The sequence below is a fragment of the Ylistrum balloti genome, unplaced genomic scaffold (genome assembly GCF_031769215.1).
Source record: "Ylistrum balloti isolate Yb309-2 unplaced genomic scaffold, AGI_CSIRO_Ybal_v1 Utg369954, whole genome shotgun sequence".
Taxonomy (NCBI): domain Eukaryota; kingdom Metazoa; phylum Mollusca; class Bivalvia; order Pectinida; family Pectinidae; genus Ylistrum; species Ylistrum balloti.
This window is the reverse complement of record NW_026782055.1, coordinates 663,867-735,955: the sequence shown is the minus strand read 5'-3', so window position 1 is coordinate 735,955 and position 72,089 is coordinate 663,867. Positions and strand designations below refer to the sequence as shown.

Genomic DNA, 72,089 nt, shown 5'->3' with positions numbered 1-72,089 from the left:
CCCATAGTCACCTCTGCTGCTCTATATAAAGATTGAGAGTATTGTCCCCCATAGTCACCTCTGCTGCTCTATATAAAGGTTGAGAGTATTGTCCCCCCATTGTCACCTCTGCTGCTCTATATAAAGGTTGAGAGTATTGTCCCCCCATAGTCACCTCTGCTGCTCTATATAAAGGTTGAGAGTATTGTCCCCCCATAGTCACCTCTGCTGCTCTATATAAAGGTTGAGAGTATTGTCCCCCCCATAGTCACCTCTGCTGCTCTATATAAAGGTTGAGAGTATTGTCCCCCCATAGTCACCTCTGCTGCTCTATATAAAGGTTGAGAGTATTGTCCCCCCATAGTCACCTCTGCTGCTCTATATAAAGGTTGAGAGTATTGTCCCCCATAGTCACCTCTGCTGCTCTATATAAAGGTTGAGAGTATTGTCCCCCATAGTCACCTCTGCTGCTCTATATAAAGGTTGAGAGTATTGGTCCCCCCATAGTCTCTATATAAAGGTTGAGAGTATTGGTCCACCTCTGCTGCTCTATATAAAGGTTGAGAGTATTGTCCCCCCATAGTCACCTCTGCTGGTCTATATAAAGGTTGAGAGTATTGGTCCCCCCATAGTCACCTCTGCTGCTCTATATAAAGATTGAGAGTATTGTCCCCCCCATAGTCACCTCTGCTGCTCTATATAAAGGTTGAGAGTATTGTCCCCCCATAGTCACCTCTGCTGCTCTATATAAAGATTGAGAGTATTGTCCCCCATAGTCACCTCTGCTGCTCTATATAAAGGTTGAGAGTATTAGTCCCTCATTGTCACCTCTGCTGGTCTATATAAAGGTTGAGAGTATTGTCCCCCATAGTCACCTCTGCTGCTCTATATAAAGGTTGAGAGTATTGGTCCCCCCATAGTCACCTCTGCTGCTCTATATAAAGGTTGAGAGTATTGTCCCCCCATAGTCACCTCTGCTGCTCTATATAAAGGTTGAGAGTATTGTCCCCCATTGTCACCTCTGCTGGTCTATATAAAGGTTGAGAGTATTGGTCCCCCCATAGTCACCTCTGCTGCTCTATATAAAGGTTGAGAGTATTGGTCCCCCCATAGTCACCTCTGCTGCTCTATATAAAGGTTGAGAGTATTGGTCCCCCCATAGTCACCTCTGCTGCTCTATATAAAGGTTGAGAGTATTGGTCCCCCCATAGTCACCTCTGCTGCTCTATATAAAGGTTGAGAGTATTGTCCCCCATAGTCACCACTGCTGCTCTATGTAAAGATTGAGAGTATTGGTCCCCACATAGTCACCTCTGCTGCTCTATATAAAGGTTGAGAATATTGTCACCTCTGCTCCCCCCCCATAGTCACCTCTGCTGCTCTATATAAAGGTTGAGAGTATTGGTCCCCCCATAGTCACCTCTGCTGCTCTATATAAAGATTGAGAGTATTGTCCCCCCATTGTCACCTCTGCTGCTCTATATAAAGGTTGAGAGTATTGTCCCCCATAGTCACCTCTGCTGCTCTATATAAAGATTGAGAGTATTGTCCCCCATAGTCACCTCTGCTGCTCTATATAAAGATTGAGAGTTTTGGTCCCCCCATAGTCACCTCTGCTGCTCTATATAAAGATTGAGAGTATTGGTCCCCCCATAGTCACCTCTGCTGCTCTATATAAAGATTGAGAGTATTGTCCCCCCATAGTCACCTCTGCTGCTCTATATAAAGGTTGAGAGTATTGTCCCCCCATAGTCACCTCTGCTGCTCTATATAAAGGTTGAGAGTATTGGTCCCCCCATAGTCACCTCTGCTGCTCTATATAAAGGTTGAGAGTATTGGTCCCCCCATAGTCACCTCTGCTGCTCTATATAAAGGTTGAGAGTATTGGTCCCCCCATAGTCACCTCTGCTGCTCTATATAAAGGTTGAGAGTATTGGTCCCCCCATAGTCACCTCTGCTGGTCTATATAAAGGTTGAGAGTATTGGTCCCCCCATAGTCACCTCTGCTGCTCTATATAAAGGTTGAGAGTATTGGTCCCCCCATAGTCACCTCTGCTGCTCTATATAAAGGTTGAGAGTATTGTCCCCCCATAGTCACCTCTGCTGCTCTATATAAAGATTGTTTGAGAGTATTGGTCCCCCCATAGTCACCTCTGCTGCTCTATATAAAGATTGAGAGTATTGGTCCCCCCATAGTCACCTCTGCTGCTCTATATAAAGGTTGAGAGTATTGGTCCCCCCATAGTCACCTCTGCTGCTCTATATAAAGGTTGAGAGTATTGGTCCCCCCATAGTCACCTCTGCTGCTCTATATAATGGTTGAGAGTATTGGTCCCCCCATAGTCACCTCTGCTGCTCTATGTAAAGATTGAGAGTATTGTCCCCCCATAGTCACCTCTGCTGCTCTATATAAAGGTTGAGAGTATTGGTCCCCCCATAGTCACCTCTGCTGCTCTATATAAAGGTTGAGAGTATTGTCCCCCCATTGTCACCTCTGCTGGTCTATATAAAGGTTGAGAGTATTGGTCCCCCCATAGTCACCTCTGCTGCTCTATATAAAGGTTGAGAGTATTGGTCACCTCTGCCATAGTCACCTCTGCTGCTCTATGTAAAGATTGAGAGTATTGGTCCCCCCATAGTCACCTCTGCTGGTTGAGAGTATTGGTCCACCCATATACCTCTGCTGCTCTATATAAAGATTGAGAGTATTGGTCCCCCCATAGTCACCTCTGCTGCTCTATATAAAGATTGAGAGTATTGGTCCCCCCATAGTCACCTCTGCTGCTCTATATAAAGATTGAGAGTATTGGTCCCCCCATAGTCACCTCTGCTGCTCTATATAAAGATTGAGAGTATTGTCTATATAAAGGTTGAGAGTATTGTCCCCCCATTGTCACCTCTGCTGCTCTATATAAAGGTTGAGAGTATTGTCCCCCATAGTCACCTCTGCTGGTCTATGTAAAGATTGAGAGTATTAGTCCCCCCATAGTCACCTCTGCTGGTCTATATAAAGGTTGAGAGTATTGTCCCCCCATAGTCACCTCTGCTGCTCTATATAAAGGTTGAGAGTATTGGTCCCCCCATAGTCACCTCTGCTGCTCTATATAAAGGTTGAGAGTATTGTCCCCCCATAGTCACCTCTGCTTGTCTATATAAAGGTTGAGAGTATTTCCCCCCATTGTCACCTCTGCTGCTCTATATAAAGATTGAGAGTATTGTCCCCCATAGTCACCTCTGCTTCTAGTCCCCCCATAGTCACCTCTGCTGCTCTATATAAAGATTGATAGAGCTGCTCTATATAAAGTCCCCCCATAGTCACCTCTGCTGCTCTATATAAAGATTGAGAGTATTGGCCCCCCCATAGTCACCTCTGCTGCTCTATATAAAGATTGAGAGTATTGTCCCCCATAGTCACCTCTGCTGCTCTATATAAAGGTTGAGAGTATTGTCCCCCCATAGTCACCTCTGCTGCTCTATATAAAGGTTGAGAGTATTGTCCCCCATAGTCACCTCTGCTGCTCTATATAAAGGTTGAGAGTATTGTCCCCCCATAGTCACCTCTGCTGCTCTATATAAAGATTGAGAGTATTGTCCCCCATAGTCACCTCTGCTGCTCTATATAAAGATTGAGAGTATTGTAGTCACCCTGCTGCTCTATATAAAGATTGAGAGTATTGTATATAAAGATTGAGAGTATTGTCGCCCATTGTCCCCCATAGTCACCTCTGCTGCTCTATATAAAGATTGAGAGTATTGTCCCCCATAGTCACCTCTGCTGCTCTATATAAAGATTGAGAGTATTGTCCCCCATAGTCACCTCTGCTGCTCTATATAAAGATTGAGAGTATTGGTCCCCCCATAGTCACCTCTGCTGCTCTATATAAAGATTGAGAGTATTGGTCCCCCCATAGTCACCTCTGCTGGTCTATATAAAGGTTGAGAGTATTGGTCCCCCCATAGTCACCTCTGCTGGTCTATATAAAGATTGAGAGTATTGGTCCCCCCATAGTCACCTCTGCTGGTCTATATAAAGGTTGAGAGTATTGGTCCCCCCATAGTCACCTCTGCTGGTCTATATAAAGGTTGAGAGTATTGGTCCCCCCATAGTCACCTCTGCTGGTCTATATAAAGGTTGAGAGTATTGTCCCCCCATAGTCACCTCTGCTAGCCTATGTAAAGTATCTTCCGATGTGCGGACCTCCGAAATCCCTCCGATTGTAAGCTAGTAACCTGGACACTGGATGGGCTCTCTCCAGTTACAGTTTGTACCGTAACAATACCTTGCTTATTTGTGATATGGAAGAGATTGGTCCCACATGGTCATCCCTCAACCTGATATCGCGCTAGCACGTGCACTGTATACGAAACGTCATACATGTTAAGGGATTTAGAGCACGCAATCCTAAATGTAAAGAGATGGAATGGAAAGATCACGGCTAGTAACGAAAGGTCCGAAACTAACCTTAATTTTATTTAACATTTTGGTCAAAGTCTCCGTTTTGATGTTGACGATTAAATTCATAAAATGCAAACCTGTGTCTGAAAACAGAAATTTTCACATAAAGTAAAGGTGAGATTAGGGTTCGTTCGTAAAACCGTTTTAAGGTTATGCCCAACTCTTTCTCCAATGAAAAAGTACTTAAAACTAATCAAGCTTTTTGAGGATTGGCTGAGCTGTTTTGGGGAAAATACTAATGTTGGGAGATTTTTGCACATCACCCGATTTTCAATCATTGCTTAACGCCCACCTTGCACAAACAAACCAAAAGAAGACAGGTATCCCTTCTGAATGTGATAACTCTATATCGCTTACATTGCTTAAATATTATAGATACTCACCAAAATACTAATTGTTTATTTTTGTTTGCTATGTTCTTTATATTCAAATATCAGTGCAAAAAGCAAGCAAACATACATAAAAATTATGGCAATGATAATATTGATAAATTGTTTTTTGCCCACCAGAATTTTTCGGGTAGAAGCAGGAAACACAGATATGTTTTTGTCGAATTTGTCATCCGCTTTAAGACATATATATACGGTATATCAGAACCTCGAATCTTTCTTAATCATAATCACCAATTTACCAATAAACTTTCATGGTTTTGTTATAACACACGCCCACTCCTAAGTCAGTCCAGTACATTGCACTAGATGTTATTATGTCGATCCTTATCTCTGTGACCCTCAGTCTTGTATATAAACATGCAGTCGGCTTCGCCGCCAACACTCCGTCAACAACCTACCACAATGTTGAAGGAAATAGCTGTCATCCTTGGATTGTGTCTGGTCCTTGTGTCTGCAAGGGTAATAATCAGTCCTCGCTAACCTTATATCTAAATGTATACGTTATGTGACAGTTTCTCTTACTGTGTTTACCGTGATAACAGTATTTAGCTAAAGGGTATATTTGGTTATTGTTTGGTAGTTCTCCCAGTAAATGATGGCCTACATCATGTAGTATCGTTTACCAAGACATGCTGAAAGAGATAAACTAGTGAAAATATTTTGTATTTTGTGGTTTTAGACAAGCTGCAAAAGAGATGACGAATGTGGAAGTGGGGAGTGTTGTTACTACCACGAGGGACCAATGATCATGAGCCGTAAAAGACAGCAGCTCAACCAGATAGCACTACCACAAGATCTGATGAATCTGCACCAGGGAGGTTGGTTATTGAGAATTATACGTACCTCAGTCCTCAAATGGTCCATCTTTGTTTTTGTCACTATTAAGTGTGTTTGAAACACACCATGACAGACACTTGGGACTATTTATCACTCATTTGTCTTCTTTCTCTAACTCAGAGGTGTCGAGTCCTACATGGACCCTTAGGAGAAGTTTGAAACTTGCCATGAGATAAATATTTCTTTCGTTTGTTTGGTTTTGTAACAATCAGAATATTTCTTGTTGAACAATTCACTTCGACAGGAGATATTTTCAACAAAACAGTATAAGTGTTTTGATTCTTTCTGTATTGTCAAGCTCGTCAGGAGAAAGAAACCCGGTGGTACACGTGGCACCAATATCTCTCTAGAACTTTTTGTTTACTGTCATGAAAAACCGCCTTCCAAATTTTCATGAAAATATGTTATGTGGATGGAGTGTTCGGGAGAACGTATTACGTGCCTTCTAATACTTACATACATTTCGTTTTTGTTGCAGTATAACTTAAATAAAACATTTTCGTTGCCAGGCTATTGTGAGCGGTACAAGCTTGAGAACGAGAGTTGTAACATGTTTGGTAAAATGAATGGTCACTGTGAATGCGGGCCAGGACTGTCCTGTCAGTTCGTGTCATCCGGGCCGGCTTTATTGGGTCCCGACTCTATTGTCGCCAGCAAGAGAAGCATGGTGTACCAGGGACCCGGCAGATACTTGTGTGTTCAGCACTGAATAAAGATATGATTTAAATAAGATATGGCCGTTGTAATTGTGATTTCACAGAGTTATAGGTGAAAAATTAGTTAAGATTCTGGAGTATTTTGATTTGGAGATTATTCAACTTTAGGCACTAATTTCGTAAAAAGTGCGTATCTTTAATTGTTTTTATTTACCTATTTTACTTTGGAGAAAACCCTCAACTGCTTCCGCTGAAAAAGCTTCATCTTACATTTGCATATTTCAGAATAAACAAAATAGGTCACTCTTATTTTCTCAGTTTTGTAGTTATTATAGATTCTTGACTTTAAAGGCTTATTATAATTATTTTCAAAGTTTAAACTATGGAATTTCAACCCCTTTTCTGCTTCATCTCTCACCAGTCCTCCACGAGGGTGGGGCGGGGATGACTTTAATTGGTGTCTAATGCTAATATTCTGGAATTTTTACATACTCGGAAGAGATGACATTTTAGTGGGTTTCCCACTCCGTATCTCAATATCCCGTCCTTCCCTCTAGAAAGGATCATTATTGATAAGGGTAGTCCTGATCATTAAGGGATGATGTATGCATGTGTGAACCCGCAAAGCAACGGTCTGTGAAAATCTTGAAGATTTAGTAATGTTTGATTGGTCATTCTCTGATCATTCCTCTGACGGTTCTCGACAAATATCCACTTGAGTTCCGCTGTGCACTGCGGTGTGTATATAGGCTATTTATATCCACAAGACTTGAATTATTAATTGTCCGTCGTGTTTAAGTCTAGAGTTATAACAGTATTTACTCGGCAATGTACCTGCATGTGTACGTGATTACCTTAGTGACAGTGCCCGTACATTTTCAAAGCGCGTTTTATAAGCCAGAATCCACCTGTTTTGTATATTCCACGATACTGTACACTTTAATTAATGTATAAATGGTTTCCACTATCTATTTAAAAACACATTTAAAACACACACAAAAACAAACAGGAGCTGGAAAACAGGGTATTACTTTATTACTTAAATTTGTTCTTTGTTTTTTTTTTTATTCCGCCCACAGTATTTCAATGCCGATTAAAGTTTACATGGATCCAGTCCCCCTAAGTTCCAGGTATTTCGAAAATGAAAAAATGAAACCTCCCAAATAACATATTCTGAAGACAGAACTCTGTAAACCGTTTATATCTAGTAATCCATGTAAATACTAAGCGGTGACATAAACATGTCATTGGATCGGTTTAGTTTTGAAGAAGTCATTACTGTGACGAAGAAATTACTGACATGTGAAGAGAATACGAATTCAAACTAAAATTCGATGAAACTAAGGCAAAATATGACAAAAGAAATATATATAAAGAGTTCCGAAAGGGCAAGAGTCTGCTTCATATACCCGCCCAGCGAGTCCGAAGAGGACAAGGTAAATAACATAACAACCAGGCATAAAAACGAGCATCAAATACATCCAACTTGATATCCCACATAGAAATGTATTTCCCAATGAGATCGTTATGAAGACCTCAAATCTTCTCCGTCGTTTTCATCAACAGCGTTCGAAACCCTGTATTGTGAGTTTATCTGTCAGTTGTCGACATTTTCCATACTAATCATGATTTTGGGACCAAGATCTTTAATTTCAAAACAATTCTTTATTCGCAAACATCCTAGTCCGTAGAAGCAGGTGAGTTGCTATGACTCCACGTTACTTCCATCACGTCTCCATAAAAGTTGAGAGTACTGATTCCTACGTTAGCTGGTGACAATGTACCAGGTTTTTTCACATTGTATGCCTGGAGTAAAATACGTTTACGTTGAAACCAAGAACACTGTACGATTTAATTGTTAGTTTCAACCATGCGAATCTAAACCTTCTCCGTATGATCCATGTTCAACAGATATTTTTTTTCTTGCGTTCCAATTTTCCTGTGGTCTAGTTCATTGTCGATAACAAACCCACGTGAACTGTATATCTGGTTCGTAAATTTACTGATAAGCAATGGAACTAAGTAGAAACGGAGCGATGAAAAATCATTTTATTACAAGACATCCCAGTTCACGCCGTCTTCTCATTTACCTCTTCAATAAGTAAGAACCACGCGTGCCATTCTGTTTGTTACTTTTAATTGTCCTATATATATGCCTGTTAATGTCATAATAACCTTGAGAGTTATCGCCTCTCGTGAGAGTTTTAGTTGTCCTATATATATCCCTATTAAAACCACAATAATCTCGTGAGCAGGTGTAGATAAGTATGTCATTAATTTACGTCTTTCTCTTACAACCTTACGACATCATTCTCTCAAACAATGATAATAAATAGACGTCCACAAAGACGGAATAGGTTACGATTGGGTTATGTACTGAGCGTTAAAGATTGGATGGTAGTTATTTTGAGGACTGTTTAAGATTTGTATGTGTTACCGAACTCGAAGTAAACCCATCACAACTCGATCATCGTAAACGTGACGAGAGTCCTACACTGTAGGTGTCCAGTGACGTGACGAGAATCCTACACTGTAGGTGCCCAGTGACGTGACGAGTCCTACACTGTAGGTGTCCAGTGACGTGACTAGAGTCCTACACTGTAGGTGTCCAGTGACGTGTCCAGTGACGTGACGAGAGTCCTACACTGTAGGTGTCCAGTGACGTGACCAGAGTCCTACACTGTAGGTGTCCAATTACGTGCTCTACATCATGCCGATCCCTAGAAAAGCTTATCTCAGTGACCTTCAGTCTTGTATATAATCACGACTTCGCCGCCAACACTACGTCTTTTGTAGCAACCAAACACAATGTTCAAGGAAATAGCTGTTATCCTTGGAGTTTGCCTGGTCCTTGTGTCTGCAAGGGTAAGCTGTATACATGTTCGTTGTTATTACTGATCAATATGTAACAATATCTAGCTAGAGAAAATAGATGCATATGGTTAATGCCCCTTAACCATCAACAAAAACTGTTTTATTACAAAAGACACGTTTCATCAAGGACGGTGGGGGTCAGAAGGTATGGACTTTTAAAATGTTTACTTATTTTTTACACTGACTTCTGAAGTAAAGGCATTGACCAACATACATTGAAAGATTTACAACAAAGTAGAAATTTGGTCAATATCTGTCAAAGCAATGCAGTTTATCACATTCAGAAATGATGCATACTCGTCTGGAACACCTGATCTCTCCTCAGCTTCTTGCGGAAGTTCAGGATGTTTTCAAACATGCATTTCATTCCTTTTCCAAACCGCTGTTGGTATGACGACCATTTTCTTACCAGGTAATATGACATAGGCCAGTGTATGTAAAGTATTAAATTTGACTCCGGGGAAAAGTGCTGATTTGGATCGCTAGCAAACAAACATCAGCAAAATAAGAGTGTTTTTATAGTGTTTTTATAGTGTTTTTAAAAATAGGGACGGGTCGTGAACTGATTGCTGAGAATGCTAACGTCATATTTGTAGTGCGTACGTGATAAATTCTATGGTTTTAGACAAGCTGTAAAAGAGATGACGAATGTGGAAGTGGGGAGTGTTGTTACTACCACGAGGGACCAATGATCATGAGCCGTAAAAGACAGCAGCTCAACCAGATAGCACTACCACAAGATCTGATGAATCTTCACCAAGGAGGTTTGTTACCCGGAATCCCAAGGATTTTTTTATCCTCACAAGTCTTTGGGATGCCATTCGTCCATGGTCACTCTCTCCTAAAACAATTTTTAAATGTTTAGGGAATACTGAATAGGTCTTTCTAGCGTTCATTATTTAAATTCTACTTTGTTCAAGTTTACCAGACCTAAATCTAAATTGACCGACATGATTTTGGCAATTTGGTTTGTTTATCGTTTCTCTTTTTCCGAGATGACTGCATGGATTTTCAAAATTCCTGCTAGGTGTATAAAATGGACCCTATCTGTGTATGTTTAGTCATGGCGCTGATTGGGAAGCCGCTATTTCTGGAATTTCTTTTGATGTTTCCAGCGGTAATCCCGAGTTTTGCATGTTCACTTTTGTCACTCAAGTAATTATGAAAAGACTTCACCCCATTCTAAAAATTTGGCACAAGGAATCATCAAATGTTCACACTCGGAACTTGTACACGAAACAATGGTTGCGTTTCGTATTTGTTGAATTGTAAATAAGTTATTTCTCGCGACAGGTTATTGTGAGCGCTATAAGCTTCAGAACGAGACATGTAGCGTGTTTGGCAAGATGAATGGCCATTGTGAATGCAGTCCTGGACTGTCCTGTAAGTTCGTGTCGTCTGGACCGACTTTATTGAATCCTGACTCTCTTGCGGTTAGCAAGAGGGGTATGGTTTACCAAGGGCCCGGAAGTTACTTGTGTGTATCACCGTAATTAAAGATATGATAAAACCAATAACTGTTTGTTTTGATTCCTTAATTTCTAGATGTAAAAGTCGATTCAAAATCTTGAGTGAGAGTTTTGTGAGAGGGCGAATGTATTCGTGCGCATGATTTCGACCCAGCATCACTTTTTCGATAGTTTGCATTAATGTTAGCCCCCATTCATTTATCCGACACAAGGTGTTTGTACGTTTGTTTGAAGGAATCATTCAAATGTTCACAAGCTAATAATCAATCATTCAATTACTTTGTTTAGGGACTTTAAATCTCGCCGCTCCCACCAATATTACACGTTGTAACCATGAAAATACTGTAGAGAATTCCGGTGTGTGTGTTCACACTGGAACCTCTAGGATTACTTGTCAGCTTCTTACTAATAATTGATACAGCGAGGTTTACTCACATTTTGGAGATACGTCTTCTTAATTGGATAGTCAAGAGTCAAATGCGCGCTGTCGTTTCACGAGAGTTAAAACCAAGGGAGATAACTCCCATGGATTTCACTACACTCCTCCCCGTTTTATCAAGGCCCCCTCTTGAGTTCCTGTATTGGGGACAACTTCTGGAGGACAATTAACTTGCTCCGAGCGGTGACTGGCAAGGGATAAGGGATGCATCAGTGTTGCAGGGTGCTTAGGTAGTTAGCACACTTGTGATGAGACACATTTAAGTTTACCCGGAGACTTGTTCCTATGCCTATCCTATTCTACTAAAGGACCTAATCAATTCAATTGTCTATGGCTTTCAACCCCATGGCTGGAACCTTAACCATCATCCTGTATATTTGTACCAACAATTCTATTATTCAAGCAAAATAAACTGTATCATAGGGATTCTAGGATTTTTAAGGGCTACTCCCCCTCCCTCTTTCTGGAGAGCTAAATCTATATATATGCTTCTCCCATCAGGTTCCATAGTCTTGAACCTTGGTGGTTCCCTCCATAGGTTTTAATACCAAGACAAGGTCCTTAAGGGAAAGGTATCCAGCAATGGCGAAAGGGAATCCAACCTAGGTAGGCTAGCCCTGTCGTGACATGTGCTCAGATTATGTTAATCCCTCTAAGGTTCACAGTTGTAAAACAGAGACCTTTATAAAGGGATACAACAAGATAATATTGACACTCTCCCAGGTTTTGATTTTAAAACAGGATCTTTTACGAAAGGGGGAAACAGTGACGTACTTATCCTACTGAAGGGAGAAGAGACAGAGCTAACCAGAAACGCCATGGATCTACTCCTCTCAAGGAAATTAGCTTTTGCAAAGTATACCTATATAGCTGTTACACTTGCAGTGGAGAAAGGTCCTAGTCTTATAGCTGGGAACTTTTCCTGCTGTGTTGACTTCGTCCTCTGAGGAAGCCTTGCCAGACACTTCCGTGATTAACCTTGTTAGGGTTCAGCCAGCACAGTGGAAACCACAAGGAATGTATTCAAAGGAGCTTGGTATCATACGTGGGACAAAGAATTAAAGATTCTCTTGAGAGGGTTATAAACTTCTCTGTTCCTACATGTCTGATACAGTGTAAACTCTTCATACTTTTTGTAATGAAGGTGTGGGACATATTGCTACTCAGTTAGTGCTGGTTAGCGAGCTAGTCAGAACTTTGATTTTTAAAAAAATCTAAGGTCTGAAGTTCTAACAGCTAAGATAAGCCTACACTATCCTACCTTCACTGTCTGGGCCCGTTCCTTTATGGGTTCCCTTGTTCCTTCTTACTGAAGGACATCATTGCCAAGTTTCCGGGAAGCCCCGGCGGGTGTTGGTTTCATGAACTTGTGAACCTTCATCAGAACTCACTTTAATTTCACCGAATTGACACTCGAGCGGGTGGTCGGGGACCACAAAAATTCGACGTAACCACAGAGGGAATTGATCCACCAATATAATGTTCAGTCTATCGTGGTAGCAGTATTTTGAGCCTTTGCAGTTACTGATCTTGTACATGGGGTGCCTGGTTTCTACAACCAGGAACGGAAAAGAGGCTTCAGTTTGGAGCTTTTCCACTCTTTGGTGAACGAATCCCTTTTGTAGACCACATCTCCTACATCGAACAAAATGTCGGTAGCCCTGACGTCATAGTCTCGTTTCTGACGTCTCTGATACTTCCCAACATGTTGCCTAGCAATAACGTGAATTCTGCAAGAGAATCCTGGAGGTGTTTGACCCATTTGTGAGGTTCCATTGCTCCTGGAGTATTTGATGCCCCTAGTATCAAGTCCAGCGACTGTAGTGTTTCTCTACCCAACATCATCATGTTGGGGTAAACCATGTACCTATAGGTGTTCAGTGGTATTACAGTCAGGTAATAGTCCCACATATCATATTTACCATTGATGCATCAGATCATTTGTAGCACTGTTCGGTTTAGCCGTTCAACTTTTCCACTTGAGGAAGGATTGTGCAGGTTTTGGTGATCTCAAGAATCTCTCATGACTCTCAGAAAAGTTGACTCCTGAAGTCAGTTTCCCGATCCGTGTGGATCTGTAGAAGGGAACCAAACATGGACAGAATGTTTTTCACTAGGCTGTAAGCAACAGTTTCCCAGATTGTGTGGGAAGTGCCTCTAATTCTACCAACTTTGTGAATTGATCCACCATCATGAAAATGTGTTTGTTACCCATCTTGCTGGATGCAAATGGATGCAATTGTAGAATGATTTCAGTTCAGCCTTGGAACAAGGTGACGTTTTGTTCCGAGCACAGGTATCACAAGACTTGACATGGAGCTTGGTGTTCACTCTCATGGTGACCATCATATGTGGTGTTTTAGCTTAGTGTATGTTTTGTGCTGTCCTGATTGTCCTCACACATGGTTAGTATGGGCACAGGGGAAAGGCTTTTTCCTTGAAGAAATGGGAAGTACAGTACAACTGGAGGCCACTTGTGGCCTTGCAGGATATGATACAACACGTCCTCTTAGAGGGCCAGATATTGTTTCATTAACCACAAGACATTCACATCACGACGATGTGTAAACAGGTCCTCTTGGAAGGAGCCTCTTCCTCCCTGTACCCATGTTTTCACTGGTTCCACATTGGGATCCTCACTTTGCTGGTTCATAAGGTTATTCTCCTTATACACACATTTGTTCATATTTTACACTCGTTAAGAGTACTTTCAGTCAGGTAATAATTACTGTAGGCCAATGGCTGTCACAGTGATTGGTCCCTTGAAGACAGATCGCTGACATTGCATCATGGGCAGTGGTGTAAAGAAATAAACAATAAAACATCTAGCGCTTTTGTTTGTTTTATTATTAACATGATAAACTATAAAGTGTAACCATTACCCAGAGGGAATTAAAGACTAACGGAATACTTGAGTGAGCAAAGCGTAATATAGTACTACAACCTAGAACTGCTACAACAGAAAACAAACACAAACAAATATAGTCATCATTATGCTTCTACTATTGCTATGTTGAACCCAGTTTCCAAGCAATTAAAAAAAGAAAATTCATATTATCATAAACTTATCGCTATTTTTCATCAATGTTTTGATGATATCAGGAAGACATTTAAAAACTCGACATATTTGGAGTGGGTTCATGTATGAGGCGCCATGTGTGTGATCATACAGTGGTTCTTGTATAGACAATAAGTTCACAAAACAGAGAAAATTACTGAACTAAATTTAGTATTAGATTATATTGGTAAACCTATTATTCACCAGCCAAATCAAGATTGGAATGTTTACTAGCTGCTATTACTAACTTTTCTATTCCCTAAAAAGGTTAAACTATGTTTACTACTGCCCATTCTTATAAACTGGCATTTTAAATCAATTTAACAATAGCAAAAGAAAATCAGATATAAAGAATAATAAAATTCCTCACAGGTCAGGATTGCTCACCTGGTATTCAACGTTTTTAACATCTACAATAACAATTTACACTATTGACATAAAAAAATCTTGGTTAAATAAGGAATCCTGTGAAGGTTTTAAATTTGACCCCTCAGGCCCTGAGTATAGGTCAATGTCAGTGTAATTTCTTTTTGAAAACTAAGTTCAGCATCACCTTGGTAATCTTCCAGCTGTATTATATGATTCCATGGCTTTTGGTTTTTATTTGAAAAGAAGTCCTTTAAACATTTTAACCTAGAATTTCCGTAAAGGTCAACTATTTTTGAAAAAATTGTCAGGCTTCATCCCTGGAACCTATTTGCCAAATTGATTCCAATCTTTTGGTTATCGAGAAGAAGTTGTATAAATAACTAGACAAACTTGACCCATTTGACCTTAATATGGGTCAAGTTCATTACTTTTCAGAATCTTTGCTGGCCTTCCTCCAAGGAAACTTTTAGTAAAATATTGTGTGTCAAGGCCTATCGGTTATTGAAAAGAAGTCATTTAAAAGGAACTTTCATGCTGGGAGCTGAGGATGCTGTACCGAAGCTAGGTGAGCTTAAAACTGTAAGTGTTTGATTCAGCTCTTTTAACAAGATATTAAAAATAATGTACACTAAAGGTGCACTGATGTTTAAATTTCCTTTCATTATGAGAAAGTTTTCAATACAACTTTTGTATCTGCATTAATCCAATATAACATACAATGTACACAAAATATATGGACACCTTCAACAAGTATTGACATTCAAAATAGGTACATATGTAAATTGTGTTGAGAATTATTATGCATTCACAATACTACATCATATATGACCATTACTGAAATAGATGTCTGTAAATGAAACAGAGCACAATGCATAACATACACAAATTGTGGAAGTGAATTCATTTACTTGTTACACCTTACCATTACAATTTATCTTTAATAATGAATAGTTTGTCACTTTCTTTATAACAAACTATTATCTTAACTGTAAACTGACACCTAAGTGACAGTGTAATACATTGTAGTGAGAAAATTGTGTACAACTATATATGACTAGTGAGACATGAAAGTTTAAGATAAATTGGTCTCAAACAAGTATAAGGAATGATTCAAGTCACAACCATTAATATATATACAAGCTGACCCCTTTCCACTGACATCACAAAATCTAGGAACTTTAAGATAAAAACAATCGTTACCAGCACTGTGTTACACTGAATTGGTATGTTCTCTCATAATTGCAAAATAGATATGTTACTTTGATGTTTCTTGTCTTCATAGTGACTTAACCTCCAGTTTAGCATTTTTACATCAGAGCTGTGATAAAGAAAATTGCAGACTTTATAGAACACATGATGAACAATACAAGTGGTGTTCTAACAAGACGTTATGACAAAGTGTGACCAACACTAGTCCCTGGTGTACCACATAAATGTTGTTTATGTCATACAACATGACATCTATGTACGCCTGAGAGAGGTAAGGTAAAATGTGTCCGGTAGATGTACCAAACTTGGTCTATTGTCACAATCCAGAGCTAAATGAGATAAAATTATTATTGTACTAAATTGATAGTTCACTATTGGATCATTCCTTTAGAGTAGTGTATTCTTAGTCATTGGTACTGGTAATTATAATTAGTAATTATAAATTGGTGGTGTAATTCTACATCGTTAGTAATTATAAATTGGTGATGTAATTCTCCATCATTTGTAATATTAAATTGGTGATGTAATTCTCCATCATTTGTAATTATAAATTGGTAATTATAAATTATAAATTGGTGAAATGGTAAATTCTACATCATTAGTAATTATAAATTGGTGATGTAATTCTCCATCATTAGTAATTATAAATTGGTGGTGTAATTCTACATCATTAGTAATTATAAATTTGGGATGTAATTCTCCGTCGGTAGTAATTATAGATTAGGAATGTTATTCTCAATCCTTAGTAACTATAAAGTGATGTAATTCTTTATCATTAGTAATTATAAAAAAACAATATCAAAACTTCTGTAATGTGATTCCTCAACAGGAAGTTATATAGGTGGATTTTCATAGTAATTAATGATATATTAACTAGTCACTGATTCACCATGTTTTAAGAAGCCAGTGTTTTTATAAGGTTTTAGACCTGATTTAGTTGTTTAATCAAACCAAAAAGATAACAATATAGACACTATCTATTGCACCATGTTTACAGACCCAAACATTGATAAGGGTAATAAAAGTTCCATAGGTATTTGTCACCCAACAACCTTCACATTGGTATCTGTAACATACAATGAACTCGACAGAAAATGGAAGATAACAATTCAATCAGCACCGTAGACATCATACTAAAAAAATTCAGTACAATACACATGTTTTGAATCTTTCATGTAAAACATATTTCAATGTGGTGCCTATGGTAGACATACTGGATTTAAAATTGACTCCAAACCATTATATCCATTCCTGTTTGCCTAACATTAAGTAGAGTTTAAGTTCAAAACAAGAGATTTCCTCTTTGCTGTAATGGGGAATTCTCTCTGACTGAGTCACTAGTTATAGAAATGGCTTGTATTCCACATGGACAACGTACAGTCATCTTTTTATTAGTCAGCACTGCAGGTCAATCTTAATACCAATAAATAAAGGAAATTAAGGGATTTTTCATGTGTACAAAATCATTTATCTCCCCAAAAAATTGAGCAAAGGTTATAAACGATCAGGAATGAAATAAATTGTATATGTAGAACAACATCTCACAACCATTACTTACTGGTAACAAAGTCTAATTCACTGATACGGAGATGTGCATGTGATGGATAAGGGAAGAGGAAAGTAAGAAACACAACGATGTAACTTCCGTGTAGTCACCAAGGTACAGGGAAACACAGAGTGGTTTCTAATCATTCATTACAAAGTTTATATCAATGAAAAAATATTCATATTTCACAACTCGGTATATATTTAATTAAAGTGAAGGCACGGTGCTATTTTGCTTAAGATTACAAAAAGGGCATATACCATAACAACTGACATTCCAGCCAAGTTTAAAAAAACAAAATGTATACAAAGCTTGGTTGAGTGTCATTTTATAGAAACACCTGTGTATGTAATATTTGAAATCAATAACTAAGTGTACATTTTAAAGTACCAGTGTATATTGAAAATTATTGATTCTACCTTTGTATGTTGTAACAGCTACCACACCTAACATAAATACATTGATTCTACCTTTGTATGTTGTAACAGCTACCACACCTAACATAAATACATTGATTCTACCTTTGTATGTTGTAACAGCTACCACACCTAACATAAATACATTGATTCTACCTTTGTATGTTGTAACAGCTACCACACCTAACATAAATACATTGATTCTACCTTTGTATGTTGTAACACAACATTACAATACCAACCTTTTATAAATATATAAACCAACTGGCATTCAAGCATAACACACACATATTTAGCAATAACAAATATGTGTGTATAAGTGAACAACTGAGGAGGTATCAAACTTGTACAATTACACAAATCTGGAATGTCTGACAGATCCAATACCAAAATCAAGAAATGGTAAAAAGCATTTTGGAAAACAACAGGATAAAAATAAGTAAAATGGATTTCAATACATCTTGTGATGCAAGTTTTATATACACTATTCAAGTAAACAAAAAGACAAATTAAAAAAATAAAATTGCAAAAGAAATATAATTAAACAAATAAATGTTTGCAGTCTTAAATGCAGACAGATTGGTTGGCAATGTTAACAGAACAAATTAGGTAATGTGTTTCTAAGACCACTGATTAATATGAGATTCAATCTGGACAGCCTTTCTATGCTCTTTTTGAAAAGCATCTACAATCAATGGGAATTTCCCCTAAAAATTTGTCCAGATCTGTCTCTGAATAACAAACATATTACTAAACCTTCAGTAAAGAAAGCCATTGAATGGGACCATTACATAAAGTAATTAAAATGAAAAATTCCAAACACCAACAAAATAATATATATAACTCCAGTAGGTTGCAATAACAAGCCTTGTTGTAGATATAAAATAGTATGTACAATGGCAAATTGGCAATAGTTCTCAAAAGACACAAATATCATTAAAAAATAGATATATGGATTTCTTGTACATTTTAAAAGTCAATACTACAGCTTCAATGGATTTCCAAATGTTATAATGCAATCCCGAGGATAGATCTGTATATCACATTTATGTGCAAAATTAGAATTAAAAACAAAAATACTGATTGCGCCAAATACAGCAGGAACAAGGACAAGCTACCTGAAATGCAATGTTAAACAAGTCCCTTTGGTTGAAAAACACTGTATGAAGTTTTATAAGCAATCCCAAGAAAGTACCTTTGGAAAGGTTGTTGCAGGAAAACAGGTTTTCTATTTGTAGTAAATGGCCTCGACCTTCAATATTCAAATCTAAAAAACAATCCTAAGCAAGCCCTGCTGGTAAGGAAGCACTGCATGATGTTGGAGTTTAATTGTGTAAAGAAAACTCCAGTTACGGCATGAAAACCAATCTCCTATATATGGTAGCACTGTCCTTGACCTTTGACCTTTGGACTTTAACTGCACTGCTAAGCAAGTAGTTCTAATAAGGAAGCACTGTATGAAGTTTTACATAGATTGGCCAAAGTATACTCAAGTAATATGAAAAAAGCAATTTCCTATTTAAAGTAATGGTGACCGTGACCTTTCACCTTTGCAGCTGAAAATCAATCTAAAACAGTACTTTTGGTAAGGAAGCAATATATAAAGTTTGTGGTTGATGAGACAAAGGGTGTTGAAGGTATCGCGGAAAAAATCCTACCTATAGTAACAGTGACCTTGACCTTTGACCTTTGGACCTGAAAAGCTAGCAAGCTCTTTTGGTAAGGAAGCAGTGTATGAAGTTTGAGGGAGGTTAATCAGCAAAAGTAATCTCAAATTATAGCAAAAAAGCCTGTGCTAATGATGCTGCTGCCACCGTCAACATAGTAATACCTTTATGTTGACGGTGGCAGGCAACACAAAAAGCACACATCATTGATATCAGTGTAAAATCAAAGGAGGAAATTGTAAAAAGACAATTTTATCAACCAAATAGGTAACAGATTGAACAAGGACAAAGCATAGTTGTCATTTGAACGAAAAAATTTCAAGCAAACATTTTTCTTCTCACAACAAACAGTGGTCATCTCAGATCTGATCATCCCACATCAAAGGAAAGGGTGAAAGGGTACGATGAAAAGTCACCAAAGAAAAATACTTTCAGTTCTACTGTATATCTATAATGTCTGAAAGTATTAAGATGATGTCCTATTTTAGGTTTGAACATCACTTGTTACGAGATCCAAAAATTTTGAATACTGATCAAAAAGTAAAGAAATATCCAGTGATTCTAGTATTCATTGTTCAGAATTTGAACAGGTCATGATATAGCCAGATTTACCTGACAAAATCAGGTGAGTTGGTGACACTGATAATACCATTGTTTGTTCTCTCTATTGTTGATATTGCTGTCATATACAGTAACAAGTGAATGGAGAAGGACAAAGTTGATAACTTACTTATTAAATGTTGATTTAACAATTTTACTTGTACATAAATGTATGTAACCCTGATTAATGACAAGAATGTTAATAAGTATATATATATGAAACTGCATCAATAACAGGTTATGCTTATGCAATAGTGATTATCAAATGTAATGCTTTAAAACCAATGCTGATATCATCAACATCTATGTGTACCCCTAAGCAAACATGGAATCATTAAAAATTATGCTTTGTATTTTTTTTTAAATACACAAACAAAGATAAATGTACAATATAATGTATAGTACAATTTCTGGACATTAACCTTTACAACACAATCATGTTAAACAATTGTAGTCTATAAAATGTTGTAAACAGTATGATATTGATTAACTAAGGTTTAACATCTAATACTAGAATATTAGAATTTCATTTCATCATTATGCAATGTCAAAGATTTTTTATTTTCAGCTCTAAAAAAAAAAAAAAGAATTTTATCAAGAAATAAGAAAGAATCTGCATCAATACTAGAATATTAGAATTTGATTTCATCATTATGAAATATCAAAGATTTTTTATCTTAAGTTCTAAAAAAGTTCTTTGAAAAAGGTGCATAATCAGACCGAGGTATAAGTTATTTAGCACACAGGTAATTAGTAAAATGTAATGATGTGAACAGTTCAAAATACACAAAAATATCTCTATACATCATATCATACTGACTTTGGTCTCTTTACTTTTGGCATTTTACAATATAACATGGATTTTTATTCAAGTTTCTAACAGGAAACTTGAGGTGAGTATTTCTATTTTTTGAAACATATGATTGATACAAAATAATATGTCATCTCATTACTTTTTAGAAGATTTAGAAAAGAATATTGAATAAATATTAGGTTGTTTAAAAAAATAATTTGTCAAGGCCAATGGATTGCCACAAATTTGTTTTGTATATGATACTGAATAGTAAAAGAAAAAGCATAAGAGAAATGTGATCCAAAAATATCAATATGCTAATCAAAAGCTATCCATACAAAATTATTTCTTAAATATTCATCGATCTTTGAGAGCCTTTTCCAGCCAATCATCAGGGACCTCATCGTCTGACAAGTCCTCTGACTGCAATAGCCGAGTATACTTTATCTCAGATTCCACCGGTGGCTGGCAACATCTTTGTAATATGAAAAACACTGGACACCATATTGCTGCTGTCAATGAGCATATTCTATAGAGAACTGCAGACCCATAAGTGTCGTAGATAACGCCTGATACAATACTTCCTAAAGCAAATCCAAGTCCAAAGTATATTGAAGATAGAATGGAGCGGATGCTTCTGTCTGCTACAGGGTTAATGTTGAATGTGGGGTTGTTGAACACTGCATACCAAAGAGCAGTGTGTGTAAGGGCATGTAGCATTTCTGCTGGAAGCACAGCCCAAGGTGTCCATAGGAAGGAATAGTACAGTGTGCGTCCTGCTAACATCAACAATGACAAACTCGCCACTCCACCGTGGCCAAGACGCTGGATTATCCCTTTACTGAAAAAAAGCATTGGGATCTCAACAATGGTAGAAATAGTGATGCATAATCCCATTATGGATTCAGAGCCTTGTAGGTCCTGGATCATCCAAAACAAGAAGTTGTAGTAGGCAGCGTAAATCATTCCGACCAACAGTAGGGTTATGACGTAGAGCAGGCCAACACATTTACAGCAAGTAGTACCCAATCCACGCCATAACTTGCTCTTATACTTGGCCTTTGCATCTGCTGATATTGGGTAGAAAAAGCCAAGCAAAAATGTAAGTCCCAGCAAAGATCCGAATACATAGAAATGCAACATGAATGGAGGAATATCCATGCCAAAAAGGCAGTCTGTTTGGCTGACTATCAGAGCAACAATCAGTGGAAAGGACATGTAGGCAAGGGAGCACCAAATACGATGTTTGCCATATTTCTCTAGTTCATCTATTTTCTCTAAATAGTCAAACCAAAAATCATCAGCTAGTTTTTCCACAGGACAAGCAAACAACTCCCCAACCAATAGGATAACAGTGACAACTACAAAGGTGTAGTCATGGCTACTATCCTTGACACGCTGTCTCAGATCCTGTAAACTTTTTTTCCAGCTAGCCAGAAGTGATGTTATGTTGATGTCTCGTTTCCTACGAACTTTTGAATCTGAAGATTGATCTGACTTTGCATTGTCTCTACCTTCACTTATTAATTTCAAAACAAATTTTACAGTCTCTGCATCAAGCATATTTTTAACATCATCTCGCATATCTTCTCTACTCATCATTTCTTTAAACACTTTATAAACATCTTGTTTGGTCATGTTCTGCACTTCCTCCTTTTTAAGTCCTAAAAACAAGAGGATATCTTTTGAAATTTCAATTTTTCTATCTTCTAGATGATCTGAAGGTGTTTGAGTTGGTTTTTCAGAAGTTTGAATGGAGGCTGGTGATGCACTACTTCCATTGGTTGTTTCATCACTGCTGTTGGTATTGTGTGGATTGTTGACTTTGGGGATAGTACCATCTTTCTGAGATACATTACTCTCATTATGATTTAGAATATGAAGAATTTCATCTGTGCTTTCAAATTTCGATTGATTTGAATTTTGTCTGTGTACAGGTATACAATGAGACAATGCTGCGTGATTCTGGTTAGGAACTAACGTTAATGATAAGTAGGTTACTGCCATCATAAAAATGGAAAATGTGAACACAAATTTCCTTTTGCGGCATTGAACTGCACACTTAGTCCACAATGGTGCAAATATGAATGCCACCAGAGTTTTCAGGCTAATAATAATTCCGGTCTTGGTTGCTGTCAGACCCAAGAGTCTCAAGTACAGGGAGAAAAATGGAAACAAACAGGCTTTACTAGCTGCGAAAAAGAAGTTGTACAGATTACAGAAGAGGATTGCCCTGTTGAGGTTTACGGGTTCCGGATTATCCATGTTCATGGCTAAGAATTTGCTCCTTACACAGTATTGGATGTCTTCATTACTATATCCTCACCTGAAAAGAAGAAAGGCACAGTGGATTATGGAAAATAGAGAATATCTTATCCCTCAACCTGAAAAAAGGAATGATGACAAGCATATTATTACATCATATTATACAGAAAAGCTTTGATAAATAATTCAAATGATAAGAATAACATTATGATTTCCTCAGGCAATTAAACTCAAAAGCCCACAACACAAAATTAAATAATAAAAACTAAAAGTGATACAAGTATACATTTACCTGTACACAGTACAAAACCAGTGAAACGGGTTTAGATGTGTAAGGACACACTTTATAGTTTTGTGTACTATTCCGACAGGAACTTGTCCTGATGAGAAGCACATCTACCATTTTATACATTTGAAGCATGTACTGATACTATTCAATATTTGTTTGGGATTTTTGTTTTATTATTTCTGAGATTTGAGATTTTGTATGCATGAAGTTCTCAGGTCTCAGTATCACAGTTGTATGGATATCATTTGTGTGAAAAAAAGAAAGAACATCATGGAGTATGACTAGCCTGTCTCATGTCAAAGAGAACACATGTATATATATATATCATTTTACCCTAGTGAATACAAATTTAAATATAAAAGTGGAACAGGAATGGTCTTATCAAATTACTAATGATAAAGCATAAAGCCATTACAGTAAACCCTACCAAGTTTGAAATAAATTGGTTGAGAACTGAACGAGAAGATCTTTGAAGAAGATAGAAAAGCTAAAAAGAACAAAGGGTAATAACTCTTCCAAAACCTGACTGAAAGGAGCAATTCCACTATTATCCATATTGGGCCCTGCCCCTTGTCCAAGGGGGGTCATACCCACTCATTATATAAAAAATCAGTCTCCTTTTTAACCAACACCTTTCTTCTCCAGGTCAAGGATGCTTCTGACCAAATTTGGTCAAAAGCTGGTGTGTCATTTATGACAAGTAGCCACTGTAAAGATGTCAGATGGCAATTTATGTTGTATATAAAATCACCAATCATTTGGACAATGGCCAGGTGAGATAAAAATGGTTGAATCCGAATTATATTCAGGAAAACATACCTTTATGTCATAAAAATAATGCTTATATTAAGTCTAATAACTTTTGAAAGAGATGAGTTGAAACCCTGTGAGAAGATCCAATCTCAAGACAAATAAAAGTGTATGATTGACAGATGAACGCGTGTATGGATGGATAACAATGTACCATAATACAATACTATAGCTCCAGTACTATTACAAACTTTTTACTCATAATTTTTCCATAATCAATCTTGAATTTTGAATGCATTTCTACATTCATATGGAACAGATGTCATTATTTATTTTAATGTCCCTATTAGGTGTTGAAACAAAGACTTCTGGCAGACTAGATTATTCTCAACTGACCAATTGGGACATACTTAGTGCCAATCAGTTCATTAATCAAGATATTTTTTTATATTTTCCCATATCATACACTTTATACCAAGGTCTAGCAACATGTAAAAAATCCATCTGATTGACCAACTGAAAAGTATTGAAATAAACTGTTAACGCAGAGGAAACATAACTAACACTATACTGAACTACCAGAGGCATACCTAACTCTACAGGTAACGGATTAACTGATATACCTTAGGACATTGACTACAGGTAAATGATGATTACAGTTTAGGTGTCACCTGTCACTTTCAAGTAGGTATTTATACATGCTATATATTATAATGCATGTTAAAAGCTAGTTAGGAACTACATGTAATTTGAGTCGTCAATAAACACATTTGGAAAATTTTACAATATCAGCATAATTTTCATTTTACAAGAGCAGAAACTCTAGCGACACCTAGTATGATAAATCATGATAAATAAAAAAAAAATAAAAAAAATAAAAAATATATGATAAATCAAATGTCTAGGTATATACAACATATATGTCCATCTTTGTAAATAAAGTACGTTCATATTGGTACAATGTTCGATTTTGGGTAAGACAAGAGGGTGTACTCTCAGGATTTTTGTTCCTGACATTCATTAATGACTCCTACATTGACTAGAAGAGCTAAAGTGTGGCTGCCACAACGGATGTTGAACGTAGCAACAAAGTACGCATACGTTTGGAAATACCAATATAATAATAGCAAATGTTCCATTATAGTGTTCAATAGCAAACAAGGGAATATGTGTAACATGCCATGGACGCTGGGTGGTGAGATAATACCTTTAAAAGAGGTGCAAGAACACCTTGGGATCCCAATTGATTCAAGATTGCAGTCATCAGTCAAAATAGATAAAGGCTGTAGGAAAGGCAGGAATTTGTTACTTGTCATATCCGGAACAGGAAGCGATCTTATCAGCATCAATACTATTACTGTGGCAAAATTATACAGATGTATTATACTACCGAGCACATTATATGGATGCGAGCTATAGAATAATGTGTTAGTCGCTGACTGTACGAAAGTCAAGCAATGTAAAAAGGTACACTGAAACATTGAACGCAAATATTTTACTGGATACGAGCTTGTTCTGAATATAAGAGATAATGTAATTATACACGTTTGTATTTATACACATACAATTGTGACATATTTATATGTATACATGAACAACCTGTTCCTTAAAGATACAGTATAATAACAAAGTTTACAATTATATCGTAATTATACTCGGCAATGTACATTGTATGTTAACTATTACACTTCTTATTACCATTATATGTATGTATCTCAGAAATGAGGAAATAAAGAGATGATGATGATGACAAACAATTCCTTTGTTGATGACTGGTGTTTGGCAGAGGCAAAAACTCCAGGAAAACTATGGAGTATGTTTGGTAGTCTGGCAAACAGCAATCAATTACCATGAAAGATGGTATATATTATAAGGAAGTCAGAAAAACACTCTTATCACTATTACCAGAAGTCAGTCATCTTTCTGTTCTCAAAAGATACTATTCAAAACTCCAGAATGATAACAAGTATCAATAACATACACATAAAACACACAGACTTTCTAGTAAATGGTGCTTACCTGGGGAGGAGCATGCATGGCAATGCCAAGCACATGCAGCCATACAGACAGTGCTCTCCACAGTAAGAAACCTGCTCCAGTTTTGACAGAGGTCAATAAAATCAACCCTGAAAATCCTATTCATTAAGTACAAGGTCATTCATGCATTGCCAACAATGACAATATGTTATCTAAAAAAATATTTAAATGATGAAGAGGTATGCATTGAATAGCAGTGTGATAGGCATTGAAAGAACTTCAATCTTGCTGCATCTATTTTATAATAAATGTCTTTCAAAATTTGAATCTCAATCTCATTTCCTCTGACAGATAAGATCACAAGTTGGATACAATTTCCCAATGGAGGAATTTGTGTTCAGGACTGGTGAGGAAATAGCATTAGTAAATGCTACGTCTACATGTTTTCCATAGACTATGCCTATCCTTGTACAAGGCATTTGCAAAAGCATATCTCTGTGCAGAGAAAAATGCTCTTGTCAATAGACTGTTTCGAGGTTTGTTATCCACAGAGGACAGGGTATCTCTCAGAGAAAGACAACAGGAAGTCTTAGATGAGTATGGGGATGTAGGAAGTAAGTATCTTAACAGACAGGCTACCACCCATTCTTTCAACTAAAGTCAGTTTACTCACGGACTTACATTTAGTGTAAATGCATGTCTTAACAGTGTAACAGAGACCATATAACAGACTAATGAGTGTTGCCAGTTGCACATATAGAAACACTCGAGCTAACAGGCGTTTCCTATATTTGAGTTAGTTACATTTTGCGACATCAATATAAATAGAAATGATCGCAAAGACCAGTCAACACTATATTCTGATGACAATAAAACAGCAATGGAAGGGAGATAACTCGAAGAAAAATAAAAAAAATATATGAATGAGAGTAGGTCTGCATCTTGACCATAATAAATGCGTGCTCAACCTTAAACAAAAGTTAATGTTGTGCCTAAAAAATAAAAATTGATACACCCTGTAATAACTAAAAATTCTAAACTTCTCTATAAGTACATAGATATTTACCATGTTTACATATTTTCTACACCGCCATACGGACCGCCTGTCACTGCTCAAGTGTCGTAATCGTCAACGTGTCGCCCAGCTTGATGAAAACATATTTTGTCACGATTCTAACAAAGTTTTATGGTATATTTTTAAAAATCATATTTTGGTTAGTGATCTATAAAACATTTATCTTGAATTTAAATAATCTTATAAAAATGCAATGTTTTGCGACTTCTCTGTATGCCGTCGTGCCAGCGTGTAACGACAAACATGGCGTCTGCTAATATAAGTAACAACGTACACACTTCTCCAGGAATTGAAAATTCAGCCATGGAGATGGACAGGCAGACAGGACAAACAGAAGAAGTTAAATCAATGACTTCCAGAGCTTCACCGTTCCATCTTGCAACAGAATCATTTGGGGGACAAGAGCAACAAGCCTTTCAAGTACGTTGACATGAGCTAACCTGTCATATATAAATTTGATTAACTAAATAACCATGCTAACTGTTTCTTGTAGGTGTGGAGCATATATACGTCTCTGGACATAGTGAAAGGGAAAACATAAATAGTTTTCATGTAGTCTGATTGGAGGAGAAGATTGAAATCGAATAAAACCTTGTGAATAAGTAGAATGTTTCTTTCAGAGCTGAATAAAATGATGTACATGTTGATTATTGAATTAAATTCAGTTGATACTATAGCTGTTAACATCTTTTAATTTATTAGATCATATTGATAAAAATCAAGATATTTACTTTACTGATAATATTAACTATAAAGTACGAAGATCCTTAACTACACTACTGCTAATGTTGTGTGATTGTCAAGCGTTGAGATAGCATGAAATCAAGTAGTGTGGTGCCTCCAGTTGGGATAAAACATCCTATTGCTTGTCACTGTACTGATTGATCTAAAAAGAAATTTTCTTTAATGCAAAGCTAGTAGATGACTACATTTCTTTATGCAGTTAAAACTAAAAAATATTACTCACTGAGAGACAGTCTATATACCAAGAAAGAAAGGTAAACATATTTTTATGACAAGAAAATTGCTGGTTATATAACAGAATTCATGGGGGGTTACAAAAATCATTCAACCACGAGTGTCTGTATTAACAGAAGAAATTTTCTGTGACTAATTTATATCATCATGTCCCACAAATACAGAGGGAAAGGATTGTAGGCATGATCTAGGCAGGAAAGTGGCACAGGATTTTGAGTTCAATGTTAAAACAATCTTAAATCAATCTGGATCAACATCTGGTTATTCTTGAAGTGGCCCATCCGTTATACAACTCTTAGTTGCAGTGCCATCGTAATCAATGCCTCAACTGGAACAATTGTCTGTTCCTGAAATTCTGATTTTGTCTGCAACATGGTGATGGAAAGTGCAGAGGGTAGAGGCAACAAGATGAGAATTTGGCAAACTGCTGCATTGCAGAATTGGACTGCAGTGGTGCCAAAAGTATAATGGATTGTATTAGTAGGGGGAATAGTATCAGACTTCATTTGATAAATGCCAATTTAACTGGCATTCAAAATTGGGATGGAATGTTAAGACCAGTGATGCTACCATTCCTAAGACACTATTTTCCAATAAAATAACATGCCAGCACTCACTAGTTGTGTCAACAGAACTTAATTTCCTTCAGCAAAATAACGTGTAGTATAATATTTGCCATTAAATTCACCTCATTTGTCACCAGTTGAACAATGTTTGGAATGTCACAGGCAAGACATCAGAGAACATAAAATAAACCACCAAACATTCAAGAACTTGTCCAAGCCTTGAACAATAAATGAAACAACATCTCTTCTCAAATTATCTGCTGGAGTTTTCTGTGACAGTGATTCTGTGATTTATGATGTGTTTTGCCACAATATGCTTGTTCATGGTCTAAACAGGGTTGGGATTTTAAATTCAAAGCAATTATATATTTGGATCAGTTAATCTGATCAGCTAAAATTCTCACAAAATTGGTCAAGACTTTTCCTGTTTGGGATTAAAAATACAAATCAAATCTGTGGATTCCTGATGTATCATCTTGCACCAGGAAAGTGAGAGTCAAGACTGAATGAATATTACTGTATACCTGGTAGTTTTTAAAGGTTAAAAAAAATCACAATTTTCTTTTAACAGTTGAATGACATTTTCCATGAAATATGATCCTTGTGAAAGGCCTATCCAGTAATATACTTTTATATTCTGAAACACACATCATAAAAAACATAACCAGTACTTACTTTTGGAAACTATCAAGCATAAAGTTGCTAATACATCTTCTGCAAGTCTGAAAATCTCTTCGTCGAATTGCAAGTGCAAATATTCATGTATATTGTTTATCGACAGTGTTTTCTTATACCAATAGTCAGTTGTAAAGATCTGTTTACTTAAGTGCCTATACACAAGTTTTTTAATTGTTGTTGTTTACTGTTAAATTTTGTATTCCTGTTTATCTATATTCAAAATTCTTAACTGAAATTTAATGGATGCTTAAACTATAGCGTAGACCTGGCCTGCCCTGTGCTCAAGCACTAGTGATCAACCTACAAGTTAGGGTCTGCAACAATATTATTCCTAAATCCCACTGGCCCACTCACAATGGATATTAGATTTTGTAACAACAGATTTTGTATTTGTTTTCCCTCAACAGATGTTCATGGACCCAATGATGAAGGAACTTGAGGAACATGTTGCCAAAAACTCAGAACTTCTGGATAAACTGAATGAGTATGTATGACTATATAGATATATCTATTACAATATAACTGTATGTATGAAATGGACTGGTCCTAACATATATATATCTAGTATATAACTATATGTATGAAATGGACTGGTCCTAACATATAGGTATATCTAGTACAATATAACTATATGTATGAAATGGACTGGTCCTAACATATAGGTATATCTAGTACAATATAACTATATGTATGAAATGGACTGGTCCTAACATATAGGTATATCTAGTACAATATAACTATATGTATAAAATGGACTGGTCCTAACATATAGGTATATCTAGTACAATATAACTATATGTATGAAATGGACTGGTCCTAACATATAGGTATATCTAGTACAATATGACTATATGTATGAAATGGACTGGTCCTAACATATAGGTATATCTAGAACAATATAACTATATGTATGAAATGGACTGGTCCTAACATATAGGTATATCTAGAACAATATAACTATATGTATGAAATGGACTGGTCCTAACATATAGGTATATCTAGAACAATATGACTATATGTATGAAATGGACTGGTCCTATCAACTATGTGTACATATATAAACATGCAGTCTCATCTATGATTTGTTGTATCATCTTTTACTGTTCAAAATTAATTTTCACATGGTTGGTTTTGTATATTAATTAAAAGTGGAAAAATTCCATGTTCACATTATCAACAATTATTTAGGTTGAAAAATTAAAAACTTAGATGTGATTACATTGTCTTCCTTTCATGATACAATGTAGGATATTGAAATTGTCATATATTTATAACCAAAATTAATACAAAATAAGATCTAAAGTTTGTGTTAAATGTTGTCTTTCCAGGCAAATGGAAACTGAAAGGAAAGCAAGAATCAAAGCCAGAGCCACAGCACACATACCAGAAGCTCTTAAGGGAGAGTAAGTATATAGGTTTAGGAATGGATTTAGATGTACACAATACTTAGTTTTAATTACATTCCATGCTTGTTAATGTTTGGTTCTGCTTTGATTACGTCCCCTGTTTGTTAATGTCTGCTTTGTGTACTAGGGGACAAGGAATGGCAACTGTGATGAGATCTATAGAAAATTTAATGGTGTTTGGAGAGAAAGATGTAGAGTTTGAAGAGGAAGAACAAGAAGAAACTGTGGAAGGAGAAAACAAGACTGGTACAGAGGCTGATCATGGTGATACTAATGACGAAGAACAAGGACCTAAAGATGGAGATGAAGAAGAAGAAGAAGAAGATGGTGATGATGATGATGGTGATGATGATGATGAAGATGATGATGATGATGAGGGAGATGAAAGCTTTGCTGAAGAAAAGAGAAGGTAAACTCTCAGAATTTATGACTTTGTTGTTAAAATTAACATTAAAGATATTTTCACTTTTATTTGCACTTGGTGATTTTGATTATGTAAGTATGCTTTTTTTCATTTCAGACATCGTACTCTGTTGCCAGCTTTAGATGAACATGGTAGAGCAGCCATTTTGGCCCACAGTTTGGCCAGCTATGCTTCTATGCTTAATGAGGAAAATCTGAAGAAGTTCACAGAGAAGATCACATCAGACTGTAACCTCTGGCTATCTAGGTTGTTTAGGTAAGGAGTTAACTAAACTGATACCGGCATTCTCCAAGTATAGACACAAACACAATGCATTTAAATGTATTGAAAATGTTCAGCAGTATAATGAAACTAAGCAAATATTACAGACATGGAAAGATTGAAGGGAAACTTGAAGAACCAGAGGTTGATAATGATCAGGATTATATCAATGATAGGGAGTCAAGGCCTGTAATGATTTTTAAAATCAAGTTAATATAAAAGCATTAGGTCTACATCATAAGCCCAGTAGATACTATGTATGTTGATAAAATGACTTGGTTTTTCATTTGCAACTTATCATGGATTTCAATCTTTTTATTTTCACTGGATCTCTTATTTTACTTGATTACTTAAAATTATTCAAGGTTTATGGATGCATCAGCTGTTTTCTGTGAGGATGAACGTGATGGGCTGGTTAAGATTTGCCGTCTTGCTTTATATCAGAAGTACCCAAAATATGCTGCAGAAGGCTTTGAGGCTCTATATTCACGGCCTCCTGTCATCTATGTTAGTGCTGCTGCTAGTCCTGATCTCAGTACCTACCTCTGTCTACAGGTAAAATCTTTGTTTATATATAAACGACTTCTATTTGAAAGAAACGCCTTGTCTTTGTCTACAGGCAAATCCTGTCATTTGACATGCAAATTTCCTCTATCGAAATTGATGTCTGTTTTAAGGTAAATCTCTATGTAAATGTAAATTGTTGTTTGTCTGCAGTTTGTTTGTCTGCAGTTCAATCTTCTCTGTTTAATGATGAATTGTTGTTTGTCTGCAGTTCAATCTTCTCTGTTTAATGATGAATTGTTACATCTATCTTCAGATAAATTGTCAATGATATATACTAGGTAAATATCCTTCAGTAAAATTTTGTAAATTTAAATGATTTTGCACCTGTAAGACAACTCTGCCGAGGGTGAAGTTACAAGATATGGTATCACTGAGATATTTTTGAATAATTATGATTAAACTTACAAACTTAAGATGCATTTAGTCACATACATGGCGTCGTTTGTCAGCTCTCTTCTTAATCCATTTTTTGATTGATAAATAAATTAAAACAAGTGTGTGAATATGTTGAAAAAAATTAGATTTGCAGGGATCAAGTTCAATGTAACCAGAATGTGTACTTTTAGAGAAGTGTCAATCTTTTATTGATTAAATTATTAATGAATATCATTCCTTGTTCAATTGAATTATTTTGCTTGTGTCAAGGGCACCTTTTGGGGTTTTTCTTCTGGGAGACATTTTTTGATTGATAGTGATATTTATGCATAGATTTGCTTCCTGATCAGTCAAGTGTTCAAAATATTACCATGAATCCATCACACATAAAGGCAAAATAATATTGCTTTTACTTTTAATGCCAGCCCAGTCATTGTCAGCATTCTGATGTTATTTCTTAAATTTGCTGGCCCAAAATCAAGACTATCGTAATTTCCAGGTTACAAGCCGCAGCTTATATACTGATGCAGCTTACATGTGGACAAAAAACCCGGCAGAATGAAAAAAAAAAAATGAAGAATATCATTTGGACATTGGTTCAGAACCAATATATATTTCGGAACGATCACTTTGTCGAGGCATATCACATGCACTATTGACCTTTGTGACCTCATGCCCTGATAATTTTGGTTGCTGTAACATGTCACATTTCCAGAAAGAATAAAGAATAGTGATTTATGTCAATTATACCAGCACACTAGTATGAAACATTGGTACCAATTTTTTTACCTGTCCATCACTTGTTTGAGACTAAAACAGATTGTCTAAAATGTTACTATTTACCTAAACCTCTAATCCTGATTTGTATAACTTCCTTGCCACTTCAGCTGAGGTCAACAGTAACTTGGTAATGAGACTGATGTTGTAGTATTACTTGTTATTGGTGTTATTGTGTTTGTTACAGCTAGGACTTCCGATGTCCAGTATAAGCACTGTACCATGTGAATCGGGAGCTAACCCAAGCCACAAAATGGTAAGTAACACATTTACTTTTAACAAAACATGGCTTTAAATCCATGCTTTGTCATTATTATGGGATCAATGCTGACTTTAATCTTTAATACTGTGTTTCAGAAGCTTTTGTATAAGTATTTATTTACCCACGAAGAACTTCTAAGTTTATTTGTTCTAATAAGTTTGAGTTTATACTTTATCAATGACCTCTATATCAATAATATAAAATTACTCCATGTTTGTTGTGATATTTTGTTATGATAGGTGTAAGAATGTATTGATTTATTTGCACTGTTCTGTCACAAGGATTTATCAATGTTGGAGAAGCTGATTCAGGATGACATAGCAGCAGCCAAAACTCCAGCCATGCTTGTGGCATACGCAGGTTTGTTTCACATTGTCTGTGCTTAGCTAAGGAAATCTGAAGTACTAGGAAAGATAATTAATTCTTGGACACTTTAATGCTTATACCTGTAATGATACCATCAAGGTCTTGGGAGATTGTATTTGGCTACTTTTGAAGAAACTATATTGTGTACATGGTATCATATAAACACCTCTACACATTAATTTCATAATTATTTAAAGAAAGATAGTAATAGAATCAACTTTGACTACACTTAATTAAAATTTGGTGATCATCAGTCAATGTGAAAGGGTCAAAGGTCATGCTTGACAACTTTTGGAATAAAAGCTTATAATTTATAAATGACATCTCTGAACAGATTCATTTTTTTTTATCCTGGACTTTGATTCCTGATTACATTTAGGGGGTCATTGGTCAAGGTTAAATGGTTAAAGGTCACATTTGACAACTTTTGTAATAAAAAGTTTATAATATGAAAATTACATCTCCCTTCAGCAGATTGAGTCTGTTAATCTTGGACTGATTACATTTTGGGGGTAACCAGTCAAGGTTTAAGTAACAGTTAACACTAGACCACTATGAAGTCACACATATAAATGTTATTTGATCTTTCATTTTCTTTTTATCCCATATTTAAGGAACACCACTTACAGGTCATGTTGATGATGTGGACAGATTACAAGACATTTGTAGGAAGAATTCTATCTGGCTTCATGTTGAAGGGTGAGAGCTTAGTATTGTAGTTGGGTAGATGTGACCACACACACGATTTCAGTTGTATTTGTGTGTTGTAGATGCAGCCTATTGGTGTCACACACATTGACAGTGGTACTTGTGTGCTGTAGACACAGCCCATTGATGCCACACACAGTGCCAGTGGTATTTGTGTATTGTAGATGCAGCCCATTGATGCCACACACATTGACAGTGGTATATGTGTGCTGTAGATGCAGCCCATTGATGCCACACACAGTGCCAGTGGTATTTGTGTTCTGTAGATGCAGCCCATTGATGCCACACACATTGACAGTGGTATATGTGTGCTGTAGATGCAGCCCATTGATGCCACACACATTGATAGTGGTATATGTGTGCTGTAGATGCAGCCCATTGATGCCACATACAGTGCCAGTGGTACTTGTATGTTGTAGATATGTCTGATAAGATAACACACAAACCATTTATGGTATTTACATCAGTAGACGAGGCCCATTGATGCCACACATAGTTTTGAGGGTATTTATGCGTCAGTAGATGAGGCCCATTGATGCCACACACGCATAGTTTTGATTGTATTTACGTCAATAGACAAGGCCCATCGATGCCACTCATAATTTTGGTGGTATTTATGTCAGTAGACGAGGCCCATCGATGCTACACATAATTTTGGTGGTATTTATGTCAGTAGACGAGGCCCATCGATGCCACTCATAATTTTGGTGGTATTTATGTCAGTAGATGAGGCCCATCGATGCCACTCATAATTTTGGTGGTATTTATGTCAGTAGACAAGGCCCATCGATGCCACACATTATTTTGGTGGTATTTATGTCAGTAGTCGAAGTCCATTGATGCCACTCATGATATTGGTGGTATTTATGTCAGTAGACGAGGCCCATCGATGCCACACATAATTTTGGTGGTATTTATGTCAGTAGATGAGGCCCATTGATGTTGGTAGACATGGTTTTTGGATACCACTAGAGCTGGAACAATTGTGATGGAATTTAGATGTGAAACTTCCAACATAATGTTTTCCTTTTCAAAAGTTAGATAAAACAATGTTAATTACTGAGATAATTAGGATCTAGCATAGTACATTTACATATACCTTATTGATGGCATTACCGTCCAACTATTCATATACAATTCATTTATTTAAGTATTCGAATACCAGAATCTGTTTTTTTGCTTCAGCTCTAGATACAACAAATTCTTAAGTGGTATTTGTATGTTGGCAGACAATGGTCATTGATGCCACAGACACCTCCATTGATATCTGTGTCGGTAGATGTAGCCTACAGATGCCATACACACCTTCATTGGTATTTGTGCCATCAGTACACATTGCCCATTGATGCCATACATAACTTCAATCATGAGTCGTTTCATCAGTAGCTAAATATTTCAATATGTAGATAATGGTTTACAAAGTGTTACTATGAAAATAATTTTCTAGTAGTTGTGTTGTACATCATTGCTATGTAGTGTTGTAGTAGTTAATTGAAATTTGATGATACCACCTGATGTATGATCTAACATGAATAGTGTTTTTTTCCAGAAACAACCTTGCCACGCTGACACTGGTGTCAGTACCAACTTCGATACTGTCCTGTAAAGCTGGTGACAGTATGACAGTCTCTTTGGGCAAGTGGTTAGGAATTCCAGGTCTTCCTCATGCTGTATCCTTCTTTCTAAAAACCTGCAGTTTCCCCTACAGGATCCTGACAGTATTTGCAAAAATCTTCAAAATTTAGGGTTGTCATCATAACCTTGTTGCTCATTATCCCCCACGAAACATGTTTGCCAGGGATATTAATTTGGACCATGTGTGTGCCCCCAGACTATAACTTCAAAACTGTTCAACTCCACTTAACAAAACTTGTATCACTCCAGAGCTTATAGAGTGTTGCATAAATCTGTTAATGGACAATATCAAGCTGTATTCAAATATCAACAGTCAAACACACAGGAGCTACATCAAGATATAAACTCTTACTATGAGGTTGATATATAAGATATATATGTAATGTTGAAGTTGAGGAGACGCAAGGAAATTTAGTTGATAATTGACAAAAGAAGATGTTATATTTGCACTAGCACTTTCACTATATTAGATCTACAGGTGATAGTAGCAGTACATAAGTGAGTGACATCACAGATTGTGAAATTGTTGTACCTGTGTATCAATATTTTGGTTTTACACAAACAGCTTGGTGCAGGGGATAATACCACACCTTGTAGCTCCTTATTTTTCTTGTGATATGGGTCATTTTTATGTAGATTAACTGAAACAACATTCAAGCTATGTTATGTAAGGCAGGAGAGACTTAATTTACAACTCTGTTTCAAACAAGTAAATGATGTGTTAAAACACATCACTATGATAGATGTGATTAATTTGACTGAAACTCACCTTTTGGAGACTTATCAAATGCCTCGTCATAACTGCCACACTTAAAGCTTTTTTAAAGTTATTTTTATGCCTGATGGACATAACCTTGACCTGACTTCTAGACTCTGTACAAATCATCAGACCCAGCCCTGGTGCATGCTGCTGGGCTCAACACCTTTAACCCACAGATCAAGCTTAACTGTCTGCCAATCTGGATCTGTCTACAGAGCCTAGGTCATGATGGCATTGTGAACCGTGTCAAACAGTCATGTGATTTGGTGAGTTTACACTTGCAAAAGTTTTATTGGAGGGAAATCAGCAGGACCCCCTACTACCTACTTTGAAATTCCATTTATTTCAACAGATGTAATAATTGACTGATTAGAATATAACTAGAGTATGATGTTGATCCATAAATCATTTTGTTAACAGTAAGTTCTATTTACAATTTCAAGTTAAGTAAGACCAGGACGTAGTTGTAATCATCGAAATAATCAATATCTGTAGTGCAAAGGGAGATCTTGTGTCAGAATCAATATATTGTCAATCTCAAAAAGAGAACTGTATGAGATTAAATGTTGTCGAGGAAGGAAGAAGCTATGATTAAGATTTAACCTTTTAATCCATTAAATATGGAATTTTCATAGTAGAAACTGTACTGTTTTTTATAGGCAGAATACCTGAACTCAGAACTGGAGAAGCTGAAGGCTATTAAACAGGTGGTAAGTATACTAATATCAATGTTATTGTAGTGTCCACTATATACAGGTGGTAAGTATACTAATATCAATGTTATTGTAGTGTCCACTATATACAGGTGGTAGGTATTCAAATATCAATGTTATTGTAGTGTCCACTATATACAGGTGGTAGGTATTCAAATATCAATGTTATTTTAGGGTCCACTATATACAGGTGGTCAGTATACAAATATCAATGTTATTGTAGTGTCCACTATATACAGGTGGTAGGTATACTAATTTCAATGTCGTTTTAGTGTCCACATTAAGTTAGGTTGTTGAGGCTTTTCAGAAAAAAGAAATTGTGTGTATAAAGCCACTAAAGAGAAAGGAGACATTTCATATCATATGATACAATCAAATGGGAAGTCCAGTGTTTAGTCACTTTATTGTCAGAGAAAGTAGGTAGTAAAGGTTGTAAAATTTTTGTGGTGTCTTACAGTAAAAAGCTGTGAAATGGGTTTTCTTAATCAATATTGTTCTCTTGATCTCTTTTTTTTATGTGATTTTATCCATTTTCATCATAAATATCACCCCTCCAAAATAACAATGCAGGCAGTACTGATGTTTTATGTTAACTATATTTACTTAGAAAAAGCTTATTGATGTTACAGACAAAAGAAAAGAAGGAAGATGATACTCCTGCCAATACCATACGAGGAATGATCACACGCGCCATTAATGCTTTGGTAAGTTTGATAGAGGACTTTATCAATACAAGAAAGATGGTTGCTTGTCCAGCCTCATATTGTTACAAATGTGACGGATTTTTATGGGAAACTTCATTATCAAAGTGTTGTAAGTAGCTTAACATTAAGGTTTGTTTTGCTTAAGTGTTTAAAAGTAGTTTTTTTCAACTTAACAGATTGAAATTAAGGAGTTGTCAGATAAGATACATTACTACAAGCCTTCTTTGTTATAGATCAGAATAATGAGACAGTATTATAGAAAGTCTTTAAGCATTTTGGTTTTCATTTTCCAGCTTGTGTTTGAAATGGTATCACCAACCGTAGTATTTAGATACATTGAAGACAAGGAGGAAGGTAAGCTGATTCTCAAAATGATGAGATAAAAATGGCATCAGCTGGATTCTGAAAAAAATTATAAATCTTTTATTTTTACCCTAATTACATCAACACTATAACTTATCTACTATCAGAATTAGTTATGAAGTACAGAGTTGTGGGTCAGCCTTTTAAATTGTAAAGTGTGTTGTAGGTCTACAAATTGCTCCCTACTCCTCCACATCACTGACCACAGATGAGAACACACAGGACGAAACCAACTCCTTAATGTATTTTGATGCCCTCAATGTGTGGGTAAGTGTAGGTTTGAATGTGTGGGTAAGTGTAGGTTTGAATGTGTGGGTAAGTGTAAGTTTGAATGTGTGGGTAAGTGTAGGTTTGAATGTGTGGTAATATCAGTATGTTTTGCCATATTTTATGACATGGAATGGTATGTCAATATTGCATTACTAGATCAGACATTGAAATTCAAAATCACTTTAGGGTCAAGCCTGTAATGGAATGTGATATAAACTTGTTATTGAAATTTTCATTAAAACTCTCTAACAGTTATTTGATATATTTAATATTTTATTAATATTTCATATGTTATATCTATGTTTTGAAAGTATAAACTTGTAGTTACCAAAACATTAATCAATATACACCTTGAAATTATATTGCATTTTTCCAATTAATCTTTTTTTAATGACATTAGATACTTTCTCTCTACAAATATCGCGACATGCAAGGTGTCAAAAATGTTGTTTAAATACTTTTTTTCCACATATGAAGAAAAAAGTTGGAAAGTATGAAGTGAAATAACAATGTGAAATAGATTTAACAACAATTCAGTATTGAATGAATACATAGCATCACTCTGTATATGAAAACATGGCTGGTTTGCAGCTAGGGGAGACCCTGCAGGCAGAAAATCCTGGTGTTGATCTGCGTGTGGCAGAGGTGGAAAATGAAGGTGTATGTATTCGGTTTTCTCCCTTGGACAGTGCTCAGGGTATGTACACCACCTCTTCTTACCATACAACACTTGATTTGATGCTCAGCTAATGCATCTTTTAATGTTTCAAATTGTCAGATTGAAACAAAATATTCTGGTCTTCAATGATTGTTAAGATGTCATTGACAGAGCTGTAAAGATAGATATTGTTGAATTATAACATCAAATACTTGGCTGTGGTACATGTAATTTAAACATATGATTATGGGTTTTTGCTTCTTTTTTTTTCCTTAAGAAATAATTAATAATTTAACATTTTGACTGTTCTTTTGTTGGGTTCTGTATCTGATAACTGTCTCTTTCAGCAAGAGGAACAGCTGCTGAAGACATGGAGGCACTTCTTGAATGTCTTAAGAAACAAATCGTAAGATGCTTCACAGTTTTGATATCATATGTGATATAGACACCCTTGCTCAGATTATGAAATGTTTTTTTATAAATGGCAATAGAATGCATGATATATAATACAACAAGTACTTCTTTGTTAGCTGATCTTTTGCGGCGTATACGGGTAATTTTCATTGTATTGACTTAATAAACATATCCTGTAGGCTATTCCTCATCAAGCAGTGGATTATCTTGAATGTGATTTATTGTATGCCTCCTTCTACACAGAATATGGCCTTAGACATCAAAGGGCACAATCCTTTATATACATAAGGATTTAAAATGCATGATCAAAAAGTGCAGTTTGCTAATATTTCTTATATTTTTTTCCATTTTGTTTTTGTTTTTGTGTTTTTTAAAACTTTATTTATGGAATATATCTGAATGCAACAAAATTACTAATCTTCAGATATCAACCCTCTAAATTTGTTTCCAGGCCATTTTGGATTCCACTGTTTTGAATCGTGACAAGTTGAAAACCTTGATTTCTAGAGAACCTAGACTGAGATTACTGGATATGCCATGCTGGGCAGGTCTAGGAGTTGTACAGTAAGTATTAGTTACTGGTGAGTAACTAGACAGGTCTAGGAGTTGTACAGTAAGTATTAGTTACAGGTGAGTAACTAGGCAGGTCTAGGACTTGTACAGTAAGTATCAGATACCGGTGACTAACTAGGCAGGTCTAGGAGTTGTACAGTAAGTATGCAACTTTGCAATTGACTGTCCTTAATCGGATTCTAGATTCTGAAAATGATGATTTAAAGTATTTCTGCATGAAAATATACTGTGTGGACTCTTTTGTGTTTAGATATTTGCCAGAATCCTGGCAGAACAAAGGAGATGACTTACCAGAGGAAAGCCTCAAGGAAATCCATGTTGTCAATACAGAACTTGTACAGAGACTCAAGTCACAGGACACAGCATTTTCCTTGGGTAAGTTGTCTCATATCTAGTTAGATGGATATCATTTCTAAGTGATCTCATTAACTGTTGGATGGACTGTCCTAGTTAAATCACAGTGACCTCATTTACTGTTGGATGGACCTCATTTATTGTCGGATGGACTGTCCTAGTTAAATCACAGTGACCTCATTTACTGTTGGATGGACTGTCCTAGTTAAATCACAGTGACCTCATTTACTGTTGGATGGACTGTCCTAGTTAAATCACAGTGACCTCATTTACTGTTGGATGGACTGTCCTAGTTAAATCACAGTGACCTCATTTACTGTCGGATGGACTGTCCTAGTTAAATCACAGTGACCTCATTTATTGTTGGATGGACTGTCCTAGTTAAATCACAGTGACCTCATTTACTGTCGGATGGACTGTCCTAGTTAAATCACAGTGACCTCATTTATTGTCCTAGTTAAATCACAGTGACCTCATTTATTGTTGGATGGACTGTCCTAGTTAAATCACAGTGACCTCATTTATTGTTGGATGGACTGTCCTAGTTAAATCACAGTGACCTCATTTATTGTCAGATGGACTGTCCTAGTTAAATCACAGTGATCTCATTTACTGTTGGATGGACTGTCCTAGTTAAATCACAGTGATCTCATTTACTGTTGGATGGACTGTCCTAGTTAAATCACAGTGACCTCATTTATTGTTGGATGGACTGTCCTAGTTAAATCACAGTGATCTCATTTATTGTCGGATGGACTGGTCATGGGGGGGGTCAAATGTGTTATTCTTCTCAATAACCAAGATGTCCGGGTACATTTATTGACATTGGACCTGTAGTAGGCTAAGATAAAGTTTGTTCAAATCAATGACTTGACCCACTTTCAATGTCACATGAGTCAAATTCATGGAAATCTTCAAACAACTTCTCTCATTAAGTGAAAGGCTGAGGATTTTTGTATTTGGCTTGTAGCACGAATTTCCATGTTTATTCAAATGTACATGAAGGACTTTGGCCCACGTTCAAGGCCACATCGTCAGATGTGTTGAAAACTTAAATTACTTTTCTTCTCAGTAAGCAAAAGGTAATTGTATTAGTAACATGTCAGGATGAAAGGCTACCAAGATTTGCTCAAGATAATGACTTTGATCCACTTTCAAGGTCACAGGAGTCAATGGTATTAAATGCCATCTTCTCAATAACCAAAAAATCCAGAGTCATGTTATTTGTCCTGTAGCATGCTTAGGCATGAGAGGCAGCCAAGTTTGTTCTGTAGCATGCTTAGGCATGAGAGGCAGCCAAGTTTGTTCTGTAGCATGCTTAGGCATGAGAGGCAGCCAAGTTTGTTCTGTAGCATGCTTAGGCATGAGAGGCAGCCAAGTTTGTTCTGTAGCATGCTTAGGCATGAGAGGCAGCCAAGTTTGTTCTGATGCATAACATTGACTCTCTTTCATGGTTACACCTCGGTTGTGTTAAAAACTTTTCAGTAATATTTAAATAGCCCTGGGTCAAAGTATTTGTGTAGTAGCCTGCTTTGGGAATAGGCTCTCATGAAATTAACTGAAATGGCAGTCTTTGTTAAGATATAGATGAAGTGAGAGATTCAAACCTATTGGGTGTCTTGTTACATTTTGTGTTAGATTTAATGTGATGGAATTTTTGTTTTTCCAGTTATGCAATGCCACCTTACTACTGTCCACATTTATTTCAGGTTTCACAGACAATGATATTGCTTGTGTGAAATTTGGACTGATCACAGAAGACACTTCTATAGAGTCTCTCTTAGAACTAGTGTGTGTTACTGGCAAGGAAGTGGAAGACTCCTCAAAGGTCAGTTGTAAACATAGCCCACTCTAATGTCAGTTGTAAACATAGCCCACTCTAATGTCAGTTGTAAACATAGCCCACTCTAATGTCAGTTGTAAACATAGCCCACTCTAATGTCAGTTGTAAACATAGCCCACTCTAATGTCAGTTGTAAACATAGCCCACTCTAATGTCAGTTGTAAACATAGCCCACTCTAATGTCAGTTGTAAACATAGCCCACTCTAATGTCAGTTGTAAACATAGCCCACTCTAATGTCAGTTGTAAACATAGACCACTCTAACGTCATTTGTAAACATAGCCCACTCTAATGTCAGTCCTAAATATAGACTCTAAATTCAATCAAAAGACAGACCATTTTAAATTCAGTTGTAAAGACAGACCATACTACAGTCAATTGTTAAGATAGACTATATATTCTACAGTCAGTTGTAAAGACAGACTATATATTCTACAGTTAGTTGTAAAGACAGACTATTCTACAGATAGTTGTAAAGACAGACTATTCTACAGTCAGTTGTAAAGACAGACTATATATTCTACAGTCAGTTGTAAAGACAGACTATATATTCTACAGTCAGTTGTAAAGATAGACTATATATTCTACAGTCAGTTGTAAAGACAGACTATATATTCTACAGTCAGTTGTAAAGACAGACTATATATTCTACAGTCAGTTGTAAAGACAGACTATATATTCTACAGTCAGTTGTAAAGACAGACTATATATTCTACAGTCAGTCGTAAAGACAGACTATATATTCTAGTCAGTTGTAAAGACAGACTATATATTCTACAGTCAGTTGTAAAGACAGACTATATATTCTACAGTCAGTTGTAAAGACAGACTATATATTCTACAGATAGTTGTAAAGATAGACTATATATTCTAGTCAGTTGTAAAGACAGACTATATATTCTACAGTCAGTCGTAAAGACAGACTATATATTCTAGTCAGTTGTAAAGACAGACTATATATTCTAGTCAGTTGTAAAGACAGACTATATATTCTACAGTCAGTCGTAAAGACAGACTATATATTCTAGTCAGTTGTAAAGACAGACTATATATTCTAGTCAGTTGTAAAGACAGACTATATATTCTACAGTCAGTTGTAAAGACAGACTATATATTCTACAGTCAGTTGTAAAGACAGACTATATTCTAGTCAGTTGTAAAGACAGACTATATATTCTACAGTCAGTCGTAAAGACAGACTATATATTCTACAGTCAGTTGTATAGACAGACTATTCTACAGTCTGTTGTAAAGACAGACTATATATTCTACAGTCAGTTGTAAAGACAGACTAAATATTCTAGTCAGTTGTAAAGACAGACTATATATTCTACAGTCAGTTGTAAAGACAGACTATATATTCTACAGTCAGTTGTAAAGACAGACTATATATTCTACAGTCAGTTGTAAGGACAGACTATATATTCTACAGTCAGTTGTAAAGACAGACTATTCTACAGTCTGTTGTAAAGACAGACTAAATTCACTCAGATAGGCTACTGCCCTAAAGCTAGATCACTGTATGACACGTAAGCTTGTCATTTCCTTGTTGTGGAAATCAAAGCTAGATTATAAAGTGTCTAAACTTTGATGCAATTGAAAGATAACAGCAGGTATGTGATGCAAAAATGGAAGACAGTTTTATCACTGATATGAAGAGGAGCGTGCTCTATGTAATATATTAGTTAGATTTGATAGATTGTCATTAGGTTGCATTTGTTTAAATGGGGATATGTTTTGTGTCTATTTTGTAGTACCTTGAAACTCTGGCAGAGGTTGTGAAACAAGGAATTGAAGCTGCTAACCAGGATCTTGAAAAGGAAAATCTAACTAAACTTCAAAATGAGGTAAAACTTATTTATTATTACAGGTTCCTGTTCTTGTTACAATGTATTTCTTATGTTATGAGTGAGACAAGTATAGCAATATTTCAAGCAGATATCATCTGACTTTATATCAGAAATATGTACTTGAAAACAGTAGAGATAACAAATAGATCATTTGTAATAATGTTATTGTATTATAGGGTGTTCTTCGACATGTACCACTAGTTGGCTCCCTGCTCAATTGGTGGTCACCTCCTCCCAAAGACAGTATTAAAGGACGCTCTTTCAACCTGGCCTCAGGTATTTATCATAGCTGTTGTATATAAAGAATTTCTTGTGTAAGCTTCCATAACATTAAATGTACCTATCAAACAGTTCCTGTAGTACCTATCAAACAGTTCCTGTAGTACCCATCAAACAGTTCCTGTAAGGGACAAACTGGATACAGTCTGTTTGTTTACATGCAAAATCTATTCCATAAAGTGGGTGAGGAAAGGAAGTGTATGTTTCACTGAAACCAGACAAAGTCTGATAAAGTACACTGACTATATGAGAGTAGAAATACATTGATGAGAAACCATTGATGATGTATTGATTCCTTGTATTTTTTTGCTGCCTCAGGACAAATATCTAGCACAGAATCCCTGTATAAATACCATATGCAAATCCAAGAGGACAATTCATCCAAAACTGCTAAAATTTCCCCTGAACAACAGCCTACCACTCCTCCAGTCAGTCCAACACAGAGGTCAGCGGGGGAGGTGAAAGCCAATCTGACTAATGAGGTAAGTCAGCCATTCTCATTTTACCTGGTTGATTTCTCTTTGTGGTTTTTCTGTCCTACAAGAACTGGAATCACTGGACAGGTTTTATTGAGTCTCTTCCTGTATATACATATACACGAGTGTCTAGAGAAAAGATATGACTTGTGATAATTAATGTTTTATTATTATCCCAGGAGACATTTTTGTGGGAATAATAAATTGGGCTCCGTGTGTCTTTGCATAGACATTTTCCAGACCAGACCTTTGAAACTGTTCACGATAACTACTCAAAACTTTGCACATTTATTAAGCTAGCACACTAGTAGTTAGTGTCTTTTGCTATACAGAACTTCTTGAACAGAACTCTGAAACTGTTCACGAAAACTACTCAGGACTTTGAACATTTATCAAGTTAATAGTGCCTTTTGTGGTGGAACAGTTCTCCATTTAAATACTTTGTAACCATCATCCTCTTGATAGACTTATCTTTTTCTATACACCTTCATCATTACAGGTGCAGGGTGCTGGAGTGAGTCAACCTGTGTTCTCAGGGATAGACGTTCCAGACTCAGGAACTGCCATTACTGTAGAGGAGGCAGAGGAAGCCAGCTAATCTTGGACGTGGATTCAGTGTCCATCATGGGCAGCAATGCCTATCATACATTCTGGATTAGAGCCCAAGGAAGAATGGTTTTCAGCTTACTAGGATCTGAGAACTATTTTAGGATTAATGGTTGCTGTTCAACACCTAAGATGAAAAAAGGTGTTAGCGACTCAAAACACCACACAAATTATTAATACATCATGAACACTTGACCCTATAGGAATTTAGCATAACCTTAAAGAATTCTTTTTTCAATCAATATCATCATTCAAAACCTTACTCCAAGAAGTTATTGATGGTAGAGAAATCACATCGTATATTGTTCTGTCATTGTGAGGGTATACAATTAAGGTGCTTGATCCGTGAACTTCTCTGCAATGTTTCCTTTTAATCAGTCTGTAGTTTATATGGTCTAAGGTCATTAGTTGCTAAATATTTGTAATTTTCTGGCGTTTATACAGTTTTGAAATCACTGGTGTTATAGAGAAAGAATATCCCTGTGATTCTACATATTAAATTGCTGCTTCAAGCATATCGTGTCTATACTAGTATTCAATGTGTTACATTATGTAATGAATACTTGAAACTTGTACAAGGCTTTTGTTAATCACTTGTTTTTATCCTCAGTGATATTTTATGCTTCATTTTTCAGAATTGTCATCGATGAAATGCTTTCTTTACGCAGGCTGTTGTTTCAGAAGAGAAGTTAAATAGCTCTTTTCATGAGATTTGTGTGTTTTTAAAGTTTGTCAGCAGTAACATTCCCATCTTTATTTAATTTAAGTCATAATACTTTGTCAATAGCAATATTTATGATGTAAATAAGTGAAAGGCTGTGAACCTGAGAAGGAATATAATGTTTGTGATTTATCTATGTTCTTTATAAGACCAGGCTGGTCTTATCGTACGTTATAAACAATGTGATTCCTGTAGAATCATCTTTAAGGTGATAACACCTTGTGGAATCTGCTGTTTTGATGTTTCACTACTTATCATTCTGTTAATGTCTTCATGATGAGTTTATTTTCCATATTATTCTTTTTACACATATTATTTGTTACCAAATGCTTTGATTTTATTACATTTCTAGTTTATTTAAGAAATTATATATATCTTAGTACTCATTTGACTTACATCACGAGTTTCCTATTCTACAAGTTGATGAGAACACACCATATACAATGCTACAGAATGTTTTGTCTACAGTTAGATATGGCAGTTAATACACAGTAGTACCACAACTGGTAGGGTTGATTCCCCACAAATACAATACTTCTTACTTTGCTTGTGTCGTCATCCTCATGCTCAAGAATTCCAATATTCTCACATAAAGGCTCCTTATGGTGAAAGAATATATAGCTATTTACCCATAAAGGTATTTTCTATTTTGTGTTTTTATGAAGATGCTTATTTCTAAATATTTATTGAGTATATATTATGTATGGTTATTGTAAGGTTTGTAAAGAGTGTGTGGGTGTGTAATGGTGTGCAAAGGAGAGGGCGACTCTTAACAAAGATAATGATATTTATTTGATATATAATTGATACTTTTATGTTCAGCATTTACAACACCTCTGATCCATTACCCTATGTCTCTCCAGTAAGTAGTTGGCAGGTATTCCATGACAGGGTCACAGAGCACTGCTTGGATGTTGCATCAGTTGATATGTCACATCTAATGTTTCCTCACAAACTAGATCCACAAGATCCTCACAAATGGTGATGGTTTGGTGTCATGTTAAAATAGTTTCAGATTGTCACCAATCGGAAGTGATAGACAGAAAACATGTTCACACAAGAATGGCCATAATTAGTAATACCAAATGACCTCTTTTTACTCTCAAACATATTTACAATAGAAAAATTCTCAACTATGCCTATTGTTGTATAGTATTCACTATTACAACGTTTTAACTTGATGTGATAGGATGACCCTGCTAATATTTACTTAATGCCACCATGTTTTGACAAGCACTTTGCTTATTCTTACAACTTTTCAATAAGGACATTACAGACCATTGATAGTATACAAAATCTGATGACATCACTATTGGAGAGATAACTTTTGTGTAGCAACCCATCAGACCCATGATTTGCATTTCAATCTTTGAAATACCTTGGTATTTTTATTTCATGTTTTTTATGTAAATGTCATACTTGTGAAATATATGTACTTTGGAAAATCATGAAATATCCACTGTATATACTTAAATGAGTTATAATAACTTGTATACCATGTGTACTGTTACATAAGTGCCAGCTGAAGAGGGATGTATCACATAATGACTTGTAATATTCACTGATGTGTTTTGACAAAATTACAACAAACTGAGGTCTTGCTGTCCATATTTGTAAGAGCAATCACGCTGTAAAGTAGTAAATCTTTAAAGTTCGGGTGATGATCTGTGTTTTTGTTATAAGAGCAATTTCATTGTAAATCAATGAATGATGATGTGTTTTGTTTTATATTCTGGTGTTTTCATAAATCCTTCATCTTCTTTGTGCATTTGAGGCCACATTCATTAGATAGTGTAATGATGGTGGGCTATTCAAACTGCTCTCCATCACATCTTCTGTCTAGGCGTAAACAATTCTTCTTATCTCTATTTCTGGAGGACCCCTGGATGGATTTTTCTCAAATTTTATACATAAATTTCTCATTGTTTCTAGTTGTACAGTTTGGGCTGATTTCAAAAACCTCATGATTGGGAGGTGGCTGTCTTTTATTTCAACAGTCGTGGTTTGTTCTAGCTATTTGTGGAAAAGTGTTTGTTGAATCATTTTCAAATTTCCTCGTCGGTTGCATTTGGTTCCTTGTTGTGCATAGTTCACTTTGGGATTGATCTAAAAAACAAAATGGCTGATAGGCAACCATTTTGATATTGATTGGAAAAACAAAACGGCTGAAAAACAAACATTTAAACAATGGTGAGCACCTTCATGGATCTCCAGTGATTTGTAAACATGTTTGAGATGGTCTCAATCCAGGTCAGCTGTTATATTGTCACATTTAATTTAATTTGTTGTGTGTAAAACACAGCTTATACACTGATATTTTTATTATTTCTATTGTGTAAAGTTTACTGGTACCTAGTTAAAAATGGCAAATATGTCTTGCATGAGTCAGTCAGATTACCAAATATGGGCATATACAAGAGATTCCTGAGAGATATTGATAACCATCATTGAATGATCTTTATTAATTCTACTTTTCCATTTTTCTCTTAATCATTTGATAACAAGTCAATTTTACATATGGAGTATAAGAACTGATCACACTCAAATTGAATGGATGCAACAAAGGCCAGTGAGGAACGTATGAAGTTTGAGAATTGTCCATCAAATCCTCTTTTGATAAATAGCAATGACACTGATTGTTTATGGATAGCTATGGATCACAGCCAGACAGTGATCTGAACAGTCTCTGATCTGATGAGGGGCTAATAAATCTTCTTAACAGAAGCTGGATATAGCAGTGTGGTGTCTGACAGAAGCTAGACGGTGTGATATATGGTTCTAAGATAATCAAACTTTAAAGGTCAAGTGTTGAGTGGGAGATATATGTTGGCTATATTTAAATTACCATGAGTTGGTGACTATCACTTTGTGAGCACCAGCTGGGGAGAACAATAACCAATAAACTCTGGAAATTACATGTGTGTTTATCATTACTTCTCACAAAGTGGTTGAATAGTTCACCTTTCATCAAACAATACGACAGTAAATTTTACTATAGATTATACAGGGAAATCATACTTTTGATCATGATTTGTTTAACTTCTGTTGGAAATTATAAGTGCAGGATGACATTTTGATACTATGTACATATTGATCCTGGGTAACCCCCAGTGGTTGATGGCAGCACCAAAAGGGGTCAAACTGGTAGGAATTTCAAAAATTTTCTCTACACCCAGATACAGTAGAATCAAATACTCTACATGGATGGAAGCATATTATGTGTTTTACGGACACTTGATTTTCATGACCCCATGGTGCAACATTACCATTAGCAGGATTTCTCAGAATTCCAACATTGCCTTAATCCTTAACAAATTAGGCAGAAGTAAAAGCACAGTTTACATAACAAGTTATCTTACTTTGTTAAAATTATATCTATGACATGTTTCCAAAACAATGACAGCATCATAATTCTTGTCTGTCTATATTGTACCGAGTATTAACATTCTGCTTCTTATGTCAACTTATAGATATCTGACAAAGCAGTCTGTAATTAGTAAACTGTTTGCAGACACAAATCTGTTCCAAACAATGGAGATGCCTTATTTTAGACACAAAGGCAACAGAGACAAGGAAATAGGAAAACATATTTCACAAGCGAATACCTAGACTGCTGTTTCTATAAACAAGACAACCATGTATGAAACAACAACAGCTGGGGTGAGGTTTGATAAAATAACACACACACACCAGGGGTGAGTTATGATAAAATAACACACACACCAGGGGTGAGGTATGATAAAATAACACACATACCAGGGGTGAGTTGTTATAAAATAACACACAACACCTGGGGTGAGTTGTTATAAAATAACACACACACCAGGGGTGAGGTATGATAAAATAACACACAACACCAGGGGTGAGGTATGATATATAACACACACACCAGGGGTGAGGTATGATAAAATAACACACATACCAGGGGTGAGTTGTTACAAAATAACACACGACACCTGGGGTGAGTTGTTATAAAATAACACACACACCAGGGGTGAGGTATGATAAAATAACACACATACCAGGGGTACACACACACCAGGGGTGAGTTGTAAAATAACACACATACCAGGGGTAAAATAACACACGACACCTGGGGTGAGTTGTTATAAAATAACACACACACCAGGGGTGAGGTATGATAAAATAACACACATACCAGGGGTGAGTTGTTATAAAATAACACACGACACCTGGGGTGAGGTATGATAAATAACACACAACACCAGGGGTGAGGGGGGTGAGGTATGATATAATAACACACACACCAGGGGTGAGGGGGGGTGAGGTATGATATAATAACACACATACCAGGGGTGAGTTGTTATAAAATAACACACACACCAGGGGTGAGTTGATATATAACACACAACACCAGGGGTGAGGTATGATATATAACACACACACCAGGGGTGAGGTATGATAAAATAACACACAACACCAGGGGTGAGGTATGATATATAACACACACACCAGGGGTGAGGTATGATATATAACACACAACACCAGGGTTGAGGTATGATATATAACACACAACACCAGGGGTGAGGTATGATAAAATAACACACAACACCAGGGGTGAGGTATGATAAAATAACACACATACCAGGGGTGAGTTGTTATAAAATAACACACGACACCTGGGGTGAGTTGTTATAAAATAACACACACACCAGGGGCGAGGTATGATAAAATAACACACAACACCAGGGGTGAGGTATGATATATAACACACACACCAGGGGTGAGGTATGATATATAACACACAACACCAGGGGTGAGGTATGATATATAACACACAACACCAGGGGTGAGGTATGATATATAACACACAACACCAGGGTTGAGGTATGATATATAACACACAACACCAGGGTTGAGGTATGATATATAACACACAACACCAGGGTTGAGGTATGATATATAACACACAACACCAGGGGTGAGGTATGATATATAACACACAACACCAGGGGTGAGGTATGATATATAACACACAACACCAGGGGCGAGGTATGATATATAACACACAACACCAGGGGCGAGGTATGATATATAACACACAACACCAGGAGTGAGGTATGATATATAACACACAACACCAGGGGTGAGGTATGATATATAACACACAACACCAGGGGTGAGGTATGATATATAACACACAACACCAGGGGTGAGGTATGATATATAACACACAACACCAGGGGCGAGGTATGATAAAATAACACACAACATTAGGGGTGAGTTGTGATGTGTGTAAAGTTTCACTGATATCAGCCTGGGAGAAGTTGTGCGGAACAACAGTAATATGTTAAGTTTCAGCCTAATATTCTTTGAGGACTGGGGACAAAATGACAGTCACCAGTTGATGGCCATCAGACAGATCTGTTGCTATTTCAGATATCTTTCTCGAACAAATCAGACAAAAGTTTGTGCATTAACAGGCAGATATTCTTGTTATGCAACTATTTAAAGTCAGCCATGAGATCTCAATATTGGGGTAAATTTAGAAAGGACAACAGTCAAATGATCATACATGTATTTTATTACATTTATTAAAAAAATACAGATTTAGTTTACAAGTATAGAAACTCATGATAAAACATATTTATACCGTTTTTTTCCTATCAGAATTAAAAATAAAAGAAACTTCCAAGTTCAAACCAAACCATAAACTCCTTATTTGAATATGGAAACAAGAGGACCAAACACCATGCATGACTCACCTAGCTAATTTAGCTATTAAGCCATTTAAAAATTACAAAAAATATCCTTGTTTGGAAGAAGGACTTTGAAAAACTTACATTTCCCGAGTTGAGCCTTATGGGGCAGGGATGCACCGTTTATACAGAACTTAGTACCCCTTCACCAAAGAATGCTTCAGACCAAATTTGGGCAAAATCCAATCATTCCAACAGGAGAGGGATTTTAAAATTTCCCATTTTGGGCCCGCCCTTCAAGCCCCTGGGTGCATGACCACCATTTGTTTCACTTTCCCTAGGGATGCTTCAGACTAAGACAAAATCATGTAAGTCATTTTTGACTTGTAGTGATTTGTATAAAAAAGTTGACGGACGGACAGAAGAATGGATGCCGGATGCTGTGGTATGCCATAACCTTGTTTGGCCTGAAGAGCCAAGTGAGCTAAAAAGATCAAACCATATACAATGTACCTGTATAAGTCTCTCAATATATAAAAACTTTGATCAAATTGAACCTAATTCAAATTCAGTATAGCATCAACATCAATGAAACCAAGTATATAAATTCGGTGATACTGACCGAGCATTATGTGACCACTTCAGTTGTACCAGCTGGGGACAGATAAACTTTAAGTTTAAGGGATTGGCACAAACCTGAGTTCCCTCAGGCAGTACTGGTAAGGACTGACACAAACCTATAGTCCCCACTGGTAGTACTGTTGGGGACTGACACAAACCTATAGCCCCCACTGGTAGTATAGGTGGGAACTGACATAAACATATAGCCCCCACTGGTAGTATAGGTAAGGACTGACATAAACCTATAGCCCCAACTGGTAGTATAGGTAAGGTCTGACATAAACCTATAGCCCCAACTGGTAGTATAGGTGGGGACTGACACAAACCTATAGCCCCAACTGGTAGTATAGGTGGGGACTGACACAAACCTAGAGCACCCACTGGTAGTATAGGTGGGGACTGACACAAACCTATAGCCCCCACTGGTAGTATAGGTGGGGACTGACACAAACCTATAGCCCCCACTGGTAGTATAGGTAAGGACTGACATAAACCTATAGCCCCAACTGGTAGTATAGGTGGGGACTGACACAAACCTATAGCCCCCACTGGTAGTATAGGTGGGGACTGACACAAACCTATAGCCCCCACTGGTAGTATAGGTGGGGACTGACACAAACCTATAGCCCCCACTGGTAGTATAGGTGGGGACTGACATAAACCTATAGCCCCCACTGGTAGTATAGGTGGGACTGACACAAACCTATAGCCCCCACTGGTAGTATAGGTGGGAACTGACACAAACCTATAGCCCCCACTGGTAGTATAGGTGGGGACTGACACAAACCTATAGCCCCCACTGGTAGTATAGGTGGGAACTGACACAAACCTATAGCCCCCACTGGTGGTATAGGTAGGGACTGACACAAACCTATAGCCCCCACTGGTAGTATAGGTGGGGACTGACACAAACCTATAGCCCCCACTGGTAGTATAGGTAGGGACTGACACAAACCTATAGCCCCCACTGGTAGTATAGGTGGGGACTGATACAAACCTATAGCCCCCACTGGTAGTATAGGTGGGAACTGACACAAACCTATAACCCCCACTGGTAGTATAGGTAAGGACTGACATAAACATAGAGCCCCCACTGGTAGTATAGGTGGGGACTGACACAAACCTATAGCCCCCACTGGTAGTATAGGTGGGAACTGACACAAACCTATAGCCCCCACTGGTAGTATAGGTAGGGACTGACACAAACCTATTGCCCCCACTGGTAGTATAGGTAAGGACTGACACAAACCTATAGCCCCCACTGGTAGTATAGGTAGGGACTGACACAAACCTATAGCCCCCACTGGTAGTATAGGTAGGGACTGACACAAACCTATAGCCCCCACTGGTAGTATAGGTGGGTATAGGTGGGGACTGACACAAACCTATAGCCCCCACTGGTAGTATAGGTAGGGACTGACACAAACCTATAGCCCCCACTGGTAGTATAGGTAGGGACTGACACAAACCTATAGCCCCCACTGGTAGTACTGTTGGGGACTGACACAAACCTATAGCCCCCACTGGTAGTATAGGTAAGGACTGACACAAACCTATAGCCCCCACTGGTAGTATAGGTGGGAACTGACATAAACATATAGCCCCCACTGGTAGTAGAGGTGGGGACTGACATAAACCTATAGCCCCCACTGGTAGTATAGGTGGGGACTGACACAAACCTTTTTAAAACCTGCATACATTATTACCCCCAAGATCTATAGAGAGGATCTGACATGGGCTTCCAATAAACAGGAGATTTTTTAAACCAAAGATTTTTTTCTTCCTACTCAGTCTTGGTGACATAAGTGGAAATTTGTGATGAGTTTCAGATATATAGTATACCAGGTAAAATGGACACTCATGTGAGATTATGTTTATCACATTACTTAGATATTTTGTGAGGATTTTCGGCAAAAAAAAATAAAAACAAAAAACACATTAAAATCTGAATAGTGATACTCTCACTCTGTGTCTCTTATTTTGTGACATCATAATGCATGTGTACATGAAGTTTTCACATCACAATAATTGAAACTATGGGAACCTTCAGCCAATCACTGCTCAGCTAGATATTGTAACTGGTACACATGTAACTACAACACAATTGATGTCCTGGGTGTTATTACACAAATAACAGGGTACATGTATGTGATAGATATTTATGGGTACATACATCAGTTAGAGAAGAGAAATAATCTAAACAAACTCTACCTGTGAAAATACCATGAATATAATGTACATTTATTTACATATTAAAATTTCTATATTATTTTTTGCAAATAAAATGTTATCTTCCACCTCTATGTTGCTTTTGTGGAACTGGAGCCATTAAGCAGAGAAAAAAACATTTGATACTAAAAAATGTATTCAATACAGCACAATATTTATATACAGAAGCATTACAGCTATGACCATAGACATGGAACAGAAACCACATGCCAGTATAACTTTGGATCAACAACATGTATATTTCAGTGAATGATGTCACTCATCTTGCTTTTATTTGCAGGAGCTACATGGGGTATGAAAGGAAAATGATAATGATGTAATTGTAGAAGCCTACTTGACTCTGTTGACTGGAGCTCAAGATCAGATAGTTTCACAAGTCTACAAGCAAGCAAGTTTTCTCATTAAGTTATTCTTGGTAGTGATGTCTGTTTCAGTATCAAAAGTGAGGTAGACCTTTGATTAAGGTAGACAGCTGGTATACCAGTATATAGAATCATGTTTGACAAAGGGTTACCTTCACATCAATGGTTGATATTACTGGGTATTTACAAACACAATTTCTTACTCATCCAGTCAAGGAAAATCTATCTTCAATGATTCCTGTCCATTTGGGTAATTATTGTAAAAACACGACAGGATTTCATACGCTATATTTTTCATAGACATTTTCATGATTTATGATTTGATTCCCTTTTCAAAAACCACAAATACAGTGTCGCCAATTCAACAGACTTCATCAGGTCAACCTAATACTGGTCGTATCATTACCTGCTTAAATCATTTAAAATACTTTACTTCTGATCCATATTTAAAAAATTCTAAATCATTTTTTGGATCTAAATGAATGTAAATAATAATGTTCAAACATAAGATTGTCTTAATACATACTATTGATCATAAATGATGATAGGGCCCTTGGGCTATGAGGAGATATTTGTTGACAATAGGTTAACGACACTGCAATCACAGATTTTCCTGCCTATGAAGATATAGATTATGTTTGCTGACATGGTTAAAATACACTCCACACCAAATGAATTGAATATTCATAGATGTTTTTTCTAGCAATGTAAACAATGTACTTTTTCCACCATAATCTTCTTTTACACTTTATAGATTTACAAAGTCATTCAAGCAAATCCAATGAATTTTCAAGTTGAAACACATCTGTATGATCCAGGATCACCGTTTAACATTTCCAGACACATGTGAATGTATTTCTAATCTTTGTTTTTAGCGTAGATAATAAATCTTTTATTTTTGCACATAATTGATGGGGAAGAGTCCCACTTCATTTGTTCTCTCGTTTCTCCCTCTCCACCAAGATTCATCATCGACTTTCTCCAGCACTGTAATGCCATCTCCCTTTTTAAATTGTAATTCATCAGGAGCACCGGAGTCGAAATCGTACAAACATTTGACCTGCTGAGGAAGTTTATGTGATTAGTATATGACAATTTCCTGAGGAATTCACAGAACAGGATAATGATTTTCTGTAATGTGTTACAAAAAATGTTTAATCAAAGACTATCAAAAGCAATGTGATGAAAAGTATTAAAAACATCTGTTACAAAGCAAGAGACAACTTGACAGGAAAGATCCCAGGCATCAAAAAGTCAAAGACACTCATTTCAGTTTCATCACTTTCTCACAAAATTTCAGCTCAGTTGCACAAGTGGAACTTGAAAGTTTAAAATGTGTTTTCAAAATGACTGCTATGGCAGCCATTTTCAATTTCTGATCAACCTAATATCAACCTTTTCCACTGCTTTTCTAAAAACAGACAGCAAACAGATTTTATGAATTGATAATGCCAAAAACTTTCTCCAACACAAAAATTGTATTTAAGACATAAGACTCCTCTATTTTTGATGGAAGCAGTTCAAAAATTATTGAAAGATTGGTCTTTTAAAAATTTATCTTACATTGGAAGAGTAGCAATCATTCGAACTCTAGCATTGTCTATTTTTATTCAGACATGAACTGTCCTTCTGGACCCACCTTCATATATTACAAATGAGCTACAAAAATGTTTTTTTTTGTTTTTTTGTGGGATGGAAAGCCAGACAAAATAAAGAGAAATATTATGTATAGTGACTATGGAAATGGGGGATTGTGTCTTCCACATGTTTTAAGTTTTTGTCATTCTCTCAAGATGCCTTGGATAAAAAAAATCATTGATCCCTTGAACCATTCAGCATGGAAAATACTACTCATAGATGAATTGGAGGATGTTGAAGGGGATAATATTTTTAAAATGACCTAAGAAGGATTAACAGAATTATCAAAGCATTTTAATACTTTCTGGAGAGAAGTGCTTACCGCTTGGGCTTCTATACAAGGAAATGTGTCCCCCACAACCCCTGAAGAAGTGGTATCACAGCCTATCTTTTTTAATAGTTTTATTAAAAGAGACAATAGATGGTTTTTTTATAAACATTGGTGTAAAAAGGGCATATTTTTTGTTTCTGACTTACTAGAAAACAATATACTTATGTCTTATGATAATTTCTCTATTAAGTATAACATTAATGTGAATTATTTAGACTACAATGGCGTTATTAATGTCATACCAAGAAATTGGAAAGCAATTCTGCAGAATGTAAATGTTGATACACCTACTGTTGAATATAAATTAATCAATTACCTCCCTACACATGATAAAGTAACAAAATATTTTTATCATATTCTTATTCATTTATTTTCTGAAAAGCCAATAAGTAGTCAAAGAAAATGGCAAGAAATTCTTACTACTGATATCAGTGAAGAAACTTGGGAACTGATTAATCTCATGCCAAGGGAGGTAACTGATGATACAAAACTTATAAACTTTCAGTATAAAATAATACACAATATATTGTTTACTAATACAAAGTTAATGAAATGCAAACTAACAGAAACTGAAAGATGTACTTTCTGTATAAATGAGAGGGAAATTATTATTCACCTGTTCTGGGAATGTAGTGTTGTCACAACTTTTTGGCTTTTGTTGATGGAAATGCTAGAAAATAAATACCAAATAACCTTACTTAGGCATCGTAAAAATCTTTATTTTTGGTGTAACAGATGTAGATATGGAACACCGATATGAAATTAATTTTTTACTTATTCTCATGTAAGTTGAAAAATACGGTACCTACAATTTCTGAAGGGAAAAAATACATTAACTATCATAATAAAATAGAAGATATGGGAATATATGCATATACATATAAAAAACAAGAAAAGATAAAAAAAACAAATGGATTTTTATCAATCAGTTATTAAGTTAAGATAATCTGCTGATTAAAATAAAAATTATACAATTATACTTTAAGTTACCAACTTGACATACAGATATATGCACATGGTTTCTTTTTGTGAAAATATGGTATATTACTAAGTACATGTGTATACAAATTTATATCATTATGTGTAAGATGTAAGTTCAATATACATATGTGTACCTCTAAAGTATCTCTATATACAAATTTATATCATTGTGTAAGTTGGATAGTACAGTATGCTATTTAAAAGTATGTGTGTATACAAATTTATATCACTGTGTGTAAGTTGTATAGTACAGTATGCTACTAAAATGTATGTGTGTATACAAATTTGGATCATTGTTAGGTGAGATTGTATAGTTGTATGTGATTATGGAGAAAAACTTGAATAAAAAAAAATTTTTACCTGTAGTAATTTATTAGTGATTTTTACTTGTAGTAATCTATTTGTCATCTTGACCTGTAGTAGTAATCTATTTGTCATCTTTATATATAGTAATCTATTAGTGATTTTTATCTGTAGTAATCTATTAGTGATTTTTACCGGTAGTAGTTTATAAGTGATATGTATTACAGTAGAAACTTACCTGTGTCTCTTCACCCCCTTCCTATAAAAATACAAAGTGGTACAGACAAAATGAATAAATGCATGAATTACTGATTTCAAACAAAATAGAATTAAAGAGAAATAGCTGAAAGCATTTTTGGAAGCAATGATAGTGGGTCTAGGTCATTAATTTGAACAAACTTGGTAGCTCTCCCAGCATGCTATAGTCCCAATATCTGAACTGTTGGTAAAACTCATTGACATGTATTTGATACAACATCCTAAAAGCTTATTTTTTTTTGTTATATTAAAACGAAGTTATTTAAAGATTTTAAGATATTTGACACCTATGACCTTGAAAGTGGATTAAGGTCATTCACTTGAACAAACTTGGAAGCCTTTCATCCCAACATGCTACTGACCAAATGTCAGGCCTTTGGACCTTTCATTATTGAGAAGAAGTTGTTTGAAGATATCAATTATGTGACCCCTTAGACCTTGAAAATCAGCCAAGGTCATTAATTTGGTAGCCCTTCATCCCAGCATGCTTCAGTCCAAATATAAGAACTCTGGGTCTTTCAGGTATTGAGAAGAAGTCACAAATGTAAATTGTTTACAATGCAAGATGCACAACAGACGTTGCACAATCCTGGTCAAAAGATTATCTCAATAGGTCAAGTCTCAGGTGACACAAAATGCAATATTATTTTTTTGTTTTTATAACATAAAGCCAATAAAACCTGTATCACTCACTGTGTTTCTTTGGCTGAAATTACTTCATCCAAACTAAAGAAAATGGAATTCTGAAGGTCTACATCTATTTCACCACTGGGCCTCAACCATCTGCACCCGGGGGGGGTCAGCAAAAATCATTTATACAAAATTCCCCTTCACCAAAACATGCTTCAGACCAAATTGGGACAAAATCTAGGCTTTTATGGAGGATTTAAGAAGGATTTTAAAGAATTTACTCTATTTCTGAAATTGGATACCTCTGGCCATGGTGGACTAAGACCTACTGTTCACACAAAATTAATTCCCGTTAGTCCTAGGATTCCTCAGAAAAAAGTGGGAGAGAATCCTGAATTTTCTCCATTTTCCCCATTGGGCCCTGCCCGAGGGGTCCCCAAGATCCACCCTTTAGACAAAAATGTTTTCCTTTCAACCAAGGATGTTCAGACCAAATAGGGACAGAACTCAATAATGCATATCTTCAGGCCAGGCGGGCTAAAAAATCGGAGATTAGGTGAAGGTAGTAACCTAATTTCGGAACCTGATTTTTAACTGTTGCTACACAGTATTGTTTTTACTGTACATAATATAAATATACAAACCTTTGGTGTACCTTTCAAAAGAATGGTTTCTGTTCGACTGACGGAGACTGTTTTGTGGTGTTCTATCAGCTGACTGATGGAGGAAAACTTTACTACCCACAAAAAGAATTTACCAGATCCATCTCGTAAAATTTTGAAATGTTGTACACCAGATTTAAATCTGAAAAAAAAATTATAATAAAGAAATTTAAAGCAAGATACCACAGTCATTAAGAATTTATAATGTATAAATTTCAAGAAGAAATGATAACAAGAGGGACATGGCCATTTACAGTCTTCTGATAACCTATGTATGAATGGACAAAGGACATAATTTACAGATGGTGGTCTCACACATCTGATGACCTCTCAAAATGATATTTCAGCCCACTTTTATCAATTTAAGCATAAGGGAGAAAAGCATTCTGAAGCAAGATCATTGACTAACTTTCCCATTTTATACCCCACTCCCAGGTCCCTAGGGGTCAAATAAACTTTCTGAACACAAGAAAGGATAACCCACCTGCTACAACGTTTCAGGTCAAATTTGGTTGAAATCTACCCAAGAATTAAGAAGGACTAGTGTTTTGAAGCAAAATATTGACTAACATTCCCATTTTAGGCCCTGTCCCTAAGTCCCTTGGAGTCAAATCAACTTTCTGAATTTCAGAATTTAAGAAATAATTCCCGACCCAAAATGATGTTTCAGATCAAATTTGGTTGAAATCTGCTCAGGCATTAATAAGAAGCAGCATTTTGAATCAAAATATTGCCTAATTTCCCCTTTTGAGGCCCCATTACCAGTCCCTAGGGATTAAATCAAATTTCTGAACTTAAGAAATAATTGCCTACCCTAATTGATGAATTAGGCCCAAGCTTGTTGTAATCCACCCAAGCCAAAAAGGAGGAGAAGGGTTTTAAAACTAACTCAGCACCTCCCCCCTTTGGAGCCTTGTCCCTCAACCCCTAGAGGACAAATCAAAATTATGAAAATATTTTTCATAACCATAAAATGAATGAGGTGATAACATTGATCATCTTACAACAACACACCAGTGATTTCGTACCTCACTGACAATGAAAACTCTCCGGGTGTACTTTCACTATCCCTTAAGAGAAAATTGATTTCGTACCCCTAGAGGACAAATCAAAATTATGAAAATATTTTTCATAACCATAAAATGAATGAGGTGATAACATTGATCATCTTACAACAACACACCAGACAATGACAATGAAAACTCTCCGGGTGTACTTTCACTATCCCTTAAGAGAAAATATCCATCAGCATGGTCATCTTTTAGAAGCATGTCTTCTGCTTTCTTTCTTGAAATTTTTCTTTTATACCAACTAGCATAAGAAACAAAAAAAGATCAAACCTGAAAATAAGTATTGGTGACAATCATCATAGCATAATTATTTTCCTGTCTTAGTAATTTCACAATACAAATTATCACAAGTGTAACAGGTGTAAAATGTACAGGGTAACCACAATTAAGGGTTTTCATAAGTGCTATGTATAGATTTTATTTCTAAATACTGTGCATCCTCATATCAATTTCTGATGCAAATTGACCACAAGTCCCATTTTTCACTTTTAAATTACAGTAATAGCTCACTCCTGTGGCACCAAATTAAGGTAATTCATTGGCACCATTCCTTTTTTTCGAGTTGAATCTTTGCAGTTAACGGCAGTCCGCCATTCATCCTCGTTACTTCCATCCAGTACCTAGAAAAAATATAAAAACAAAATATCAGTTTGCAGAACAATTATCTAGAAAATATATCAAGACACTCATACAGCATCATTCTGGAATCATGAACAAAAATGTGCATAATAGGGAATGGAGCTTATATTCTGCCCAGAGCATCCACAAAAAGTCCTACCAAGACAGTTTGTTACAAAGAGGGACAAATCAATATACTCTCATCCAGTATGTTGCATGTGAAATATGAATATTCCTTGTCATTCAGTAGTTGCATATATTAATAGCCTTATCAGAGCTAAGGGCCTTTTGGTTATTCAGAAGTATTCCTTTAAAAATTTTAACATGTTTGATTCCGTATGTGAATCTGAAAGTTTGCCAAAGTCATTCATTTATACAAACTTGATTGCCTTTCATACCAGTATGCTCCAAGCCTAATATAATATCTCTGTGCCTTCTGGTCCATGGGAAGAAACTGTTAAAAGATTTTAACACATCCTACCCCTGATCCCAGCATACAACTGGCAACATATCTTGACTATTTGGGCTGGTGAGCTAACAACACTGGTCTATACTATCCTATGTGTCTAATGGAGAGATTTAACTGCACTCTGCTCCGGACAGGAAACCACATGTACCAGCTCCGATGGATGGAACAGCACCCATCAAGATTCAAAGGGTCACCCTCCTTACTTTTTGATGTATGGATGTAATTTCGGACTCCCTGTGGACATGACATTTTGAGTCCACACTGCACCAACAGTATAATTTCCAACTAGCTATGTGGATTCACTCTAAAAGCAGCTTGCTAGGTTTATGATATCACAACTCTGAGAGAGCAAAATCTATGAAGATGTTACTTCACAGGTCATCAACTCCACAGAGGAGATGCTGGTATTGGGAGTTGGTGTTTCAGACAACACTTCTTCTATACAGCTCATCAAGCCGTCAGGGAAAAAGATAAAAAGAAATTGGATAATGGAAATGAGTCTTTGGGAAGAACAAACTTCTAGATGATGAAAATTAAAGCTTCTCATGAAGCTGCACCAAAAATGTCAAGCAAAGATAGTAAATACTATGCTGGATGGGAAGATGTAGGATTCTTTGCTCTCAACAAACCTAGGAAGAAACAAATTCAGGATTCAAACAAATATCGCAATCACACTGACCTGTATATGAATTGTACCCAGTTCACCTTCAGTTCACCTTCTTGATGGAAGAGATTAACAATAAGATCCTTAAAACTGAGTCAGCAAAGAAACCAAGTGAACAGGTTCCGCTCTAGCTAGACAATGATTCATAATAGACGTTATGCTCAAAGTTACACTTGCTAGCATAGACTTTAATTTACTGTTGTAAAGTTCACTTTATATACAAAGAGGAAAAAGAAATGCAACTTCAATTCTATGGTTAATAAAATAAAATTAATAAGCAATACGCCTAAATGTGAAATGCAACAGTTGACTTTGAATACACAAAGTTGAAATAATGCAGTCGTCAGACCAATCCCTAATATGGTGTGTGCCCTCCTGGAACAGCTGTTGCATCGCTAATTCTGCATGGCATAAGGACACTGACAGTCTAGAGGAATGCTATTCCATTCCTAAGGAAGTGTGTTACCCAATCGACAGAGGTTATTTGGGATGTTTGTTTAATTCCAAACTCTTTTAATTCATCCAACAAGTGTTCAATTGGAGACAAATTGGGGCTATATGGAGGCAAATCAATAGGGACTATGTTCTGGGTTACAAGAAAATCCCTACAATGTGTGTCATAACATTATCATGCTGAAATGATATTATAAAAGGCACCACAAAGGCCTCAGGATGTCATTTTGATAACGAAATGTTGTTAAATTCATGATAATTATCACTAAAGGTGTTTTTAAACTATTGGAAATAGCTTTCCAAACCATCACGGATCCAACCAAACAACTGTTGTGTTCCAGATCACAAACATTTTGCATAACGTAAATTGAGATTCATCCATGAAGAGCATATTCCTCCAAAGTCTCATAAGAATACATATGGGCACATACGACATCAACATGCTCAAAATTGAGTTGTCAGTGGCAAGTCAACGTGTTAGTGATATGAGCCTAAATTTGTCTCTCGCCATCTATTTCTCACAGTTTTTGGGTGAATGGGTCAAAACAATCAAACAGACCTTTTTTGTGTCATTTTCGATTTAACATGTACACAAATAAATAAACCACATAATCTAAGTAATCACATAATTTCTTCATCATACATGTATCTAATTCATAATTCTTGATACTGCTACATCTGGCAGCTTCATGGCTGCTAGTACACTGTGAAAGGTTCATTATCCTAAAATATACAGACACCTGTCATTGCCTAGTTCCAACCTCTAAGCATACCTTCCTAAATTTCTATTTCATGTATCATGTAGCAGTGTTGTGAACAGGTTTTTTTAAGAAGAGAAAGAAATCTAAAACTGCATGTAGCATGTAAGGAACCCACCAAAAGTAGCACTTTGTCCTTGTTCTGCTACACCTGGTTCTAATATCTTAAAAATAATTATTACAAATATTGCCAGAAAGCTCAGAAACTTCAGATTAATGATTGTGGATTCTTCCTCTGGAAAATGTTGAAAATATTTTGTAAATATTGTCCCTCTACGATAAATCATCATTTATTAGTGCAGACATAAATTAGTGCAGTCGGAAGGGTTCAATTCCTGAAATCTGTTTCTAAAATTAGACACCAGAGTTTCTATTAAGACAGCAGAGACATGCATTAATGATCCATTAGTCTCTATATGTGCATATTCCACAGGTAATAATCTAATACTCCTCTTACATTTAATATGTTTATGTATATTCAATAATATTCTACAATTAAAGAAGCTGTGTTTCTTCATCTTTTCAATGTATAATGGTATTATGTCATCACCCTCTATTACATATGACCATATATCAACTTCTGTTCACACGACACAGATGGTTATGGTTATACAAAACCCCCATGTTGTGCTATATATATATATATGTATTTCTGTGATGTCAGGTGCTACCTGCATTCATCAATTAACTCAATAAAGCAGCCACAGAAATTTCAAGTACAGATGAAGAAAGATGGTGTTCAGATATAACATTATATGTATGTTAATTTTCCGTTCAATTCCATTCTTATTTCATCACTGTCAAACCATTTGTTAGAATGATCCATAAAATTTGAAAAATAATAGAGGAGTATGTTCCTTTTGCTGAACAAAAGAATTCACGTTTTCCTTAACATTAAGATATTCACAGCTGTTATAACACTGATATTTGAGGTCTATCTTAGGCTAATGCCTGAAAAGTGACTCCACTCGAGCTATCTTAAGAGTAGGAACTCGAGAGAGTTCACACTGTTTTATGAGTTGTCTCCCCTACACCGCGTTGCTCCTTTTCATTTATAAATAACATTACATGGTCAATGTTGTCTCATGTCACGAATAACCCTGAATATAAAATTGCTTTTTTAAATTTAGAAAATGTCTATCCTTTGTTGAAACACTATTTTTCGCCAATATAAATAGCCCAGAACGGTAATATTCCTATAGAATGCCTTCCATCCTCAGGCCTAAGATTTTGACAGTTTCAGGAAGTCGGATGAATGACACACCTATTTTGATTCACAAAAACGGTGATTGTATGCCATTACTCGACTGTCTTTGCTCATCTGGGATATCATCAGCGCAATTTTGTTTGTACTTACAAGTAATATGTCATCCTTATCGAATCCCAATTCGTCGGAATGATTTGGGACGAAGCTGTATAATGCCTTCGCTTCCATCTTGGAAATAAAAATGAAGGGAGATAACCGATGAAAAAACCCACACATCCGCGTGTCGTGTCAAACCTGAGAAGTCAAAATATATTTGTCCTATTTATTTTAACGTGTAAGAAAAAGTGTCGTATTTATTTTAAAACAAAAATATCTCCAACAACCCGTGTTATCAAAAGATGCAATAGTTTATATATAAACGCGAATTGCTTTTACAAAACGAAAGAGAAACTTCGTGACACATTAATCTGAATCATGTTCAATGCCTAACGTGGACAGATAATTTAAGATTTTTTTTATTTATTCAAACATTTTGAGCTATTATATTATAAGAAAAACATGTATATCGATGGAAAATCACCAATTTTATTATTATTAGCAGACGCATCATCCGTGGCCGCATTTAAATTCAGGAAAAACCACCACTTGAAAGTCGGACTTAAATATACCCATTGTCCGTGCTTGAAAGGTGTAGAACCCGGAAGTGAAACTAAGATGTTTCTCTGGTGACATGACAGTGTGTTACCATTGTAAATAAACAGTCCTATTTCAACAGTCGGTTTTTAGCAACATCGTCCATAGGTCATTTCCAAAACAGACCCACGAATTCCAGTCCAAACAAGATATTTGTATAAAAGTCGTGTTTTCGAACTGTGTTCTTTTAGCTCAGTAGAGCTGTATATTCTTGAGACTAAAAGCTGTGAAAATTGTGGTGGTGCAATCGCTGGTTTAGTTTATTTATAGACTAGCTTATGTACTTGTCATGTACTTTACCGGTATTAGGAAGTATTAACGTCTCATTTTTCAACATTTTTCAAAAGGTAATGAAGATTGCCATCGTCATTTGTGTGCACGTTTTTAACTTAAAAATTCTATTTGTGGATGGGATAAAAAAAAATGATGCCAAAATTTTCCGTTATTTCTTATTCCAGAAAAGAGAGTATTCTGATATCATAGGTTTTCTGTGATTGTTGATTCTGGGTTCAAATTGCTTTCAGATACTTTCGAGAATTTTAAAGAGGTAGGACGAGACAATAATAGATATAAGAGCTATTCAATTAGATTTTCAGAATATGTACGGAAATGATTACGAACGAGTCATGGCTAATTGCTTTGTTTGTTTTATAATTGTTTCTTGGTAAATATCCATATTTATATAACTAACTTGTATAACCAGTTCCGTGTCAATAACTATCGGACGAAGTGATCCTTAGGTAATGGCCGTAATGATAATTGTTGTACTGAGCAATGTTATACAGAACATCTCCTTATTCGAAATTTATTTCATATCCCACTTTAACGAAGATACCGTCAAGTGCACACACATATGTACCTATACCGATATATGTAAGATCTTCTAAATTGACAATGCGTTACATACCATGGCTATTTTTATCTCCTCCCATGAACACAAGAGTAATTATGTTCTCAAAATATTGCTACCGTCTGTGCACAGCTCATACTTCAGACGTTCTAAATGACGACATGCATTCATATAATAAAATGTGATGGTTTTATTCACAACAGATTTTGTTGAACTTAGTTGTAACACTCTGATTTCTATAATAATCACTGAAGGTGGTTATTTTTGTCGGCGATTTTAAATATGGCTATTAATGCTATCACGGATTTAAATAAGAAAATAACTCGATTATTACGGACTAGTTGATGTGGAACAAATGTATGCTCACTCATCCATGACTGACCTCATTGTACCTGTTGGCTATAGTGCCTACGACTTGATAATCGCTGAGGGGACGTAACCCATGGTATACCGTAGAAATAGCTGCATGTGATGTATGCGTTCACTAGAGAGTAAGCGCCTTGTTTTTAACCGTGATATAAATATAATTTTAATCAGTTTTAGCTTCGTATTAAAGATCCAAGACGCTTTTGATAGCATAATTCAGAAAAGTTCAAATTTGATAAGTTGTAAGGCAAAAGAGGGAGGACCAATAAAACATAGACAGCCATTTTGTTGTGCCATTTTCGATTCATGGCGCAACGTCATTGTCCATGACATCACTATTGATTTCCAGCTGGCAACGCAAATGAAAATCCCCACAGGGTATATTAAACTAGTAGTATATACATGTCTACCTGTACGTTGTGAAAATGGATCAGTCAACACATCTGTTGAGTAACAAGGCATACAAAAAGCTTCGAAACATCAAGAACACTCTTCAAATGATACTTTGCAATCCAAAGTTCACTGGGAAGACAAGTACACAAAATGATTTCATAAAATCCAAACAGACTTGAAATACCATTTGAAACACCCACCATTAGGAAAACACAAAGGACTCACCATTAGGAAAACACATAGGACTCACCATTAGGAAAACACAGAGGACTCACCATTAGGAAAACACAAAGGACTCACCATTAGGAAAACACAGTGGACTCACCATTAGGAAAACACATAGGACTCACCATTAGGAAAACACATAGGACTCACCATTAGGAAAACACATAGGACTCACCATTAGGAAAACACATAGGACTCACCATTAGGAAAACACATAGGACTCACCATTAGGAAAACACATAGGACTCACCATTAGGAAAACACATAGGACTCACCATTAGGAAAACACATAGGACTCACCATTAGGAAAACACATAGGACTCACCATTAGGAAAACACATAGGACTCACCATTAGGAAAACACATAGGACTCACCATTAGGAAAACACAAGGAGGACTCACCATTACACATAGGACTCACCATTAGGAAAACACATAGGACTCACCATTAGGAAAACACATAGGACTCACCATTAGGAAAACACATAGGACTCACCATTAGGAAAACACATAGGACTCACCATTAGGAAAACACATAGGACTCACCATTAGGAAAACACATCGGACTCACCATTAGGAAAACACATAGGACTCACCATTAGGAAAACACATAGGACTCACCATTAGGAAAACACATAGGACTCACCATTAGGAAAACACATAGGACTCACCATTAGGAAAACACATAGGACTCACCATTAGGAAAACACATAGGACTCACCATTAGGAAAACACATAGGACTCACCATTAGGAAAACACATAGGACTCACCATTAGGAAAACACATAGGACTCACCATTAGGAAAACACATAGGACTCACCATTAGGAAAACACATAGGACTCACCATTAGGAAAACACATAGGACTCACCATTAGGAAAACACATAGGACTCACCATTAGGAAAACACATAGGACTCACCATTAGGAATTAAAAACACATAGGACTCACCATTAGGAAAACACATAGGACTCACCATTAGGAAAACACATAGGACTCACCATTAGGAAAACACATAGGACTCACCATTAGGAAAACACATAGGACTCACCATTAGGAAAACACATAGGACTCACCATTAGGAAAACACATAGGACTCACCATTAGGAAAACACATAGGACTCACCATTAGGAAAACACATAGGACTCACCATTAGGAAAACACATAGGACTCACCATTAGGAAAACACATAGGACTCACCATTAGGAAAACACATAGGACTCACCATTAGGAAAACACATAGGACTCACCATTAGGAAAACACATCGGACTCTCACCATTAGGAAAACACATAGGACTCACCATTAGGAAAACACATAGGACTCACCATTAGGAAAACACATAGGACTCACCATTAGGAAAACACATAGGACTCACCATTAGGAAAACACATAGGACTCACCATTAGGAAAACACATAGGACTCACCATTAGGAAAACACATAGGACTCACCATTAGGAAAACACATAGGACTCACCATTAGGAAAACACATAGGACTCACCATTAGGAAAACACATAGGACTCACCATTAGGAAAACACATAGGACTCACCATTAGGAAAACACATAGGACTCACCATTAGGAAAACACATAGGACTCACCATTAGGAAAACACATAGGACTCACCATTAGGAAAACACATAGGACTCACCATTAGGAAAACACATAGGACTCACCATTAGGAAAACACATAGGACTCACCATTAGGAAAACACATAGGACTCACCATTAGGAAAACACATAGGACTCACCATTAGGAAAACACATAGGACTCACCATTAGGAAAACACATAGGACTCACCATTAGGAAAACACATAGGACTCACCATTAGGAAAACACATAGGACTCACCATTAGGAAAACACATAGGACTCACCATTAGGAAAACACATAGGACTCACAATTAGGAAAACACATAGGACTCACCATTAGGAAAACACATAGGACTCACCATTAGGAAAACACATAGGACTCACATAGGACTCACCATTAGGAAAACACATAGGACTCACCATTAGGAAAACACATAGGACTCACCATTAGGAAAACAAAGAGGACTCACCATTAGGAAAACACATATGACTCACCATTAGGAAAACACATAGGACTCACCATTAGGAAAACACATAGGACTCACCATTAGGAAAACACATAGGACTCACCATTAGGAAAACACATAGGACTCACCATTAGGAAAACACATAGGACTCACCATTAGGAAAACACATAGGACTCACCATTAGGAAAACACATAGGACTCACCATTAGGAAAACACATAGGACTCACCATTAGGAAAACACATAGGACTCACCATTAGGAAAACACATAGGAAAACACATAGGACTCACCATTAGGAAAACACATAGGACTCACCATTAGGAAAACACATAGGACTCACCATTAGGAAAACACATAGGACTCACCATTAGGAAAACACATAGGACTCACCATTAGGAAAACACATAGGACTCACCATTAGGAAAACACATAGGACTCACCATTAGGAAAACACATAGGACTCACCATTAGGAAAACACATAGGACTCACCATTAGGAAAACACATAGGACTCACCATTAGGAAAACACATAGGACTCACCATTAGGAAAACACATAGGACTCACCATTAGGAAAACACATAGGACTCACCATTAGGAAAACACATAGGACTCACCATTAGGAAAACACATAGGACTCACCATTAGGAAAACACATAGGACTCACCATTAGGAAAACACATAGGACTCACCATTAGGAAAACACATAGGACTCACCATTAGGAAAACACACATGACTCACCATTAGGAAAACACATAGGACTCACCATTAGGAAAACACATAGGACTCACCATTAGGAAAACACATAGGACTCACCATTAGGAAAACACATAGGACTCACCATTAGGAAAACACATAGGAAAACACATAGGACTCACCATTAGGAAAACACACATAGGAAAACTCACCATTAGAAAACACATAGGACTCACCATTAGGAAAACACATAGGACTCACCATTAGGAAAACACATAGGACTCACCATTAGGAAAACACATAGGACTCACCATTAGGAAAACACATAGGACTCACCATTAGGAAAACACATAGGACTCACCATTAGGAAAACACATAGGACTCACCATTAGGAAAACACATAGGACTCACCATTAGGAAAACACATAGGACTCACCATTAGGAAAACACATAGGACTCACCATTAGGAAAACACATAGGACTCACCATTAGGAAAACACATAGGACTCACCATTAGGAAAACACATAGGACTCACCATTAGGAAAACACATAGGAATCACCATTAGGAAAACACATAGGACTCACCATTAGGAAAACACATAGGACTCACCATTAGGAAAACACAAAGGACTCACCATTAGGAAAACATAGGACTCACCATTAGGAAAACACATAGGACTCACCATTAGGAAAACACAAAGGACTCACCATTAGGAAAACACAGAGGACTCACCATTATGAAAACGCAAAGGATTCCAGTTCTGTATTGAAACCAACCAATAAAAGGTAAAAATAACAGCAATTTTAAACATCCAACGCAGAGCTATAAAACATGTGGTAGGAATATAAACCCTTACTTACAGTAACTGGCTGAAGATTTTAAGCCTACATACTCTATAGTGTAGGAGAAGAAATTATATTGTCTAAACCTTCAGAATTTTGTACGATGTGGAAAAACTTGATAGAGAACCATGCATTTTCCCGGGAAAAAGTGGCCAATACAGACTACCCAGATCAACAACTTCTGAAGTAATATCCCAGTAAAAGTTGTGTCGGAATGTTTCTAGGATATACGAAATATGTACAGACTGCTGATAGTTCAAAAAGCATACTGAGTATTGCTATTCCCTAACAGCCCCCAAAAATATTAGACTGTGAAGACTTATAAATTTTCTAAAAATGGTAACA

The 72,089-nt window shown here is 36.3% G+C and overlaps 6 protein-coding genes across 9 annotated transcripts; 3 read left to right on the top strand and 3 right to left on the bottom strand.

The window, feature by feature from the left end:
- The first annotated feature begins 5,222 nt into the window (after positions 1-5,222).
- Positions 5,223-6,396, top strand: LOC132547447 (uncharacterized). The gene is made up of 3 exons (XM_060211202.1): positions 5,223-5,286; positions 5,507-5,645; positions 6,174-6,396. Exons 1-3 carry the CDS (start codon positions 5,230-5,232, stop codon positions 6,371-6,373), a joined length of 396 nt encoding a protein of 131 aa, XP_060067185.1. The 5' UTR covers positions 5,223-5,229; the 3' UTR covers positions 6,374-6,396.
- Positions 6,397-9,128: 2,732 nt separating this feature from the next.
- Positions 9,129-10,687, top strand: LOC132547417 (uncharacterized). The gene is made up of 3 exons (XM_060211174.1): positions 9,129-9,185; positions 9,820-9,958; positions 10,488-10,687. Exons 1-3 carry the CDS (start codon positions 9,129-9,131, stop codon positions 10,685-10,687), a joined length of 396 nt encoding a protein of 131 aa, XP_060067157.1.
- A 10,430-nt stretch (positions 10,688-21,117) lies between these two features.
- Positions 21,118-23,031, bottom strand: LOC132547386 (major facilitator superfamily domain-containing protein 6-like protein B). The gene has a single exon (XM_060211144.1). The coding sequence runs from the start codon at positions 23,029-23,031 to the stop codon at positions 21,118-21,120; it is 1,914 nt and encodes a 637-aa protein (XP_060067127.1).
- A 4,328-nt stretch (positions 23,032-27,359) lies between these two features.
- Positions 27,360-49,618, top strand: LOC132547402 (putative pyridoxal-dependent decarboxylase domain-containing protein 2). The gene is made up of 24 exons (XM_060211160.1): positions 27,360-27,536; positions 29,746-29,822; positions 30,667-30,741; positions 30,872-31,153; positions 31,265-31,423; positions 31,795-31,984; positions 33,336-33,404; positions 33,692-33,770; positions 34,391-34,475; positions 36,034-36,154; positions 36,990-37,145; positions 37,539-37,589; positions 38,222-38,296; positions 38,590-38,650; positions 38,826-38,926; positions 39,521-39,626; positions 39,935-39,993; positions 40,453-40,565; positions 40,825-40,949; positions 42,638-42,756; positions 44,526-44,618; positions 44,798-44,897; positions 45,219-45,382; positions 45,876-49,618. The coding sequence occupies exons 1-24, from the start codon at positions 27,360-27,362 to the stop codon at positions 45,972-45,974; spliced, it is 2,736 nt and encodes a 911-aa protein (XP_060067143.1). The 3' UTR covers positions 45,975-49,618.
- Positions 49,619-52,228: 2,610 nt separating this feature from the next.
- Positions 52,229-54,342, bottom strand: LOC132547388 (MAGE-like protein 2). Of its 3 annotated transcripts, none has more exons than XM_060211146.1 (2): positions 53,293-54,342; positions 52,229-53,208 (listed from the first exon to the last, which is right to left on the bottom strand). In XM_060211146.1, the coding sequence occupies exons 1-2, from the start codon at positions 54,065-54,067 to the stop codon at positions 52,949-52,951; spliced, it is 1,035 nt and encodes a 344-aa protein (XP_060067129.1). In that variant the 5' UTR covers positions 54,068-54,342; the 3' UTR covers positions 52,229-52,948. The 3 variants fall into 3 exon arrangements, with proteins under 3 accessions (XP_060067129.1, XP_060067130.1, XP_060067128.1); XM_060211147.1 differs by having other exon boundaries at positions 52,229-53,166; XM_060211145.1 differs by having other exon boundaries at positions 52,229-53,460; positions 53,503-54,342.
- A 9-nt stretch (positions 54,343-54,351) lies between these two features.
- LOC132547389 (growth factor receptor-bound protein 2-like) lies at positions 54,352-65,847 on the bottom strand. Of its 2 annotated transcripts, XM_060211148.1 has the most exons (8): positions 65,768-65,847; positions 61,959-62,068; positions 61,629-61,689; positions 61,407-61,474; positions 60,361-60,520; positions 59,067-59,087; positions 58,161-58,214; positions 54,352-56,638 (listed from the first exon to the last, which is right to left on the bottom strand). In XM_060211148.1, the coding sequence occupies exons 1-8, from the start codon at positions 65,843-65,845 to the stop codon at positions 56,468-56,470; spliced, it is 723 nt and encodes a 240-aa protein (XP_060067131.1). In that variant the 5' UTR covers positions 65,846-65,847; the 3' UTR covers positions 54,352-56,467. The 2 variants fall into 2 exon arrangements, 1 of the variants encoding a protein (XP_060067131.1); XR_009554110.1 differs by lacking the exons at positions 61,629-61,689; positions 61,959-62,068; positions 65,768-65,847 and having other exon boundaries at positions 54,352-56,635; positions 61,407-61,461.
- Positions 65,848-72,089: the final 6,242 nt, after the last annotated feature.

Coding starts and splice junctions, on each gene's coding strand:
- LOC132547447 (XM_060211202.1), top strand. CDS start 5,230: ATGTTGAAGGAAATAGCTGTCATCCTTGGATTGTGTCTGGTCCTTGTG. Junction 5,287..5,506: donor TGGTCCTTGTGTCTGCAAGG/GTAATAATCAGT, acceptor TTGTGGTTTTAG/ACAAGCTGCAAAAGAGATGA. Junction 5,646..6,173: donor GATGAATCTGCACCAGGGAG/GTTGGTTATTGA, acceptor TTTCGTTGCCAG/GCTATTGTGAGCGGTACAAG.
- LOC132547417 (XM_060211174.1), top strand. CDS start 9,129: ATGTTCAAGGAAATAGCTGTTATCCTTGGAGTTTGCCTGGTCCTTGTG. Junction 9,186..9,819: donor TGGTCCTTGTGTCTGCAAGG/GTAAGCTGTATA, acceptor CTATGGTTTTAG/ACAAGCTGTAAAAGAGATGA. Junction 9,959..10,487: donor GATGAATCTTCACCAAGGAG/GTTTGTTACCCG, acceptor TTCTCGCGACAG/GTTATTGTGAGCGCTATAAG.
- LOC132547402 (XM_060211160.1), top strand. CDS start 27,360: ATGGCGTCTGCTAATATAAGTAACAACGTACACACTTCTCCAGGAATT. Junction 37,146..37,538: donor TCAAACAGTCATGTGATTTG/GTGAGTTTACAC, acceptor TGTTTTTTATAG/GCAGAATACCTGAACTCAGA. Junction 38,927..39,520: donor TTGATGCCCTCAATGTGTGG/GTAAGTGTAGGT, acceptor GCTGGTTTGCAG/CTAGGGGAGACCCTGCAGGC.
- LOC132547386 (XM_060211144.1), bottom strand. CDS start 23,031: ATGAACATGGATAATCCGGAACCCGTAAACCTCAACAGGGCAATCCTC.
- LOC132547389 (XM_060211148.1), bottom strand. CDS start 65,845: ATGGAAGCGAAGGCATTATACAGCTTCGTCCCAAATCATTCCGACGAA. Junction 61,475..61,628: donor TGCTTCTAAAAGATGACCAT/GCTGATGGATAT, acceptor TTTGTCCTCTAG/GGGTACGAAATCAATTTTCT. Junction 60,521..61,406: donor GAGTTTTCATTGTCAGTGAG/GTACGAAATCAC, acceptor TTTTTTTTTCAG/ATTTAAATCTGGTGTACAAC.
- LOC132547388 (XM_060211145.1), bottom strand. CDS start 54,067: ATGTTTATGTCAGTCCTTACCTATACTACCAGTGGGGGTTATAGGTTT. Junction 53,461..53,502: donor AGGTTTGTGTCAGTCCCCAC/CTATACTACCAG, acceptor GTCAGTCCTTAC/CTATACTACCAGTGGGGGCT.